This window comes from Oncorhynchus masou, chromosome 19 (assembly GCF_036934945.1).
Source record: "Oncorhynchus masou masou isolate Uvic2021 chromosome 19, UVic_Omas_1.1, whole genome shotgun sequence".
NCBI classification, from domain to species: domain Eukaryota; kingdom Metazoa; phylum Chordata; class Actinopteri; order Salmoniformes; family Salmonidae; genus Oncorhynchus; species Oncorhynchus masou.
Genome location: NC_088230.1, coordinates 11,373,166 through 11,445,254, shown reverse-complemented (window position 1 = coordinate 11,445,254; position 72,089 = coordinate 11,373,166). Strand labels below are relative to the sequence as shown.

Below are 72,089 nucleotides of genomic sequence, written 5' to 3'. Positions count from 1 at the left end.
AAATCATAACAAAGGATTAGAGGCACAAAGTAACCCCGCGGGGTTCTATGAGATACACCTCGTCCTCATCACACAGGCACTATAATTAGCTGTGTGGGTGTATGCTTGTGTGAAGGTGGAGATCATGGTGTTTATTCAAAGCATTTTACTTTGTAAAATAGGTAATTCACCACATCCACTACCAATATGCACCTACCTATGCAACAGATGGTTGATTGTGGTTGTTGCTCTGCTGCCATAGATGTTTGGGATTGACCTGTATGTGTTTGTGCTTCCCAGAATGTTTTCAAGCCCAAGAACATCAAGAAGAAGAAGAAGGTGAGTATTATCATGTCTGTGGACGAAAACAGAAGGTAAGGGGGGCGGGGGTCTCAACGATAGAAGATGGATTGGGGCGTGTGGCTATGTGGGGTTTATTTCGGATAATCTTTGAAGAGGGTTTGTATGAACGCTGTCTGTTGGTGATAAGTGTGTGTCGGGATGGGGATGTTTTGGTGTCTACAGGGATGTCAACAACAGCAACAGCACTTGACTGTATCGTGCTGCCAGGGAGCTAGCATGTTGCACTTCTTTAGGCTGTGTTACGTAGGACTGACACACACACAGTGATACGGCTGCTTCTTGCCAACAGGAAACTGTGATATGATAATGACATGTATTGAGGTCAGCTGGCCCCGTTCCTTACAAGAAGGAGCAGGATGATTCCCACAGCAGCAACATTATCCAGGTCACCAACCAAAATCTGGGAGGGGCCTAAAATACTGTAATTCAATCAAATGACTATCATCTCACTGTAACTTATTGTAGGTCTATTTATAGAGGAACTTATTCAGTTGTTTAGTGTTAACATTTTTTTATAAGACATTGGCCTATAACACAGAGTTGGAAGCAGACAGCAATGACTCTACTATAGACTTCTAGTGTAACAGAGATGGTTCTGTGCATATTTAAAAGCCTAGATGTATTGAGTTTCAGTGGGTTTTTAGAATGGCTTTACTTTTCTGCAGTGCAAATGTCAGTGTTCCATTAGGCCTTGTGGTTTCCTGTGTCCTGATTCTGACATTGGACAGAATAATCTTCATAGTACCTCATCCTCATATTCAATCTCAATTCCACATGATATGGAATTAAATGCAACTGTGGATTGATTATGTCACAATCAATAGAAGAGTCTGTGGTTACTATGGCGTTGTTAACCTAGATGAACTGTTAGTCATGCGGTCGTGATTATGACTCAATATGTCAGAACACTGAGAAACACCACTGCTGTTCTGTCCATAGAAATAGAATCATGTTCTAGTTCTCTGGTTCCGTCATTCAGGCACAAGACAGAAAGTTGCCTGAAGGCTGTGGATCATTGTATTGTTGACCCAGACGGAGTGTACTTCACAATAATTGTATTTTTCTGAGAAAGCTAACCATGGATAACTCTCCTGAAGGTAAGCACTGACTGGACTGATGTAAAGGTTGAAAAATGCTGGTAACTTTCCCAAAACTACCAATGGAGCAAGATTTGACTTCATTTGTTCAGTCCAATAGTCATGGTGTGCTGAATGTGCCATTGCTGAACCAAGGCGGTGTCCTCTAATCTTCCTCGCGTTCTTTGTTTTAAGTGAACCAGGAGCAGGGAGACATACCAATGATCCCATTGGTCCATGAGCCCATGTCAGGGTAAGGGTTTTCTACATAACACAATGTAACATCTGCACATAGGTGCAATCCTAATGAAATGAGAATTGGGTGAGAAAGAATCCTAAAGATTGTCCAATGGACATGGTGAGGTCTCTTTATCTCAAAGTCATGTTTAACTTCCTGATGACTGCTAGGGATGAGATGCAGAGAGCCCAGAATCAGGTGAACAACTTGCAGCAGTCAATGAACCACATGCATGAGCAGCTGAATTCCATGTGGAGGCAGTTTACTGAGTTGCAGAGTGCCCTCTCTCAGGTAGTAGATTAGTCTCTGCAAGAGTAGAATGAGTCATGTGTAGTCATGATGTTATGAAGATTGATGATGATGGCTGGGATTGTGATGATGTTGATGATGATGACTGGAATAGTAATGGTAAGGATGTCTTTGTAACTCCTATACTCCACCTGTACTGGATAGCTCCTTGATGACAACATGCCTATGGCACCTGAAGCAGAGGGGATCCAACTGAAGAACGTCACCCCTGTACAGTGGGACAGAATCCTCCCGATAGGAATCATCCAGAGGGAGGATCCCAACAAGAAACAATCATTCCAACAAGGTGTCATCCCAATCAAAAACAATGGAATGGAACAGATGGAATATCATGGACCACCTCCACCTCCCATCATCCCCATGGTGGGATCCTGGGACGCTGGAGTGAATGCTCCACGTTGTGGAGATTTCTATGCCAGGAGAAAAGGTCATAAGAAAAGCCTTATCTTATGAGTGTCTTGTCTAAGTGTCTACGTTAAACAGATTTAACTCAATTCATCCATTTGCCTGTAGCCTTGTTTGTGGTTGGGTTGTGAACAAAGTATCATTGCAAGTTACACCGTCAGCTAGTGATTGTTCTGCACGGTGACAAGCAGAATGGCTTGATTTCTCCCACTTGTCACAGATATCCGGAGTAGATATGTGGCGGATCCTGCTTTAATGACCATCACCAAGCCAGAACACTTCGAGGCCAACCCTCAGAGCCAGGCTGGCAGTTGGCCGGTGGCTAAACCTCAGCGCCCAGCACCCCCAGTACAGACAACACGAAACAGTGGAGGCTGGCTCAGGTGGTTCTTCGGTGAAAAGGAAGAAGTTCCTCAGATGACAAGGATACCAGATGACAAGCCTAATTCTGTAAGGAACCTGTTATGTATATTGTGTATAGAGACACTCTAGTGGATTCATCTATTTCTCAGTGTCTTGACTCACATTGTCTTTATTATCTTCTTCCTTAGATGGTCTGGGATCAAAACCTGCACAGATGGGTTGACGCAAGTCCCATGCCCAAGACTGAGGTGTTCACTTGAATTCATGTCATTAAAGCAGTGGATGACCATTGTATTTCAACTGTAAGAACGTTACTAATACATTTGCACATTTGTTGATATGTTTTCCAGAACAAGCCTGTTCCACCTCCTCCCACGATGGGGATATATCTTGGGAACTCTAGTCTCCCCAAAGGAGTGAATCCTTACTCCATGAAAGCAGGTGTATAGCGCTTTAGACTACACTAGGTTTAACTCCAAGACTGTGCCAGCCATTGATATGCCCTCTCCGATGATCTCCTGCTAACACCTTTCCTTCTAACAGCAGATCAAGGAAGCCTAGGGGACAGGTATCCCAAGCTATTGTACCAAGGTGGGATCACCACAACGCCGCCATACCAGGGTCCTGGATCGCTCCCTGCCCAGCATGCAACACTCATGGCACCGATGACTGTGCCATTCGATGTTGACAGGCAGAAACTTGGCCCAGGCACTCTACCCTTTTGAGGTTCGACACTGAACAATCCTTCTGCAACAATTCATTTAATTAGCTTTAATATACAGCAACGCTTGGCTGAAGTTGCTGTGATGTTTAAGCTATTTATTTTTGTCTCACAGGTCGTTTTCCAGGAGGGATCATTTGATATTTTAGCATTTTAAAAGACAAAATAAAATAAGATTTCGGGCTTTGAAAAGTTATTAAAAGTCTGTATGTTCACGGAGCTTTGATATGTTTTCTGGCATCCTTTACAAGCCCATCGCTTGTGCATTTCTCTATGTTACATACTTTACAGATGGGTATATTATTTATACATATGTTTTTCAAAAGATATTTAAAAAATAATTCATCTATTTCAAAAACATAATATCAAATGTAAATAAAGTGCATTTTAAATTTTACACCATTGTCACGCCCTGGTTTATATTTATTATGTTATCTTCATTTATTGAGTCAGGCCAGGGTGTGACATGGGTTTATTTGTAGTGTGTTTCGTCTTGGGGTTGTGTTGGGGTGTATAGATTAGTCTATGGCTGCCTGAGGCGGTTCTCAATCAGAGTCAGGTGATTATCGTTGTCTCTGATTGGGAACCATATTTAGGTAGCCTGGGTTTCACTGTGTGTTTGTGGGTGATTGTTCCTGTCTCTGTGTTTGTTGCACCAGTCAGGGCTGTTTCGGTTTTCGACGTTTGTTGTTTTGTATTGTTCGTGTTTCGTCAATATTAAAGATGTATCGAACGAACCACGTTGCATTTTGGTCCGATCCTTGTTCCACCTCTTCGTCAGAGAAGGAGGTAGAAGAAAGCCGTTACAGAATCACCCACCACAAACGGACCAAGCAACGTGTCAGCGGGCAGGAGCCACAGGAGAAGCAACAAAGGCAGCAACAGCGATCACAGGACTTTTGGAATTGGGAGGAGAGATTGTTCGGAGAAGGACCCTGGAATCAGCCTGGAGAATATCGCTGCCCCAAAGAAGAACTGGAGGCGGCGAGAGCGGAGAGGCGCTGGTATGAGGAGGCAGCGTGGCGACATGGATGGAAACCCGAGAGTCAGCCCCAAAACTTTCTTGGGGGGGGGGGGGCTCAGGGAGAGTGTGGCAGAGTCAGGAGTCAGACCTGAGCTCACTCTCCCTGTTTATCGTGAGGAGCAAAGGAGGAGACCAGAACCGGTGTATGAGGTGAGCGAAGCAGAGACTGTGAAGGAGTTAATGGGGAAATTGGAGGAGAGAGAAATGAGGGAGTTGCTGTGTTGGTGCTTTTTGCATGGAATTCGCCCGACGGAACGTGTCAGGGATTTAATGGCACCTGGGTCAGCGCTCCATACTCGTCCTGAGGTGCTTGTTAGTCGGCTGGTGAAGTTGGTGCCAGCCTCACGCACCAGGCCTCCTGTGCACATCCCTAGCCTTGCACGTCCTGTGCCAACACTGCTCTCAAGATCTCCAGTACGCCTTCACGGTCTAGCCCATCCTGTGCCACCTCCACACACCAGCCCTCCGGTGGCAGCTCCCCGCACCAGGCTTCCTGTGAGTGTCCTCGGCCCAGTACCAACAGTGCCAGCACCACGCATCAGGCCTACAGTGCGCCTCGCCTCTCCTGCGCTGCCGGAGCCTCCCGCCTGTTCAGCGCTGTCGAAGCCTTCCTCCTCTACAGCGCTGCTGGAGTCTCCCGCCTGTTTAGCGCTGCCGGAGCCTTCCTCCTCTCCTGCGCTGCCGGAGCCTCCGGCCTGTTTAGCGCTGCCAGAGCCTTCCGCCTCTACAGCGTTGCCGGAGTCTCCTGCCCGTTTAGCGCTGCCAGAGCTGCCAGTCTGCATGGAGCAGCCAGAACTGCCAGTCTGCATGGAGCAGCCAGAACTGCCAGTCTGCATGGAGCAGCCAGAGCTGCCAGTCTGCATGGAGCAGCCAGAGCTGCCAGTCTGCATGGAGCAGCCAGAGCTGCCAGTCTGCATGGAGCAGCCAGAGCTGCCAGTCTGCATGGAGCAGCCAGAGCTGCCATTCTGCATGGAGCAGCCAGAGGTGCCAGTCTGCATGGAACAGCCAGAGCTGTCAGTCTGCATGGAGCAGCCAGAGCTGCCAGTCTGCATGGAGCAGCCAGAGCTGGCAGTCTGCATGGAGCAGCCAGTGCTGCCAGTCTGCATGGAGCAGCTAGAGCTGCCAGTCTGCATGGAGCTGCCAGTCTGCAAGGAGCTGCCAGTCTGCAAGGAGCTGCCAGTCTGCAAGGAGCTGCCAGTCTGCAAGGAGCTGCCAGTCTGCAAGGAGCTGTCAGTCTGCAAGAAGCCGTCAGAGCTGTCAATCTGCATGGAGCAGCCAGAGCCGCCAGTCAGCATGAAGCAGCCAGAGCCGTCAGTCTGCCAGGATCCGCCAGTCAGCCAGACTCTTCCAGATCTGCCAGTCAACCAGACTCTTCCAGATCTGCCAGTCAACCAGACTCTTCCAGATCTGCCAGTCAACCAGACTCTTCCAGATCTGCCAGTCAACCAGACTCTTCCAGATCTGCCAGTCAACCAGACTCTTCCAGATCTGCCAGTCATCCAGACTCTTCCAGATCTGCCAGTCAACCAGACTCTTCCAGATCTGCCAGTCAGCCAGACTCTTCCAGATCTGCCAGTCAACCAGAATCTTCCAGATCTGCCAGTTAGCCAGACTCTTCCAGATCTGCCAGTTAGCCAGACTCTTCCAGATCTGCCAGTCAGCCAGACTCTTCCAGATCTGCCAGTCAGCCAGACTCTTCCAGATCTGCCAGTCAGCCAGACTCTTCCAGATCTGCCAGTCAACCAAACTCTTCCAGATCTGCCAGTCAACCAAACTCTTCCAGATCTGCTAGTCAGCCAGACTCTTCCAGATCTGCCAGTCAACCAGACTCTTCCAGATCTGCCAGTCAGCCAGACTCTTCCAGATCTGCCAGTCAACCAGAATCTTCCAGATCTGCCAGTCAACCAGAATCTTCCAGATCTGCCAGTCAGCCAGACTCTTCCAGATCTGCCAGTCAACCAGACTCTTCCAGATCTGCCAGTCATCCAGACTCTTCCAGATCTGCCAGTCAACCAGACTCTTCCAGATCTGCCAGTCAACCAGACTCTTCCAGATCTGCCAGTCATCCAGACTCTTCCAGATCTGCCAGTCAACCAGACTCTTCCAGATCTGCCAGTCAGCCAGACTCTTCCAGATCTGCCAGTCAACCAGAATCTTCCAGATCTGCCAGTTAGCCAGACTCTTCCAGATCTGCCAGTTAGCCAGACTCTTCCAGATCTGCCAGTCAGCCAGACTCTTCCAGATCTGCCAGTCAGCCAGACTCTTCCAGATCTGCCAGTCAGCCAGACTCTTCCAGATCTGCCAGTCAGCCAGACTCTTCCAGATCTGCCAGTCAACCAAACTCTTCCAGATCTGCTAGTCAGCCAGACTCTTCCAGATCTGCCAGTCAACCAGACTCTTCCAGATCTGCCAGTCAGCCAGACTCTTCCAGATCTGCCAGTCAACCAGAATCTTCCAGATCTGCCAGTCAACCAGAATCTTCCAGATCTGCCAGTCAGCCAGACTCTTCCAGATCTGCCAGTCAGCCAGACTCTTCCAGATCTGCCAGTCAACCAAACACTTCCAGATCTGCTAGTCAGCCAGACTCTTCCAGATCTGCCAGTCAGCCAGACTCTTCCAGATCTGCCAGTCAGCCAGACTCTTCCAGATCTGCTAGTCAACCAGACTCTTCCAGATCTGCTAGTCAACCAGACTCTTCCAGATCTGCCAGTCAACCAGACTCTTCCAGATCCGCTAGTCAACCAGACTCTTCCAGATCCGCCAGTCAGCCAGGATCTGACAGAACTGCCAGCCAGCCAGGATCTGCCGGATTCAACTGCCTGGCTGGGCTTCCTCTCAGTGCTGGGCTTCCTCTCAGTGCTGGGCTTCCTCTCAGTGCTGGGCTTCCTCTGTCCCGAGCTGCCCCTCTGTCCCGAGCTGCCCCTCTGTCCCGAGCTGCCCCTCTGTCCCGAGCTGCCCCTCTGTCCCGAGCTGCCCCTCTGTCCCGAGCTGCCCCTCTGTCCCGAGCTGCCCTTATGTCCCGAGCTGCCCTTCTGTCCCGAGCTGCCCCTCTGTCCCGAGCTGCCCCTCAGTCTAGTGGGGTTCTGGGTGAGGACTACTAGGCCATGGTCGGCGGCGAGGGTGGACAATCCTAGGACGCGAGGAGAGGGGACTAAGACATTCATAGAGTGGGTTCCACGTCCCGAGCCGGAGCCGCCGCCATGGACAGGCGCCCACCCGGACCCTCCCTATTGTTTTGATGTGCGTCCGGGAGTCCGCACCTTAGGGGGGGGGGGTTCTGTCACGCCCTGGTCTATATTTATTATGTTATCTTCATTTATTGAGTCAGGCCAGGGTGTGACATGGGTTTATTTGTAGTGTGTTTTGTCTTGGGGTTGTGTTGGGGTGTATAGATTAGTCTATGGCTGCCTGAGGCGGTTCTCAATTAGAGTCAGGTGATTATCGTTGTCTCTGATTGGGAACCATATTCAGGTAGCCTGGGTTTCACTGTGTGTTTGTGGGTGATTGTTCCTGTCTCTGTGTTTGTTGCACCAGTCAGGAGAAAAGCCGTTACAACCATATATTTCAATATATTACTTTACTGCAGGCCTAGCGTTGAGGGTGGGCCTTAGGGAGCCATGCTCGCCCTACCGCATCTCCTAGCCCGTCCAAATAAAATACATGGTTGAATGAAACTTTGCAAGACTTGTATTTTTTGTTGTTGTTGCTATAACACTAATGTATGATATTTGTCCATTTTAAAGTTTTAATTACCGCAAAACATTTTTTCTTGTTAAAATAAATATGTCTCAAGAAATTATGACTGACAGGGATTTCGACCTATCATAAATGCATCATGAAGCTCATTTCTCTTTTTGATGAGTCAAATTAATAGTGGGCGGAGTGTTATGTAAACAGCCTTGTGATTGTTCGGAATGTCATGTTCAAGAGTAGGCTACCGTAACTTGTTTTCTTCATCGTGGTCAAAATGAATATTAGAAATTGTTTTGCTAAAAAGAATGCCTCATCTGCTGCAACAAGTAGTCTTAAAACATCTGGCCACAACACAGCAAAGATATGGAAAAATGTACTCTTTATTGATATGAAATGGACATTCTCAACGGATTCCTTCGTATAGAGTGCATTTGGAAAGTATTCAGACCCATTGACTTTTCCCCAAAAAAATTTAACGTTACAGCCTTATTCTAAAATGGATTACAATGTTTTTTCCCCTCCTCAATCTACACATAATACCCCGTAATGACAAAGCAAAAACAGGTTTTTCGAAATGTTTGAAGATGTTAGTTTTTTTTAAGAAACTGATATCACATTTACATAAGTATTCAGACCCTTTGTACTTTGTTGAAGCAACTTTGTCAGAAAGTCCGGTCTCTGGCCACTGTTCTTGGGGACCTTCAATGCGCCAGAAATGTTTTGATACCCTCCCGCAGATCTGTGCCTCGACACAATCCTATCTCTGAGCTCTACGGACAATTCCTTCACCCTCTTGGATTGGTTTTTGCTCTGACAAACTGTCAACTGTGGGACCTTATATCGACCGGTGTGTGCCTTTCCAAATCATGTCCAATCAATTTTATTTACTGCAGGTGGACCCTAAATAAAGTTGTAGAAACATCTCAAGGTCGAATAAGATATTTCAGTTTTTATTTTTAATAAATTTGCAACAAATTCAAAAAATCTGTTTTCGCTTTGTCATTATGTGGTATTGTGTATAGATTGATGGGGGAAACAAATGTATTTAATACATTTTAGAATAAGACTGTGACATAACAAAATGTGGAAAAAGTCAAAGGGTCTGAATACTTTCCGGATGCACTGTATGTTAAAATAAGATGATCTTTGTATTTAAAGCAGTTGTTTTTTGTGTTATTTTATTGTAACTTTTTGTGTCATTATTATTGTAGGTTGGAAGCAATGAATTTGATCGTATAGGCTTATTTGATAAGAAATTGTTAAACTATAATTTTACCCAAACGGTGGTGATCTGTTCAAAATAACCATAATGTGACTATTTCACGAATGGTCTTGAGCGAACAAGTTCGTTCAAAAATTGTACTGAAAAATGTGTTATAGCCTATAATTTAACAGAGTGATGATTGTCATTGTATTGTTGAGGCAATGAGGCAATTCCATTTTGGATACTTCCCAATCTACTTAATTACTGTCATGAATTCATCTTTCCTCTGCAAATGCGATCAAAGATTTGCATTAGCCTATTATAAAGGTGATTTAAGCAGCTGCGATGAGTGTTAGTAAAAGAATTTGAATTTAATTTCAATGTCAGTGTTTCCTATGTCATGTAGGTCCCAGGCCATGCATGATACAAATATACGGGATTGTCCATTGTGCTGAAGTGAGAGATCAATGTACAGGTAATGCCGAAGCTGATCGGCAGCAAGCCACGTCAACACATGGAACGTGGACATGGGTAGGCTTATGCATGTTGTGCATTTTATTACGGGTTTGAAATGCTCTATAACAATGGGAATTCCAACCCAACCCATTTGGAATTCAATGGGAATTCCAACCGCCCCCCCCATGGAATACATATGCCAGTCCAAATGATTCATTCTGGGTCCGGGCCTGCTTTACTGTATGGGTGTGATGATGAGTAACCTGAGACCTGAAGACTTGCGTTGACTCCCTGAGTTATTGCCCAGGCTTTAGCTCAGTGGGATAACAGCCTTGAATTGTGCAAATCCGGTTTGAATCCTGCTGCTTCACACTGCTCCTCTAAGCAATAGATGTTTGTTTTCCAAGTTCAACGTTTTGTAGGACTGTAATTGGTCAGTAACTGATGTTATTGCAGACCTAACGGCGTTGTTCCACTGAGATCCCAGGAAACCAATCTTACTTTCTCCAGAATGGGTCTTACCTTATTCAGTTTATCCGTGTGTTTCATTCGATTGCACTGTGAGCTTTCACAGAAAGGCCCCCCCCTATAGCCGTTTGCTGGCATCGACAGCATGAGATGGATTATTGATGTCATATTGACTGCCAGGTCTATACCATCATGGCTTTCACAAAATCACCTGTTATTGACACCCACAGCAAAGTGAAGAAACACACATTCGTAAGATCCAATTCAAATTTGATGCCCAAAGAAAAGAAACAGGTGAACGAGTCTCTGAAAGACTGCCGCAAACAAGCTAAAATCAATGGTTGCTTTGCCAGTGTTTTTTCAAAGAATGGAGAAAGCAGGACTTTTGTTGATAAGACACTTAGCCCTAGAGATGAGAGGGAAAGTGCCCTAGTAGTGTTTACTGACAAAATAGTATCTATCTCGGGAGGAATAGCATTAACTGCTCTTGAGTGTGAGAATACAGTGGTGAGGATGATTGCTTTTGTGTCTCAGGGTTGGAGATTTATCTTATCTATCACACAATGTTGCTCGAAATCATAACTTAAACTCCGAGATGTTTGGCTCCCAAAAAACCCCAGCCTGTGGTAGAGTGGTCGTTAGGACAGAGAGACAGAGAGAGAGAGAGAGAGAGACCTTAGACCTTATCGTCTGAGAACCAACTAGGGTCACCCAGCCACATAATAATACACACAGGCACAAACGACCTGAGAGCACAGCAGGAAAGGGAGTGATTGACCGCAGGGCTCTCCAGAGGATGGTGTGGTCTGCCCAAAGCATCACCTGGGGAAAACTACCTGCCTCCCAGGTCACCTACAGCGCCCGATGTCACAGGAAGGCCAAAAAGAACATCAAGGACATTAACCACCCAAGCCACGGCCTATTCACTCCCGCTATCATCCAGAAGTCAAGGTCAGTACAGGTGGATCAAAGCTGGGACAGAGAGACTGAAAAACAGCTTCTTTCTCAAGGTCATCAGACTTGGTCTGGTGACTGTTAAATAGCCATCACTAGCCGGCTTCCACCTAGTTACGCAACCCTGCACCTATATACATAGACTTGGAATCACTGGCCACTTTCATAACGGAACACTAGTCAATTTAATAATGTTTACATACTGCTTTACTCATCTCATATGTATATACTGTATTCTATTCTACTGTATTTTAGGGTGTGAATACTTATGTAAATGTCATATTTCAATGTTTTCTGAAATAAATTAGCAACAAGTTCTAAAAACCTGTTTTTGCTCTGTCATTATGGGGTATTGTGTGTGTATTGATTAGGGGGGAAAACGATTTAATCAATTTTAGAATAAGGTTGTAACCGAACAAAATGTGAGAAAAAGGCAAACTGTCTGAATACTTTCCGAAGGCAGACTTTAATGAAGACAGCTCTCCATCCTCGAGGGGGATATCAATTATTCCCAGCTCCAGGGACATGTACTAGTCTGTGGTGACCTAAATGCTAGAACTGGACAAGAACCTGACACCCTCAGGACACAGGAGGTCAAACAGCTACAGGGAGGTGACAGCATTCCCTCCCCCATATGCCCTCATAGACACAACTACGACAACATAACCAACAACAACAGGCCACAACTCCTGCAGCTCTGCCGCAATCCCTCCTAGACAAGATGTTTTCCTGCAATAGTGAAGGTATAAACTTAGGAACAGGAGGAAGCCTGAACAATATATTTGACCTATCAACTAACATTTCTTACCAAAATACTGATCAACAGACCAAGTGTATATACCCTGCACACCATCCTTGACAAAGTGTTCTCATGCATCTCTTCTCATGCTTTGTTGATTTCAAAAAAGCTTTTGACTCAATTTGGCATGAGGGTCTACTATACAAATTGATGGAAAGCATATGACATTATAATGTCAATATACACAAACAAAGTGTGCAGTTAAACTTGGCAATTAACACACACATTTCTTTCCTCAGGGCCCTGGGGTGAGTCAGGGATGCAGCTTGAGCCCCACCCTTGGTGAGGGCACTAGAACAGTCTGCAGCACCCGGTCTCACCCTACTGGACTCAGAAATCAAATGTCTACTGTTTGCAGATGATCTGCTCCTTCTGTCCCCAACCAAGGAGGGCCTAAAGCAGCACCTAGATCTTCTGTGCAGATTTTGTCATACTTGGGCCCTGACACTGAATCTCAGTAAAACAAAAGTAACGGTGTTCCAAAAAAGGTCCAGACAACAAATGCTAATTCCATCTAGACACTGTTGCCCATGAGAAAACAAAGAATTACACCTACCTGATCCTAAACATCAACACAACAGGTCGCTTCCACAAGGCTGTGAATGACCTTAGAGGCTAGGCAAGAAGGGCCTTCTATGCCATTAAAATGAATATTAAACTCAACATCTAATTAGGATCTGGGTAAAAATAGTTCAATCAGTTATCGAACCCATTGTCCTATATGGTTATGAGGTCTGGGGTCCGCTCACCAACCAAAGATTCATAAAATGGGACTAACACCCAATTGAGACTGCATGCAGAATTCTGCAGTAATATACTCTGTGCACAAGTAAAACACCAAATAATGCATGCAGAGCAGAATTAGGCAGAGCAGAATTAGGCCGATACCCACTAATGATCAAATTCCAGAAAAGATACGTTAAATTCCATAAATTCTACAACCACTTAAAAGGAAGCAATGCCCATGCCTTCCACCACAAAGCCCTCACCTAGAGAGGAACATAGAGAAGAGTATTCTCAGCCAGCTGGTTCTAGGGTTTTGTTCACAAACACAAACTGACCCCACAGAGCCCCAGGACAGACATCCATTTAGACCCAACCAAATGATGAGAAATCAAAAACAGAACTATTTGGAATGCTATTTGGACCTAAACAGAGAGTACACCGTGGCAGAATACCTGACCACTGTGACTGATCTCAAATTAAGAATGAACAGACTCTGAAGACCTGCAACATTCACCTAGAACTAAAGCTGCAGATCGCAATACTGGGTGATTTGAAAAGTCATAGTCAATCGATCAATAATATAATCATTATTTTAGCAAAAATGTTCATCTTTAATTTACAATCTGTAGAAAATATGAGAATAAAAATGAAATGTTCAGTACTTTTGTGAAGCATCACAGCACAGTTGAAAAACATGGCAAATAGAAATCCAAAATGTATGGTGTTCAGAGATAGATGGGAAGGGTTGAATGGAGCTGAAGGGTGGGACTAATAACAACAAGATAACAAATGTAAAACATACGGGGTCTGTAAAATGTATATAGGTTCAGAACATTTGTGAAATAGCACAGTTACAAATATATGGCAAATAGAAATCAAACTGGATGGACATCAGAAACAGAGGAAGGTCAGTATGTATAAGCTGGAAGTAGAAGCCTAAGTGTTATTGTTTAATAGTGCACTGCAATTGGGGAAGGGTTTGCGGGGAATACTAAAGGAAGGTATACTAAAAAAGTGTATGTACATGTGTATGTGTTTATAGGTGTATATATATGTGTATATGTATGAATGTTATATATATATATATATATATATATATATATATATATATATGTGAATTGTATATATATATATATATATATATATATATATATATATATATATATATATATATATATATATATATATCTACACTACCATTCCAAAGTTTTGGGGTCTAGAACAGCACAACCTGGCTCTAACCAGAATAGAAAGAATAGAATCTGTTTCTCAAACTAGAAACACTCTCAAAAACTCTAATGTACTTGTCCTCTTGCTCAGTTGTGAACCGGGGCCTCCCACTCCTCTTTCTATTCTGGTTAGAGCCAGTTTGCGCTGTTCTGTGAAGGGAGTAGTACACAGCGTTGTACAAGATCTTCAGTTTCTTGGCAATTTATTGCATGGAATAGCCTTAATTTCTTAGAACAAGAATAGACTGACGAGTTTCAGAAGAAAGGGCTTTGTTTCTGGCCATTTTGAGCCTGTAATTGAACCCCCAAATGTTGATTCTCCAGATACTCAACTAGTCTCAAGAAGGCCAGTTTTACTGCTTCTTTAATCAGAACAACAGTTTTCAGCTGTGCTAAAATAATTGCAAAAGGCTTTTCTAATGATCAATTAGCCTTTTAAAATTATAAACTTGGATTAGCTAACACAATGTGCCATTGGAACATAGGAGTGATGGTTGCTAATATTGGGACTCTGTACGCATATGTAGATATTCCCAAAAAATCAGCTGTTTCCAGCTACAATAGTCATTTACAACATTAACAATGTCTACAGTGTATATCTGATCAATTAGATGTTATTTTAAAGGACAAAAATGTGATTTTCTTTCATAAACCAGGACATTTCTAAGTGACGCCAAACTTTTGAACGGTAGTGAATATTTACAAAATAAATATATGGGGCATTGGAATGATGCAGACAATTACATTAATGGAAACAACAATATATCTGCAATATTAAAGCTGATCCACCCTTAAAAAAATACGAAATTAAATTAAATCAATGAAAATAATGGACAGACTCCGTGAGCATAGCCTTGCTATTGAGAGAGGCCGCCATAGGCAGACCTGGCAGAAGATAGGCTTTGTGCCCTCTGCCCACAAAATGAGGTGGAAACTGAGCTACACTTCCTAACCTCCTGACAAATGTATGACCACATTAGAGACATATATTTCCCACAGATCACACAGACCCACAAAGAATTTGAAAACAATTCAAACATTGATAAACTCCCATACCTATTAGGTGAAATAACGCAGTGTGGAATCACATCAGCAAGATTTGTGGCCCGTTGCCATAAGAAAGGGGAAACCAGTGGAGCACAAACGACATTGTAAATACAACCTATATTTATCTATTAATTTAATTACCCTTTAATTCTTCAATTACTTGCACATTGTTACAACACTGTACATAGCCAATCACATAACCAGCATGCAGAGAGATAGACAGATCAATGACTGACAGACTGACAGAATGGGAGAGGGACCTAATGGGTCTCCTGACATATCTCCCAGACACAAGACAATACCATAGTAACTGATTGGAGACATACTGTACAGCCACACACAGCCTTTTCCCTGCAATAAACAAGAGCTTAGTACGAGTCGACCGGCTGTTGCCGACTCCTCCCTCCAGAGACCCCCTGACCAGCCAGGCAGGTCCATGTAGGCCCGGAGCCCCAGAACCAGTTCGACAATGGGGAGCAAAATACAGTGCAACCAATGAACAAGCATCCCCCAATTATCTCCACCTCTACTGCCTGTATAGCAGGAATTCATTTTAGGAACATTACCAAGCAGCAGCCACGGGCTGACAGTCTCTCTCTGTCAGGGCGATACTTCTAAATTGGCTACCTCCCATCTCCTCCTGAGATTGAAAAGAGATTATTAAAAACATTTATCATAAGAGAGACTGAGACTGTCGAGAAATGTCTGGGGATAGGTAGGGGGAGAGAGAGAGAGAGAGAGAGAGAGAGAGAGAGAGAGAGAGAGAGACAGACAGACAGACAGACATAGAGAGAAACACAGACAGACAGAGTGAAAGGCAAAGAGAGAGAGATAAATAGAGAGACAGAGCCCCATGTACTGTAGGCCAGGCTTGACTGTCCTCCCCAGCAGCAGACAGGCTGGTGGCCCCTCGGGCTGGGCTGAAGCAGCAGGCAGGGTGTGGGGGCCCAACACCAGGGGGCACGCATGCGCAGGGCCCCCCCCCAGCACAGCCATCGCTCAAGCCCTACATAACGGATGGACCACTAATGACCACCCTGGAGACTGGGAGAGTCTGGGTTTTACCCATCAAGAGACTTACAATACAGACATACTAGCTAAACCACAATATACTGTATCCACAGAATGAACTTGAACACTATTATACTGTATCTCTATGGCTGTATCTAAGTTGACTTCATAGGGATACACTGTGGGGCTAGGCTAGGCTGTCGTGCTGATCTCAGATCTCGGCTCTTTGATCCTCTGTGATTATGCTGACTGTAGCAGGCATCATTATACGAGCTCCGAGCGAGCATTTTGGGTGGGGTATGTTATTAAATGGCTCCCTAGTTAGGGTGCATGCAAATTGGAGAGCTTGGTACAGGGATGAGTATAATGTGACTCAATTGGCCTGCTGCTCCATTGCAATAAGTAGAGTTCATTGCTGTCTGACTATCTGCCACTCGATAGCCAATCATAATCTTTCACACACACCCCTCTGCTCTCGCACACATAGAGGAACAGAGGCGTTATCGACTAAGTTATGTAACATGCTGAATATTGATGAAAATCACAGCTATGGCTCTCTCATTTGAATAGAGTATGCACAGTATATTCAGTATTCCCCTTACACTCACTCATGTCTGTTAATGTAGATTTTGCTTGTCCCTCCTTTTTTTTTGTAATACTTTTTTGTAATAAATATGAAAATGAGGTTATATTTATTTAAGTATGCACATATTTGCATATCACACAAATACACATTTAAGGACACTGGATGATGTCAGCCTAAATATTTTGATTTCATCATGTTAAGAGACTCGCAAACCGGACTTACACATAGCCGATCATCTTTCTATCTTTAAAATATTAAAGAAAGGTATGAAAAATGCATTAAAAAAAGTATAAATAAAATTTCATTGACAATAAAAATTTGACAGCATGTCAACAATTCCCTATGTAAACTGAACAAAAATATAAACGCAACATGTAAAGTGTTGGTCCCATGTTTCATGAGCTGAAATAAAAGATCCCAGAAATGTTCCACACGCACAAAAGCTTATTTCTCAAAAATGTTATCCACAAATTTGTTTACATTCCTGTTAGTGAGCATTTCTCCTTTGGCAAGATAATCCGCTCACTTGACAGGTGTGGCATATCAAGAAGCTGAATAAACAGCATGATCACTACACAGGTGCACCTTGTGCTGTAGCATGTGGACATACATTTCATGTTTATTTCTCTCCCATAAGCCACCTCCAATGTAGTTTTAGAGAATTTGGCAGTACGTCCAACCGGCCTCACAACCGCAGAACATATGTAACCACGTCAAGCTTCTTCAATCTGAGACCAGCCACCCGGACAGCTGATGAAACTGTGGATTTGCACAACTGAAGAATTTCTGCACAAACTGTCAAAAACTGTCCCAGGGAAGCCCATCTGCGTGCTCGTCGTCCTAACCAGGGTCTTGACCTGACTGCAGTTCGGCGTAGTAACCGACTTCAGTGGGCAAATGCTCACCTACAATGGCCACTGGCACCCTGGAGAAGTGTGCTCTTCACGCATTAATCCTGGTTTCAACTGTAACGGGCAGATGGCAGATGTGTGGATGAGCGGTTTGCTGACGTCAACGTTGTGAACAGAGTGCCTATGGTGGCGGAGGAGTTATGGTATGGGCAGGCGTAAGCTACGGACAATGGAAACAATTGCGTTTTATCGATAGCAATTTGAATGCACTGTTGAGGCCCGTTGTCGTGCCATTCATCCGCCGCCATCACACCATGCTTCAGTATTATAAGGCTGAAAATGTCCTAGTTCTTCCATTGCCTACATACTCACCAATCATGTCACCCGTTGAGCATGTTTGGGATGCTCTGGATCGATGTGTACGACAGCATCAGCGCCTCCTCATAATGCCCTCATAATGCCCCTTGTAGAAGAAAGTTTAAAATTAAATCAAGCTGCCAGATTATAATAAGGTTTACAGTATTGTTTACACAGATCTGTGCTTTTTGTACTGCGAAAATATAGGCCACGGTAGCCTGTGGCTTGTATGCCATACGAGTGACTGTTTACTTGATTATTATCCATTAGTGTCTCCCTCTCTCACATTGCGTCCCATTATTCTCTCTCTCCCCATCAATTGCCATGTGTTTCTATCTGTGACCAATGCTCTGTTGGAGCCACTGACCTGGAAAAGGCATAAAAAGTCTCATTGGCTCCAATGCTATCTATAGATGGTCTAATTAAGGACTTTGGCTGTGCTCTCAGAGCAGGGCCTGTTGAACTGCTTGATACTTCCTATGAACATATTAAACTTAGATATTCCAAGGTTGCTTGGCTTGCTGCTTTTGTTGGATATAATTAGAGGAAACTGTATTTTTGCAGTTTTCTTGTTATGCTAGTTTCAGCCTTTTTATAGGGTGGATTTTGGGGTAGTAACTAACACAGCTCTCAGTTTAGCCTGGCTGTTACAGGGGGGGTGGGGTTATAGTATGTGGACCACACATTTAGGCTACTGTGATCATTTTGTAAGATTGGCATGAACGGGCAATGTGGCACCTAGTTTAATATCTGAGTTAGGGTGGTCCTGGAACAGATTGGCATGCTAGGGGGCCATTCGTTTGTCCTGGGGTGTTAACGAACCAGACTGGTCCTAGGTCAACCTGACTGGCAGGGATAGCCTCCCCAGCATCCCTGTTCTCTCAGGGGGCTGGGCAAGCTATCCCCAGGCTCCACCACCTCTGGCTCCTGCCCTGGATTCATGCATTTCTGGTTGGAGGAATCGGATGTTTCAGCCCCCACTTCCAGCAGGTCTTTCCAATGCAGCCTGACATCCAGCCCCAGCCCTAGCAGAATCATCAGCAGCAGTGAGGCCTACGCCAGCCTAGACAACTGGAGCTCCAGGGAGGTCTGCCTGCTCTGCAGCTCCATCAGGAAGCACAGCCAGGAGGCCTTCCAGGCCAGACTCAACAGCTCCAGCTTAGCCAGAGGGCCTCTCAACAGAGCTCGTCCCCATGGAGTCCAGGGAAGGCCATGCAGCCTCGTGGAGATGCATGAGGGGGCAGAACAGGCAGCATGGGGAGGGGGAGCCTGGTGGGTGAAAGGGAGAGGGAGGGGGAGGAGGGCTGGTTCCGTGCAGAGCCTGACCTCCAGTACCCAGGACACCACAACAGCCACCAGCAGCAGCAGCAACAGCGGCAAAACGATCAACACGTTATTGTTGGCTGGAGAAAAAGATTGAAGCCAAACTGAAGTTCTCAAACTTCCTGGACGACGTCGGTGGCTGAGTGCTCGTCCCAGGCAGCCTGGAGGCCTTCCAGAAACTACAGCCTCCCCCTCCTCCCCAGAGATCCAGCTCCCTCAACCCCAGAACCTGCCCCAGCACCACCACAGGGTCGGAAGACGACGTGATACAAGTGGAGTACCGGTGGAGGAGCAGTCTGCCCTGCTCAGTGGCACTGCAGCGGGGCAGGATGCAGGAGGAGCAGGGTCCCATAGAAATGCCTGTGGGGAAAGCTTACCTGGAGACAGACATTGACAGTGTCCGGAGGGAGGATGAGCTGAAGGACATTAAGATCAAGAAGGAGAACACATTGTCAACTCTGGAGAGGGAGAGGAAAATGGGTATGGTAGGAAAAGCGGCTCCTCCAGAATTGCGGCAGGAAACTTTGGGAAGAATAAGGAGTCCAAGTCCAGTTTTGTGGGATGAGGGACTAGTGATGAGATACCCCTACCGATCCTTCTCTCTACCCAGAAGGATCAGCATGGTGAGTGACAAATCCTTGTGTTTCTTAATCTTACACTGGTGTGGTGGGACTTTTTTCATATACCCATCGTGTTTTTCTTCTGAACATGATCAATACATTACTGTGATTGCGCAATAGTGCGTAGAATCATTTGTGCTATTACCAGAAGCCAATAAACACATTTTCAAAAGCCTGATGCACAATCATTTCAGATTATCTTCAATTAAATCATGTCTAAAACAGATCAAGTCTAGTATTTCAAATTACATGCACCTGCAAAGTTATGTGTATACTGACAAAAGTTAACAAAATTGCAACTTATTTTACAGTTTACTTGGGTGGGGAAAAATGACCAAATATGTATATCTCACGTGATTCATCTGCTGTATTTAATGAATGGACTGTACATGCTTGTATTTGACTGATTAACTGCAATGTGAAATGAGAAGTAATTCATGAACTCAAATTCTATTCATCGCTACAAACCATAGTAGATAATGGACCATGACTGTTTGTGTCTTATCCTAGACCTAGAAGCTTTTGCCATGTTAACTATAGACGGCTAAGAACCAATCACATTACACTGTATTTGCGTTGTGCATTTCATTATAGATAGCCCGAACCAGATTCCTCGCACAACCTAGTCAACCGTGTTACAATCTTGTCAATCGCACATTTTCCAGCATCCCTATGTATGACATCTATCATTAGTGATTCAGTTGGTAGAGCACAGTGCTTGTGAGGTCCAGGATTTACATGACCCTTTTAGAAATTTAGCAGACGATTGTGGGTAAGATTCCTGCTGGGACCATACATATGGAAATGTATGCACCTATATGACTGTTTCGATAAAAGCTTCAGATAAATGGCTATTATTATTACTTATCTCAGCATGTAGCCAAGTCTAGGAAGGAATGGGTTTGCAAATACTCACAAGTTCAAATTCACGTTTGTTTATTCGTCACATACACATGATGTACTGTACATGGTGTACAAAGTGCAATGAAATGCGTACTTGCAGGTATAACTCATTTAAACATAGAACTAACGTAAACAGGCAGATATATATACTCCAACAACAACAAATGGTGGCCTCCTCAAAGATACTTTGACCCTAGACCGAGGCACAGCTATTATCATAAAAATAGACCTAGAACACTAGAATTTATGCACATCTCTCTACAGCCATTATACCAAGTCAACCAAAAAAGCTTGTCAATCACTAAATCAATATGGAATGTCATGCATTTGCAGCTTCCACTCATGCTTTCCCTGTCCAGAGACTATTCAATATCAGCAAGTTGACAATAATGGATTTTCTCTGGACTGTTTGTTACTCTGTAGGGCAGGGGTAGGCGACTGGCCGCAGGCCGAGTTTTTTGTCGGTGCGAAAGGTGCACATGGTGCGAATGGTGCGAATGGTCGGAGGGCCAGAACATAATTATAATAATTTGTACTCTGCAAATTGACCACAACTAAGCCCAAAAAGAGATTATACTGGAAAATCACAAACATTTCATACCTCGATTAGAATGAGACAAGATCCACATGTCGCTTAATTTGTGGGAATACTTGGGAAGAGATTTCCTAAATTAAACATATCTTTCTTGACCAAAAATGACAATCCCCCTCCCCCTACACACACACACACACACACACACACACACACACACACACACACACACACACACACACACACACACACACACACACACACACACACACACACACACACACACACACACACACACACACACACACACACACACACACACACACACACACACACACACACACACACACACACCTGTGAGCCGGTTTTGGCCTATTGCCGACCCCTGCTGTAGGGTGTATGAGCGATGAGTTGTGTAGCCAAACAGAGTTCTCCACCATTCTGTCCGTCTGATTTCTGACATCTATGCAACTCCCAAGTGTTATATTGTATAATAAAACATCAGTATGACATTATTTGTGAATAAAGAATATGACATCAAAATATTAATATATGTTATCCAACAGTTATCGAGTTGGACACCAGAACGGAAATCGTGCGTAATTGTGCCAGATACTTGATTAAGTTCTGGGGAGAGACCGATTAGAGATCATACTAAAGAGACCAGCAAAGTCTCCACCCATTTTTCAACTGCAAGTCTCTGCCAGATTCGGGCAAGTCTAAGGTAGATTCTCAACTGCATACTCCTCGTGTCCTCTCTCCTTGCCTCCTTCTTAAACCCCTTTGGAGCAGAAGTTCAGAGAGGCAGGACCTCTGCCTTTCTCATCCAATGTGCTTTGAGAAAGAGGAAAGCAGTGTGCGATTAAGATTCTCCCTGTGAGTCAAATGTCCCCCCCCATCCAAAATGTGAAAGTTGCATGCACCTGAGAAATTGTGATTTGTCCTAATAATCAGTAAAGAAAAATCACCATAATGGAACAAAGTTCTTTGTTAGTTGTTGCATCCCACAGTCTTTTGACAGATGCTGCTACTTTTTTTTATGTTACTTGCATCTGTCCACGAGAGATTACAACAGATATTGCTGCTGTTGCTAGGTGCATTGTAAATCAGAATTGTTTAAGTTTTAATATGGGTTTCATTGGCAACAAGGGAAATATTCAATGTCTCATTCTGCCTTTATGCAGTGAAGATCATATGACATTTACTTTCAAGGTTTTCAAAAGCCTAAATATGTCTGACACATCATCTCACCATAGGTATCACAGACAGTCAATAATGAAAGAGAAAATAACATTGCTCAATTTACTGTCTGATTAAATTTCAGTCTTTGCCGTCACCTTAGCAACTGCTTGAAAAATGGTGGGCGGTGAGGGGGCTGAGAGACAAGTGTGTATGTGAGCTTGTTTTTGTGTGTGTGTGTGTGTGCGTAGCTGTGAAGTTTATTTCTCTCTCAGTAGTATTTCACAGGAGCCCTTGTACAATACACGGTGCTGGTTGAGATCAGTGCTGTCACATCCATCACAGTCCCATCCTGACATGCACATGGCCTTCTGCTCTCATCACACTTCCTGTGAAATAACCACTGAATTCCTTAACTATGTTTTTTTTTACATTATCACTACTTTTTAGGACTGCATAACGCAATAAAGTGTTTTTCATTTTATTACAGTAATTAAACAGATATAGTACACACAGTACCAGTCAAAAGTTTGGACACACCTACTCATTCAATGGTTTTTCTTTATTTTTACTATTTTCAACATTGTAGAATAATAGCTGTCGTGTCTGTGACAATTATGGATGAGTCTTCAAAACTATGAAATTAACACATATGGAATCATGAAGTAACCAGACAATTGTTAAACAAATCAAATATATATGTTATATTTTAGATTCTTCAAAGTAGTCACCCTTTGCCTTGATGACAGCTTTGCATGCTCTTGGCATTCTCTCAACCAGCTTCATCTGGAATTCTTTTGCAACTATCTTAATTAAAGGAGTTCCCACATATGCTGAGCACTTGTTGGCTGTTTTTCCTTCACTCTGTGGTTCAACTCATTGAAGGCTAGGTCATCTGATGCAGAACTCCATCACTCTCCTTCTTGGTCAAATAGCCCTTACACAGCCTGGAGGTGTGTTGGTCATTGTCCTGTTGAAAAACAAATAATAGTCGTACTAAGAGCAAACCAGATGGGATGGTGTATTGCTGCAGAATGCTATGCTACAGTGCCTTGCAAAAATATTCATCCCCCTTGAAGTTTTTCCTATTTTGTTGCATTTACAACCTGTAATTTAAATTATTTTTATTTGGATTTCATGTAATGTACATACACAAAATAGTCCAAATTGATGAAAAAAATACAAAACAGAAAAGTGGTGCATGCATATGTATTCACCCCCTAAATAAGCCCCTAAATAAGATCTGGTGCAAACCAATTACCTTCAGAAGTCACATAATTAGTTAAATGAAGTCCACCGTGTGCAATATAAGTGTCATGTGATCTGTCACATGATCTCAGTATATATACACACCTGTTCTGAAAGGCCCCAGAGTCCGCAACACCACCAAGCAAGCGGCACCATGAAGACCCAGGAGCTCGCCAAACAAATCAGGGACAAAGTTGTGGAGAAGTACAGATCAGGGTTGGGTTATAAAAAAATATCAGAAACGTTGAACATTCCACAGAGCACCATTAAATCCTTTATTAAAAAATGCACCACAACAAACCTGCGAAGAGACGGCCGCCCACCAAAACAAAGAGACCAAAGATAACCCTGAAGGAGCTGCAAAGCTCCACTGTAACGGCTTTCGTCTGGTGGAAGAGAAGCGGACCAAAATGCAGCGTGGTGGTTATTCATGTTCTTTAATAAATGAACTCGACATGAAATAACTAAACAAAAACAATAAAAATGTGTGAAAACCTATACAACCTATCTGGTGAACATAAACACAGAGACAGGAACAATCACCCACGAAATACTCAAAGAATATGGCTGCCTAAATATGGTTCCCAATCAGAGACAACGATAAACACCTGCATATGATTGAGAACCACTCCAGACAGCCATAGACTATGCTAGATACCCCCACTAAGCCACACACCCAACACCTAACAACACCCCAAGACAAAACATACCACAATAAACCCATGTCACACCCCGGCCTGACCAAATAAATAAAGACAAACACAATATACTACGACCAGGGCGTGACATCCACAGTGGAAATAGGAGTATCTGTCCTTAGGACCACTTTAAGCCGTACACTCCACAGAGCTGGGCTTTACGGAAGAGTGTCCAGAAAAAAGCCATTGCTTAAAGAAAACAATAAACAAACATGTGTCCGCCAAAAGGCATTTGGGAGACTCCCCAAACATATGGAAGAAGATACTCTGGTCAGATGAGAATAAAATTGAGTTTTTTGGCCATCAAGGGAAATGCTATGTCTGGTGCAAATCCTACATCTCCCATCACCCTGAGAACACCATCTCAACAGGGAAGCATGGTGGTGGCAGCATCATGCTGTGGGGATGTTTTTTTATCTGCAGGGCCTGGGAAACTGGTCAGAATTGGAAGAATGATTGATGGAGCTAAATACAGGGAAATTCTTGAGGGAAACCTGTTTCAGTCTTCCAGAGATTTGAGACTAGGACGGAGGCTCACCTTCCAGCAGGACAATGACCCTAAGCAATATGCTAAAGCAACACTCGGGTGGTTTAAGGGGAAACATTTAAATGTCTTGGAATGGCCTTGTCAAAGCCCAGACCTCAATCTGAATCTGTGGTATGACTTAAAGATTACTGTACACCAGCGGAACCCATCCAGCTTGAAGGAGCTGGAGCAGTTTTGACTTGAGGAATAGGCAAAATCCCAGTGGCTAGATGTGCCAAGCTTATAGAGACATACCCCAAGAGTCTTGCAGCTGTAATTGCTGCAAAAGGTAGCTCTACAAAGTGTTTACTTTGGGGGGGGGGGGGGATGAATAGTTATGCACGCTCAAGTTTTCTGTTTTTTGTCTTATTTCTTGTTTGTTTCACAAAAAAAAAATATTTAGCATCTTCAAAGTGGTAGGCATGTTGCGTAAATCAAATGATACAAACCCCCCAAAAATCTATTTTAATTTCAGGTTGAAATGCAACAAAATAGGAAAAATGCCAAGGGGGGTGAATATTTTCACAAGCCACTGTAGCCATGCTGGTTAAGTTTGCCTTGAATTCAAAATAAATCACAGACAATGTCACCTGCAAAGCACCCCACACCATCACATCTCCTCCTTCATGCTTCACGGTGGGAACCACAAATGCGAAGATCATTTGTTCACCTTCTCTGCATCTCACCAAGACACGTCAATTGGAACCAAAAATCTCAAATTTAGACTCATCAGATGAAAGGATAGATTTCCACTGGTCTTATGTCCATTGCTTGTGTTTCTTGGCAGAAGAAAGGATCTTCTTCTTATCTGTGTCCTTTGGTAATGGGTTCTTTGTAGCAATTCGGCCATGAAAGCCTGATTCCCATCAGTCTCCTCTGAACAGTTGATGTTGAGATGTGTTTGTTCATTGAACTCTGTGAAGTAATTATTTGGGCTGCAATTTCTGAGGCTGGTAACGCAAATGAACTTATCCTCTGCAGCAGAGGTAACTCTGGGTCTTCCTTTCCTATGGTAGTCCTCATGAGAGCTAGTTTCATCATAGCGCTTGATGGTTTTTGCGACTGCACTTGAAGAAACTTTCAAGTTCTTGAAATTCTTTCAGATTGACTGACCTTCATGTCTTAAATAATGATGGACTGTCATTTCTCTTTGCTGATTTGAGCTGTTCTTGCCATAATATGGACTTGGTATTTTACCAAATAGGGCAATATTCTGTATACCACCCCTGTCACAACACAACTGATTTGCTCAAACGCATTAAGAAAGAAAGAAATTCCACAAATTAACTTTTAACAAGGCACGCCTGTTAATTGAATTGCATTCCAGGTGACTACCTCATGAAGCTGGTTGTGACAATGCAAAGCTGTCATCAAGGCAAAGGGTGGCTACTTTGAAGAATCTCAAATATAAAATATATTTTCAGTTGTTTACCACCTCTTTGGTTACTACATAATTCCATATGTGTCATTTCATAGTTTTTATGTCTTTGCTATTATTCTACAACATAGAAAATAGTAAAAATGAAGAAAAACCTTTGAATTAGTAGGTGTGTCCAAACTTTTGACTGGTACTGTGTATATAAACACACTACCGTTCAAAAGTTTGGCATCACTTAGAAATGTCCTTGTTTTTGAAAGAAAAGCTCTTTTTTTGTCCATTAAAATCACATCAAATTGATCAGAAATACAGTGTAGACGTGTTGTAAATGACTACTGTAGTTGGAAACAACATATTTTTCATGGAATATCTACATAAGTGAATGGATGCCATCACTCCTGTGTTCCAATGGCAAGTTGTGGTAGCTAATCCAAGTTTATCAATTTAAAAGGCTAACTGATCATTAGAAAAGCCTTTTGCAATTATGTTAGCACAGCTGAAAACTGTTGTTCTGATTAAAGAAGCAATAAAACGGGCCTTCTTTAGACTAGTTAAGTATCTGGAGAATCAGCATTTTTTGGGTTCAATTACAGGCTCAAAATGGCCAGAAACAAATATATATATATTTTTTAACTCGTCAGTCTATTCTTGTTCTGAGCAAGAGGACAAGTACACAGTCTAATGTACTTGTCCTCTTGCTCAGTTGTGCACCGGGGCCTCCCACTCTTTCTATTCAGATACATATATAACTACGGATACATTATATAACTACTTTATAAATGTTATTGTGTGAACTGTCTAGTTCAGTATATTTCAATGAATAGTTTTTATTACGTGGTATATTAAACTATATTTTTTCCACATTGAAAACAATAGACAATGAAGTTCTACTATTATTCATGAGATAGTTCAGTAAAATATTGCTGAATGTCCCTGCCACTTGGTTAGCACTGAACTCTAAATCTGAATGGAGATGAACATTCCTTGTATAGCATGATCTCACCTGATACATAATGTACAAGGGGTGAGAGAGAGAGAGAAAGAGAGAGAGATTGAGAGAGGGAGAGAGAGAGAGAGACAGGGGGAGAGGGAAAGAGGAGAGAGATATAAGGAAAGAGAGTGAGGGGGAGGGAGAGAAAGAGGGAAAGAGGGGGGATAGAGAGAGAGGGGCGGATGGAGATGGGATAGAGAGAAAGAAAAAGAGAAAGAGAGAGTGGGGGGGGGGGATCCAACCGAGAGAATCCAACCAATTTGCAGTGGAGATGAGAGTTTCATTCCTCTCCACCGCCTGGTGACATAACATGTGAAATTCAACAGATGGGGCCACCTGTTTCCCTCCACCTCTCTCTCCCTCTTTTCTCTCTCTCTCTCCCCTCTCTTTCTTTGTATATTTGTTTGCTCTCTTTCTTTTCCCTTCAGCTCATTATAGATATTGAGTCACTGCCAGCATCTATTGGGGGGGGGTTGCTATGTATCTGCAGTCTCTCTCTCTCTCTCTCTCTCTCTCTCTCTCTCTCTCTCTCTCTCTCTCTCTCTCTCATTCTCTCTCTCTCTCTCTCTCTCTCTCTCTCTCTCTCTCTCTCTCTCTCTCTCTCTCATTCTCTCTCTCTCTCTCTCTCTCTCTCTCTCTCTCTCTCTCTCTCTCTCTCTCTCTCTCTCTCTCTCTCTCTCTCTCTCCTCTCTCTCTCTCTCTCTCTCTCTCTCTCTCTCTCTCTCTCTCTCTCTCTCTCTCTCTCTCTCTCTCTCTCTCTCTCTCTCTCTCTCTCTCTCTCTCTCTCTCTCTCTCTCTCTCTCTCTCTCTCTCTCTCTCTCTCTCTCTCTCTCTCTCTCTCTCTCTCTCTCTCTCTCTCTCTCTCTCTCTCTCTCTCTCTCTCTCTCTCTCTCTCTCTCTCTCTCTCTCTCTCTCTCTCTCTCTCTCTCTCTCTCTCTCCCTCTTAGTATGACAGGATTGTTCTCTTCACACCTTTGCTAAATGCAGATATAGCCTGACGTGCTCTCTGCATGAGCGATAGAGAGAAGTAGAGAGAGAGAGGAAAGGAGAGAGAGAATTTAGAAAACAAAGAGAGAGAGCGGGAGTGAGTGAGGGCGAGAGAGCAGAGATGGAACCGGAGAGTGCGAGTGTGAAATGAAATGTGTGTGTGTGATTGAGTGTGTTGCTACTCAACTGCGACTAGCAATGCTTTTGGCAGTAGTCTACAGGGCCAATGGACTCGTCCGTTCATCTAATCTCCTGTGATTTCCTTGTAGGTTCCTGATGAGCAGATGAACACCGTAAGGTAAAATTACGCTCTCTTTATCTGTTCTTCCCTGCCTACCTCTATCCCTGCCTGCGAAGCACGAAGCAGCCCCCTCAGATCCATCTCTCTCCCTCTCTCTCTCTCTCCCTCTCTCTCTTTCTTTCTAGCTTTGACTGTTTTTCTCTCATCTCTCTCATTTTGTCTCTATCAATTTATATTCCCTCCCTCGCTCTCTCTCTCCTTTCTCTATCCCCTCTCTCTATCTCTCTCTCTCTCTATCTCCTCTCTCTCTCTCTCTCTATCCCTCTATTTTCTCTCTCTTTCTCCTCCCTCTCTCCACCCTCTCTCCACTTCTCCTCTCCTCCGCAACTGAGGGTTTCTCCACGCTTATCGGAGTTGAGTAAACCAGCTCTGGATCACACAGCAGGGCTTTCACCAGAAGCCCTAGCATACACACACACACACATATATACACACACACACATATACACACACACACACAAATACACACACACACACACACGCACGCACACACACGCACACACACACACCCTCCGCACTGCTCCCCTCACACATACAGCGAGGAGCGGAGGCAGAAGGCAGCAGGCAGCAGGCAGCCAGGTTTCTGTGTCATCATCACCAGCACCAGCGATTCACAATGAGGCTCTGTGTGAGCACCAGCGGAAGGTACTGCTTCTTCAACGGAGGGAACGTCTTTGATTTGGGATCTGGGGTTGGCATGGTGTGAGTGTCTGTCTGTGTGTGATTTATTGGTACTGTACGTTTGCGCAGTTTCAGTTTGCTTCACATCGGTGTAGCTTAGAGCTTGTGTAGCATTTGCAATGATAATACAGTTCATGATTTGCTAAGGATACTAATAGAATGCCTCATTAGAGCATGTAGCACTTATATGCATTTACACTGGTACAGTTATACCATCGATTGTTTTTCTGGCTTTTTGTTCAATACAGTGAACATGTCAAATAAGAAGTGGCGTATATTGTATTTAAACAATACACAACAGACACATCCTACTGTCCTACTCTGAAAGCGAGAGAAAAGGCTTGGCTAAAAGGCTTGCTAATAAGGTGCTTAAAGGTTTGTTGCATGTCTGTGGTGTTTTAGCACTCTGATATTCTAATATTGTTCTGGGAAGTCTCTTGTGGTTTCAGCGAAGCCACAAATCATTTTTTTTCAGTGCACTGTCATTCAGAGGGAGAACAAGAGCTATATAGCCTGGTTCCTCTCTAGGTTTCTTCCTAGGTTCCTGCCTCCTAGGGAGTTTTTCCCAACCACTGCTTGCTCTTTGGGGTTCTGGCTCTGTATCTGTAAAGCACTTTTGTGAAAAATACATTTAATGAATTGATTAAATAGTGATACCGAGCTAAAAGTATTCTTGTCCTACGAACAGTCCTTATAAACCTCTCATAACCCTCGCATGTGATTAAATTAGTCCTGGTAAATTTGATTACCTCTGTAAAATGTTATTGTTCCTCCCTCAATTATATCGTTTTTAATGCAACATCATTACATTTCCATCAGATCAGCTAGTCTTCTCTTGTGTTTTGGTTGACTGGCTGCAACACGTAGTCCTATATACCTAGGCTATAATACACTGTGTAAAGTTTTTAAAGATTTACGAGGTTAAATTGCTTTTCAAAACACCAGGGAGGATAAATTCATTTGATGGACTGTTTCACCAACAGCCCAACACTATTGATTATCATCACCTCTGTGACCGGTATTAGCCGCTAACTGTTTGGCATTTTAATTACACAGTACAACATCACAAGTGCCAAATCTACATTACATTGGACGATAAAGTTATTCTCTATTCTCGTCTTTGGCTTCACAACACACGATTGACATAAAGAAACATTTCATAATCAGGAGCAGAGATTGTGGCCTTATCCCCTCTTCTTTCTCCCCTATCTTTACAAGGCTGGTTGATTACATGTTGATTGCATGTTAATGTAGACCTATAGGGAAGATAGACCATGTGGAGATGTTCATATTGAATCATATCTTATTTTATTCACTTCCTAACTTGTTTGATAAGAATAGTTCAGATTTTCTCAGGGTACCGGTTGTCACTAGTTACCACAGCCACAAAGTCAACATTGGCTGTATATCGAAAAAATTCATGAAAACAAAAATGTGCTTTTTTGGTCTTCAATTAAGGTTAGGGTTAGGAAAAAGGCTTACAGCGTGGTTAAGGTTAGGTTTAAAATACGATATCAAAAAGAGGAATTGTAAAAAAAATAGGTGGGGTTTAGCAATAACTAGGACTTTGTGTTTGTGGTAACTGTTAGTGACCATCTCGAAAAATCAAATCAAATCACATTTTATTTGTCACATACACATGGTTAGCAGATGTTAATGAGAGTGTAGCGAAATGCTTGTGCTTCTAGTTCAGACAATGCAGTAATAACCAACGAGTAATCTAACCGAACAATTCCATAACAACTACCTTATACACACAAGTGTAAAGGGATAAAGAATATGTACCTAAAGATGAATATGAATGAGTGATGGTACAGAACGGCATAGGCAAGATGCAGTAGATGTTATAGAGTACAATATATACATATGAGATGAGCAATGTAGGGCATGTAAACATATAAAAGTGGCACTGTTTAAAGTGGCTAGTGATACATGTATTACATAAAGATGGCAAGATGCAGTAGATGGTATAGAGTACAGTATATACATTTGAGATGAGTAATGTAGGGTATGTAAACATTATATTAAGTGGCATTGTTTAAAGTGGCTAGTGATACATTTTTTTACATCCATTTTCCATTATTAAAGTGGCTGGAGTTGAGTCAGTATGTTGGCAGCAGCCACTCAATGTTAGTGGTGGCTGTTTAACAGTCTGATGGCCTTGAGATAGAAGCTGTTTTTCAGTCTCTCGGTCCCTGCTTTGATGCACCTGTACTGACCTCGCTTTCTGGATGATAGCGGGGTGAACAGGCAGTGGCTTGGGTGGTTGTTGTCCATGATGATCTTTATGGCCTTCCTGTGACATTGGGTGGTGTAGGTGTCCTGGAGGGCAGGTAGTTTGCCCCCGGTGATGCGTTGTGCAGACCTCACTACCCTCTGGAGACCCTTACGGTTGTGGGCGGAGCAGTTACCATACCAGGCGGTGATACAGCCCGACAGGATGCTCTCGATTGTGCATCTGTAAAAGTTTGTGAGTGCTTTTGGTGACAAGCCGAATTTTGCTTTCTTGCTCTCTCTTGCTCTCTCTTGCTCTCTCTTGCTCTCTTTCTGGCTGTCTCTCTCTCTCTCTTTTCTATCTCTTTGTCTCCTCTGCTTCCTCCTGCATGCATTGCACCCTGCCTCAGCCTCACCACTGTCTCACCAGTGGCCAACTCTCTGGAATTCAAAATGTATTATGAGAATTTAGTAGCTTCTTTTTTTCCCTCCTGCTGAGGTAGGCTCTGTTTAACGCAATGACTGCATATAGATAACATTAGCTTCTTACTTCAATGTTATATTGATTGATTGATTGAATTGATTAAACAGTTGTAAAATACACCTCCACATACAAGTAGCTGGCTAAGTAATACTAGCCAGAGTCCTTCAACGTTACTGCAATAGAAGTCTCTGCCAGTAGCTAGTCACCTGACTGACTGTATCTATAAACAACGATTTCCCACTTGTGCGCCCATTCTTAGAGAGCTGTGTTTCTGGGATGTCTGTACACATGGCAGGAGTCTCAGGACGGTTTCAAAATGGCCTTTTGTCCATCATCTTAAAATGGCCTTTTGTCCAGCATCTCACACAGACACTGTCAGCAGCATCTCTAATTACCTACTTGAGCCTACTCCGAGCTGGGGTAGTTCAGTTCATGTCTCAGGCCCTCAGCCTGAGCCATGAGAGGGCGGAGTTAGCCGTTTGAGAGAGGGGTGGATGTGCTGCTAAAACAACCTGCACACTGGGGTAGACGTAACATAGTAAAAGTAAATCCGGAACACTCCAATTAGTACGATATGTCACGTTTGGTCTGATATGTATTAAGTAGTGGAAGTCTATCATCCATTTTGTATGATATGTTACGAATTACAATTCGTACAATATGTTACGAATTTGCAAAAACATATGATATGTTACGAATTGCTAGACATTTGTGTTATATGCCCACCCTTCCAACCTGACTAACCAGGTAGCCTAGTGGTTAGTGTTGGGCCAGTAACCGAAAGGTTGCTGGATTGAATCCCCGAGCTGACAAGGTAAAAATATGGTGTTCTGACCCCGAGCAAGGCAGTTAACCCACTGTTCCCCGGGTGCTGAAGATGTGAATGCTGATTATGGCAGCCTGCACCTCTCTGATTCATAGGGGTTGGGTTAAATGTGCAAGATGCAATTCAGTTGAATGCATTCTGTTGTACAACTGACTAGGCATTCCCATTTACTTAAAATAAATATAATTCTTAAGTAAATAGTTGATTTTCTTTAGTGTGTAGAAAATATATACATTTTTTACGATCTCCTTGTAGTTACGGCCCTGTGTTTGAGGTTTTTAAGTGATTGGAATTTTAAAATATTGTCCCATGTACATTGTGTAATTTACTGATTGTCCCTAACTATCCCCATAGAGATATCGAATGTCAAACCAAATTGAGCATTGGCATTACGATCAGGTCTCGTGCAGCTGCGCTCCGAATTGATGATTACTTGGGTGCTGCCAGGTGTGGGCATGTGGGCAGGATTAAAATAAACCCACAGAAATCACAGTTTAGTATTTTTCATCCTTAATGTTGTTCTGGAGGCAGCTCTACAGACTGGACACTCGCTGGCACAGCCACAAAGTTCTAAAATCTGATTTTGAACCTATCCCTAACCTTACTAGCACTGCTAACCCTAATACCTAGCCCTAACCTTACATTAAGACCATAAATGGCAAATGTTTTCTTTACAGCTGGCCTATCTAATGGGAAATCAATCAGTTATGCCTCCAAGACAAGACTCATAACAATAAACATCAACCTGTACAGAACTGTTACGGTAACCTTCATTCCATAACATACCGTTTTTTCCTATCATCTCACAAATCTCTGTTTGAGAGACAGAGTAGCAGGGCAAAGGGTAAAAAAATAGATTTATAGACAGATTTGACTCCAACCCCCAGAGTGCCTCACTCAGTGCTATCGTGCCAGTGACCCCAGTCTCCCAGCCAAAAAATGATGAAATGTGTTGAAATCTCTCCACTGTGTGTCCTCATTCTGTCTCCAATTTCCTGTATGTATTTTGGCCTCAGCCGGACGTAGTAGATGTACATTTTATCGAGAGATGGACCAATGGCCCTGTCATGGTTTGTAGGAGTGAGGAGCTATGCAGTGTTGAATGCAGAACTGGTGAGTTGGGTAGAGGCTGTCTCACGGACTGGACTGGGCTAGATGGCTATTCGCTAATGAGCTTCTCAAACATGCCTCAGTGCGTTAGAAGACAGACCTGTCACCGGTTGGTCCTCTCTCTCTCTCTCTTTCTCTCTCTCTCTCAATCTTCTTGTTCTCTCGTTCTCTCTCACTCATAATATGTGAGATATTGACGGATCCTCTGCGGGGCATTACTGTGTCTCAATACCATCATTACTCTTCCCCGCTCCCTCTCTCTTTCGCTCTCTCGTGCCGTCTCTCTTTCTCTGTCTCCCCTCCACCCTAAATGGGTGATCAACATGGGTGAATACTGTGGGGTGCTGGTGTACCTGAGGAAAGGGTAGGCTCACTAATAATGTAAGCCTACACGTAGGTTGCGAAGGAGATGTTGATCCTCTCGTTTTTGACATTTATTTTCTTTGCATTGTTATTCAAACAACGGCCTGGTTACCCAAACTCAGATTAAGCCTAGTCTTGGACTAGAAATCACGCTCCATGGAGAATTTCCATTGAAATAGCTGTTTTGTGCTGGACTAGGTTAAATGAAACTAACATCCTTTGTTCCTGAGTTAGGATGACGACTTGTTATGGGGGAATCCTCTCTTTCCTAAGCTGTCTTTTCTTTTGGGGCCTACAGTATCCTGTGTATGGACACGTGAACAGGGGTAGACGTAACATAGTACGCACACACGCACGCACGCACACGCACACACACACACATAAACACACAGGCCTCCGAGCAATGTGCCTAATCACTCCCTGTCCATTTCAGCCACAGTCACAAACAATGTTTTGTGCAGGTCTCTCTGTGTGAGTATGTTGTATTTTGCATGACTTTAACCAGTTTTATAAACTGTTTGTCTCAATCTGTCCAAGTATTGAATATTTTCCACGATATGTTGCCTTTTGAATTAATGATATAATTTTGGGCTTTCATAATGTGTGACAAAGTCAACCAGAACACGTCCTCCTTTTGAAAGAATGACCTGTTTTTACAATCTGTGACTCAGTGTTACTCTGCCAGAAAAGTTCTACATCTCAGTTTAAGTGTAACTTTGGGAAAACAAATCAAATTCCAGGAGAATGGAGAATTCCCTGTAGGGTTGCTTGGCACCATAACGTGTTTTATATGCCTGAGGGCAGAGGCTGTTTTGATTTCGGAACAGCATGTGTTTGTGTGTTGTTTTCCGTCCGTTGTGTGTGTGTGTGTGGTTTTCTCTGTGTGTGTGCGTGTGTTGTTTTCCATTTTGGGTGTGTAAGCACACTTGCTCGTGTCGTTTTTTTGCTTGTGTCGTTTTTACAACATTGGTTCCATCAGGTTTGTGACATTCCGCTGATCTCAAATTCCTCCCAGGATCTGTGGCTTGATTATAATCCCTTCTCCTAGCTAAGTGCCAGCAACAGTGGATGAAATCCCTTCTCCTAGCTAAGTGCCAGCAACAGTGGATGAAATCCCTTCTCCTAGCTAAGTGCCAGCAACAGTGGATGAAATCCCTTCTCCTAGCTAAGTGCCAGCAACAGTGGATGAAATCCCTTCTCCCAGTAATTAGCCCAATGCTGTTGGTAAGGAAATAGTAGGATGTGGTGACTTGGAAATGGAAACTACAGCCCCATTTATACATGGTTCTTAAATGCGTCCTTTGTCCTGATCTTGTCCACATTCTGCTTGTGCCCACATTTTTGGATATGTGGGCAGTAAAGAGTCTTGGCCCTTGGTTATAGGTCCTGGAGCCCTGCTTTAACTGGTCAAGTCATGTGTTAAGGAAACCCCTCATGGCAGATCCTGCAGATTGTCTACCTCCTGCGGGACCGAATAGAGCTTTGGCTCCATGGTGGTCTGGCTGTGACATAGAGTAGAGCCGTGGCTGTGTGGTTAGGGCAGATATTCTGGCTGTCTAAAGGCAAGCCACATGAGTCAGCCAGGCAGCCACTCAGGGCTTCCGCTTTGATGCTGAGTCTGGGCCTACGATCAGGGCTTTCCTGCCAGCTAATCGGTCTACGAGTGCAGGGAGAGACGGAGTGACGGGAGCCATGCTTGGTTCTCTTTTCATCGGTCCCTTTCGTTCTTTCTCTCTTTTTCTCTGTCTTTCTCATTAATTCGCTCTCTCATCACCTCTCTCTCTTTCTCTCTCTCTCTCCCCTCCCCTGCGTCTCCCTCTTTCTTTCTCTCTCCCTCTTCCTCTTTACTGCAGGATGGCAGATCTGAAAAGCAGGCCCTCTCCTCCCCTGCAGCCCCTGCTCTCTCTCTTCCCTCCCACCTCATCCCCTTATCACCCCTCCTCCTCTCGCTGCTCTCAATACCTTCATTTTCAGCCCTTCTCTGAAATGTCAGCATGGCACATGAGTGGGAGGCAGCTGCAGCTCCATCTGAATCGAGAACAGTGTATGTTTTCTCTGATATGAGAGGATTGGGTCAGAAAGGGCATTCAGAGGAGACTTAGTGAGGGAGTTTGACACCAAGAGAAATGTGTGCGTGTGTCAGTGAAAGTTGTGCGTTACCTCCCAGCTAGAAAACAATGTTAATTTCTCTCCCAGGGAGGCTTAGATTTAGTGGGAGTCTTGGTGTGATACACACACTAGGAAACACACACACACATTAAGAAATGCACACACACAAAGACACATGCACACAAATGTATGTACACACGCAAACACACACAGAGACACACGCGCGCGTACACCCACACACCCACACACATTGTGTGTGATGACTCAGAGGGGAGCAGCTGGAGTTGAGGCCCCAGTCGTGAGGGTGAGTTGTCACCATCTGGAGGAATACAAGTCTCCCTGACTCACCTCAACTCAAGGGGCATAACAAATGATCTCTCAATGACAGTATCTGTGTGTGTTCGTGCATCTGTGTGTATGTTTGTATGTACACACGTGCGTGTATGTGTATGCATCTATCTATCAGCCTTAGTGTGACGTTTATAAGGCCCACTCTTGCCCTCCATCACTATGGCTGTGTTTGAGCTTCGCTGTGTTCACGGCTTGAGAGTCCATCTTATTCTAAACCCGGAGGTGCTTTGATCAAGCCGAAGTCTGTCTCCTCTCATCACCCGCACAATTTGTCTGCCTGATGACAGCTACACCTGTGCTGTGGACCCATTCGAGACGGGAGCAGAAATATTTACAGAAGTGGGCCCTGCCGGAGCAAGTCCATTACCCCTGTCATAGTGCTTTAACGCTAGAGAGTGAAGTGAAGAAGTGAAGATGTGTCCGTTTCTCCCAGTATGCACTGCACGTACACTTGAGGAATGAATTTGTTTGGATGATTTGGTCTAATCACTGTTGTGGTTTTTAATGGCTGCTGAACTGTCTCTTTGCTCTGTTGACAGGAACAACAGAGGTAGAAAACTCACTCAAACAACTCACTCAACAGGGCAAACTTAACTGACCCCCCCTCCGATGAGAAAAATAGGCCCCACTCCCTCCGACGATTCGAAACAAAAAAGCGCATGAGAGGGAGCGAACACAGCAGACAAACCATGAAAAAGATATATGTCGGAAAAACGGCCCTAAAAGTTTCCCGAAATGGCAGTAAACATCAGAAAAAGAGGTAAGAGAAAATGCTGCAGAACATCCCTCCATCCATCCCTCCATCCGCCCACTGGGGTCCTTCCATCCCCCCCATCTTTGTGAAGTGGTGTTGAACAACTCAAGGGTTCTTCCTCCAAAACAGAGTCATTATCCCGCCTCATCGTTCTCTCATCGCCGACTGCCATTGAAATGACAGCACTCATTACCGTGTGACCATTTCCAGAGGTCACTAATGTGTGATTGGCGTTAATAAGCTCATGCTCTTGTCACGTAACAAACACCTGTGTTGTGCCATGTATCGTGTTGCAAGGGGGGGGGGGGGGGGGGGTTTGTTATGGCATGAAAAGCATTCAAACACTGCAAAAACACATTGGAGTAACCATTGACTTGAGAATGGGATGCTATTCAAATATTAGGGTATTGTTATTCCAGTTAGTCAGAAACCATTAGGTGTGAGACTTGGACCAAGTGCAATGGTGTCCGGAGCATTGTCTGGAAATGATTAACATTCAACACTTTAGGCAATTAGGAGTGAATAATGGTATTATCAGTCCACTGACTTTTGTTTTCATTTCCGAACCAATAGCTTAGTTTTCTCTCATGTGTTAAGTGCACGCTCTGCTTGCCTTAATGGGAATTTGAAGCTATAGAGATTTTTTTGCATGTGTATCGTCTGGCTTTGGTGGTTGCGTTTTGTGTGTGTGCTGTAGTAGTGTGTGTGTGTGTCTGTGTGTTTGGAATGTAGATTGGAGCGTTTTTTTGTATATGTGTTTGCATTGGTCGTGTGAATTTATGTAATTTACACAGTCACTTTATTCATTTTAATTCAAGATGCCGACGTCTCCATGATTGAAAAAAAACAAAATTTAAATGAAAATTGTATCACCCTTTAATTTAGGGACTTCACTGTTGAAAGGAAACATCTTCATTTTCATCCTCTTACATTATCTTGGTCTGAACCCGCAACCTCTCCCTCCTTCTATGATCTAGTTAAGTAGATAGAGGGATGAGAGCGGGGTGACCACATCTCTCACCGCTTGTTCTCTCTCTCCCTCTCACTCTCGCTTTCTCTCTCACTCTCCGTTATCTGTGATCTCCCGACAGATAGTCATTACCATCCTTCCTCCATCTGTCCATCAATACAGACCCATTAGCCTGCCATGGACACTCAGATCCATCAAAAGGGGGAGGGATACGTTTCCTTTTACCTCTCACACTTACCCTTTATAACATTGAATCCCAGGTAGTGCCGAGGCTCTATAAATAGTCCACAGGGTGCTGTCTCAGTGAATTACAGATTGGAGATCACTATTCCATGAATCTGAGCCGTCATCATATATTCCTGGGATAGATTGCAGTTCATAGAATCATATTGGAAAGCTGAATTCCAAAACGCTATATATTCATTGTCAGAAATGTTGGTAATTTAGCTTTTATTGTATAAAGAACTTATGAAAGAGATTGGTGTGATTTTTCACTATCTAATCATGGCATGGGGTTGTTCAATAACAAACATGCACAGTGGGGTCTGAAATTATTGACACCTTTGATAAATAATGACTGTATAAAATAAATAATTAAAATGGTGAGCTATATTGTATGGTCCAAAAAATTGGGAAATTATAATATTTTATACTACTACAATTGCTCAGAGAAAGAGATTATTTTTATCTCAAAAAGTGACGGGTCAAAATTATTGACATCCGTAGAGATTTTTTAGAAATAAAGTAGTCAAAAGTGTAGGATTTGGTCCCATATTCCTAACACGCAATCACTAGATCAAGCTTGTGACTCTACAAACTTGTTGGATGCATTTGCAGTTTGTTTTGGTTGTGTTTCAAATTATTTTATGCCCAATAAGAAATGAAAGGTAAATTCTGTATTGTGTCATGTTGGAGTCACTTTTATTATGAATAAGAATATAATATGTTTCTAAACACTTCTACATTAATGTGGATGCTACCATGGTTACTGATAACCCTGAATGAACTATGAATAACGATGAGCTAGAAAGTTACAGAGGGTCAAAGATCATACCCCCCTGACATGCTAACCTCTCACCATTACCAATAACATGGGAGGTTAGTGTGTCTTGGGGGTATGATCATTGACCCTCTGTAACTTTCTCACTCATCATTATTAATGATTCACAATACATTATTTACCATTCATGTATCTTTCTCTGAGCAATTGTATTAGTATAAAATAATATATTTTCCCACATTTTTTGAGCAAACAATATTGTTCAATATTTGAATGATTTACTTTATACAGTCATTATTGCTCATCTTTATTAAGGGTGTCAAACATTTCAGACTCTATCACTGGTTTCATTTCAGAGACACAAATAGTCATGTTTTTTTGCAAAATGCTCTATATGGTAAATAACTACAACTTCGATTTAAAAAACAGTGCAAACATTTGTGACATCAATATATATTGTTTTTTTTACAACAACAAAAAATGAATCAACACAGTAATATGAGATATGAATGTAAAAAATTGACCCTGGACATTTTCGTCATTTAGCAGATGCTATTATCCAGAGAGAGTAACACAGTTAGTGCATTCATCTTAAGATAGCTAGGTGAGACAACCACATATCACAGTCAAATATACAGAACACCAACATTCCATTCCAGAGAATGAACTACTTTGATCAGAGCCCTCTGGCCAGAAGTAGTGCACTACGTAGGGAATAGGGTTCCAATTGGGACGAAACCTTAGTTGAAAGTGATCCTGGAAGCCACTGTAACCACTCTGGCTGATGACGGTGGTGTTCTGTGCTATGCAGCAAGGTTGTAGATTATTAGGTATTAGAGCTGAATGCTATTGGGAAGCCAAAGACATCCAAACCTTAATGTACTGTACCTTAGCTGCATATAGAATCACAACGTGGAGTCTCATATGTATTATTCATGTGTCTCCTTTACACAAAATACTGTATATATCCGTTCTGCTTTTAATGGGCTTCCTCCTCATTTATACATCACCACTGTATGATACATGTTGTTCATGAATCATCACACACGACTCCCATTATATCTTATTTATACTCCATGTATCATAAAATATACAGTATATGCATATAATATAACATGAAGTATACCCTTGTAATATGCTATTTCAACTATGTCTGATGCCTGGTGTGTGTTTGTGTCCCTCACAGCTCTTTGCAGGAGCAGAAGGAGGACCTCCGGAAGCGTCTGTCCTACACCACCCACAAGCTGGAGCTGCTGGAGAGCGAGTTTGACTCCACTCGACAGTACCTGGAGACAGAGCTACGCCGCGCCCAGGAGGAACTCGACAAGTTCACAGACAAACTACGCAGGTGTGCCAAGCTGCAAAACCACACCCTCGTGGATCTCATTGCATTGATTTGTGCGTTCATCTCTCGGGAAATATGCCCCATATTATAGTCACATTCACAATAAGTATTTGAATAAAGCCTTAAAACTAACACTGTGGTACATTATCATGACGGATACATAGCAGAGACATCATTAACCCAATGGGTGCAGAAAGTGTTCAATTATTAATAGTGTGAGTTGGTAAGCCGGTGTCATTGTGTGTCTCCTGGTAGAATACAAAGCAGCTACTCAGCACTGCAGAGGATCAACCAGGATCTGGAGGATAAGATCCATAGAAATGTAAGTGAAGTGTGTGTGCATGCCTGCTTGCATGGGTGTGCGTATGTGTGTGCATATGCGCATGCATGTTTGTGTATACCTGTAGGTGCGTGTCTGCATGCTTACGTGTGTGAGTGTGTGTGTGTGAGAGAGCGCGCATGCGCAAAAGTGCATGCATATTTGTGTACACTTGTATGAGTGTGTGTGTGTGTGTGTGTGTACATGCACACGTGTCTAAGCAAGCAGTGGCCTTTACTCTTCAGAAAAGGTAGTGAAAAGCACTGAGCAGTGGATTTGAATATGAATACACTAGCTGTTGGTACCACTGACGTTAATTACAGCCTTTTACAATAGCTTGTCCTCCTTCCCATGGCAGGATGATAGTGAGCCTATTGTTCTGGGCTAGCCCTGCGACTCACATCTTTTGTCAGATGCAGCTTTTCTAAAGGAAGCGTACAATTAACCAGCCTGCCATCCCAGCATTGTATGATCATCATGTGTCTTCTTCCTCACATCGAATAGACAGCTGAATATGTCCCCTCTCTGAATTTGTTAAGAGTTTGTAACATTAAGATGTTGCAGGCTGATAGCACAACCAGCTCTCACTGTATCGTGTCAGAATTCGATTTTGAAGTTGTTTTAAAAAATGTTGAGGTATTTAAGGTTAGGTTTAGGCATTAACTCTGAATTGTTAAGGTAAGGGCTACGTTTTGGGATAGGCTTTAAACAAAAGTATCAGAAAAAAACTTTATATCGCTGGATTCAAACTTGCAACCTTCGGAATCAGAGGCAGATGCTTACGCCTATCCAACATCGCTGTCCACAACAACCTAGCAAAACCAAAACCTACTTGAAGGTAACAGTGCTCACTGTTTCCCTTAGTGGCCAGTTTCCACGTCATCTCCCGACGTCCTCATACATGGATGGACATTGAATACTGACTTGTATTACAGGTGTCCTGGCTGGATAGCAAGGAGGAGTGGAGAGGGTCTTTGTTTCATGGAATGTAAAGGGACAGAATCATTTATCAAAGGGTTTCATTGTAAATCAAACTGTGAATTCTTATCAGTTGGATATTTATTCAGCTCAAATGCTCCCGCTTTAGCGGTTATCAAGTCGATGATGCAATTATCCTGTGCTCAGTAGATAGTCAACTCTTTTTTACACTTTACAAACCCCCAATCTGAATTTATTGCAGTTCAATTGTTTTAAATAATTTTGCCGTTCCTTTTACTGTCATAAACATCTATAGAAACAAAACATAAAAATAGTCCAAATGTATGACTTACAGTGCCTTTGGGAAGTAGTCAGACCCTTTTCCCACATTTTGTTACGTTACAGCATTATTCTAAAATAGATTAAAAAATATATATAAATCCTCAGTAATCTACACACAACACCCCATAATGAGCAAGTGAGAACAGTGTTTATGTTTTATTTTAGCAAATGTATTAAAAATAAATAAATGAATCCTCCCGAGTGGTGCACGTTTGGTGTTTGCCAAAAGGCATGTGGGAGACTCCCCAAACATATGAAAGAAGGTACTCTGGTCAGATGAGACTAAAATTAGCTTTTTGGCCATCAAGGAAAATGCTATGTCTGGCACAAACCCAACATCTCTCATCACCCTGAGAACACAATCCTCACAGTTAAGCATGGTGCTGGCAGCATCATGCTGTGGGGATGTTTTTCATCAGCAGGGACTGGGAAACTGGTCAGAATTGAAGGAATGATGGATGGTGCTAAATACAAGGAAATTCTTAAGGGAAACCTGTTTCAGTCTTCCAGAGATATGAGACTGGGACGGAGGTTCACCTTCTAGCAGGACAATGACCCTAAGTATACTGCTAAACACACGAGTGGTTCAAGGGGAAACATTTAAATGTCTTGTAATGGCCTAGTCAAAGCCCAGACCTCAATCAATTGAGAATCTGTGGTATGACTTAAAGGTTGATGTACACCAGCGGAACCCATCCAACTTGAAGGTGCTGGAGCAATTTGACTTGAAGAATGGGAAAAAATTCCAGTGGCTAGACGTGCCAAGCTTATAGAGACATACCCCAAGAGACTTGCAGCTGTAATTGCTGCAAATGGTGGCTCTACAAAGTATTGACTTTGTGGGGGGTAAATAGTTATGCATGCTCAAGTTTTCTGTTTTTTTTGTTGTCTTATTTCTAGTTTGTTTCACAATAAAATTGATTTTGCATCTTCAAAGTGGTAGGAATGTAAATCAAATTATACAAACCCCCCGAAAATCTATTTTAATTGCAGGTTGTAAGGCAACAAAATAGATACATGCCAAGGGTGGTGAATACTTTCGCAAGCCACTGTAGATGTACATTCAGAATCTTTTCTTTCATACTTCAATAATTCCCAATATTTCGCATAAGACTTAAATAGTTGGGCTTTCCTCCAATTTTCTTGTATAATATATTTGGCATCCATCTTGAAATGATCATCTTCCAACAGTCTACTATTGAGTTTCCAATAACTCCGATTCGGTTTATTAACTTCAGATCCATTCATATTTAAAGATAAGAATATAACTTTATGATCTGTAAGAATTGATGTTTCAATGCACCTTGACTATAGTATTATCTAATGAATTAGAAATGAACCAGAAGTCAATTCTTGACTGTCTGGACATATCCTTGTTACTCCAAATGAATTCCTTTTTTATCAGGATATTTACATCTCCAAATATTGACTAATCCAAGACCAAGACCTAGTTTATTAATCTCAGGATTAACAATGCTGGATCTGTTAGGAGGGGGATATCTGTTTAATCATCACATTAGATAGAGAATTAAAGTCTCCACCTAAAATACATTTGATATCCTGAAATACACTCTGTACTCTATACATAACTCTATTAATCTCTTCTTCAAATTCTTGAAATAATATCCTGTTGTTTTGTTTGTTGTTGGACGCATAACTATTCCCTAGAAACATTTCACTGTTGAAATTCACTATTAAAAGTGGTGAGTCTTACTACTGATGACCTTCCCTTTAAAGTCACCTCTTAACACTGTTACACCTGCAGAGTGGTTGTTACCATATGATAACCAGATATTGTTACCCCATTGATAAATCGGAAGAAAAAGCATGAGTCTCTTGTAGAAAGTTAAAGTCTGCATTAAACCGTATGCAATACAGGAAAATAGCCTTATGTTTGAGTAAATTACGAATACACCTGACATTAGTTGAACAAAGAGGTAAAGCCATAAACTTCAAACAACAACCTTGTTATGCTAGTATAAGCTTTTCCTAAGGATATGTAACTCAAAAGGATTTCCATCCCATTATTAACCTCTCCAACAAAAAACAAACGAATACTGGTCATAAAGTTACCAAAGTATTCTTACTCCCACAAGGGGAAGACAATGTGTAGACTTTACAATACGCAGTTATTCACCCATAGTTAGTGTTTAGTTTACCAGTTCTCAGGTTGTAAGGCAACAAAATAGATACATGCCAAGGGTGGTGAATACTTTCGCAAGCCACTGTAGATGTACATTCAGAATCTTTTCTTTCATACTTCAATAATTCCCAATATTTTCCATAAGACTTAAATAGTTGGGCTTTCCTCCAATTTTCTTGTATAATATATTTGGCATCCATCTTGAAATGATCATCTTCCAACAGTCTACTACTCATTCAAGTGTTTGTGTGAATTACTTATAATAAAAGGCTACTTTTCACCTGGCAATTAGGTAGTTTTTAGGCCTACCAGTTCTGTTTGAGTTAGACTCTGGCTCTCTCTCAAATGTTCTGATTTGGCCGCAATTCTTTCCGTGCTCACCAAATTTTCACCCCTAGTAGTATTTTCCCCCACAGTTACATTCTGAAGAGGAGTACCCAAAACCATACCATCTTTTTTTTACCCCTTTTTCATGGTATCCAATTGTTTAGTAGCTACTATCTTGTCTCATTGCTACAACTCCCGTACGGCTTGGGAGAGACAAAGGTTGATACACAACCCAACCAAGCACACATCCAACCCGGAAGCCAGCCACACCAATGTGTCGGAGGAAACACTGTGCACCTGGCAACCTTGGTTAGCGCGCACTGCACCCGGCCTGCCACAGGAGTCGCTGGTGCGCGAGATGAGACAGGGATATCCCTACCGGCCAAGCCCTCTGTAACCCACGGACCTCCCAGTCGGTTACGACAGAGCCTGGGCATGAACCCAGAGTCTCTGGTGGCACAGCTAACGCTGCAGTACAGTGCCCTTAACCACTGCGCCACCCGGGATGCCCCTACCATACCATCTTTTGCTGTTAATTGTCCATCTGATGATTTGTCAATCTTTTCTTTTGGTTCTGGTCGTGGAAGTTTCCAAGTAACGTTTCCATGTGAAGCTAGTTTTTGAGCTAGATAGCTATCTAGTGTTGTCACTAAATTAATTGTTTTAGAGGTGAATAACTTGCAGAAAGTAATCAATTACTTTGGTAAACAAACTAAACCATATTCATACAGGGTTTTATGACCTTAGAAATGACCAAATGATCATACTTGGGTAAGGAAATCCAGTAATTCCTTCAGCTACCAAAAAATGTACCCGCACTGACCGCCATCTTGCGCGCACCCCTTATACATACTATATATACAGCCAGTTAACGTTAGCTAGCGACGTAACGTTATCTAATGAGTTTGGCCAGTTCATGCACCACAGTTTATAATGCTTTCTTACACCAAACATAGATAGTTAATGTTAGTTTACATTAAGTTTCAAACCACCAAACTTTGGGAAATTGCCACGCTGCTCACATTCATTTGCAATGCACAGACCAAGCTATGGTAAGAGAAGGTAGCCAGATTTCACACAAGACAAACTGCAGTTAGCTACACTACATTTACTCAACTAAGTACAACCAAGACCACACAAGCCATACGCACCCCTTATACATACTATATATACAGCCAGTTAACGTTAGCTAGCGACGTAACGTTATCTAATGTGTTTGGCCAGTTCATGCACCACAGTTTATCATGCTTTCTCTACTTAGCATTTTAGCTAATCCTTCCTCTACCCAAGTTATTTAACACAACTCCTAACCCCTAGCCTAGCTAACATTAACATTAGCATTAGCCACCTAGCTAACGTTAGCCACAACAAATTTTAATTCGTATAATATCATACTTATTGGAAATTCGTAACATATTGTATGAATTGAAGTTCGTAACATATCATACAAATTGTAATTTGCAACATACTCTACAAATTGTAGATATTTGTATGGCTGTTTTGTTGTCTGAGCGCTGTACTCAGATTATTGCATGGTGTGCTTTTTCAGTAAAGCTTTTTTGAAATTTGACACAGCGGTTGCATTAAGGAGAAGTTTATCTAAAGTTCCATGCATAACACTTGTATTTTCATAAACATTTATGATGAGTGTTTCTGTAAATTTATGTGGCTCTCTGCAAAATCACCGGATGTTTTGGAAACTACTGAACATAACACGCCAATGTAAACTCAGATTTTTGGATATAAATATGAACTTTATCGAACAAAACATCAATGTATTGTGTAACGTGAAGTCCTATGAGTGTAATCTGATGAAGATCATCAACGGTTAGTGATTCATTTTATCTGTATTTCTGCTTTTTGTGACTCCTCTCTTTGGCTGGAAAAATGGCTGTTTTTCTGTGACTAGGTGCTTACCTCACATAATCGTTTGTTGTGCTTTCGCCGTAAAGTCTTTTTTAAATCAGACACTGTGGCTGGATTAAAGAGAAGTTTATCTTTAAAATGGTGTAAAATACTTGTATGCTTGAGGAATTTTAAATATGATATTTCTGTTGTTTTGAATTTGGCGCCCTGCACTTCCTGTCATCGCCAGACTGTCCATTTTAGAGTGTCAAGTTGCCTTTGGAACTGAAGGTCCTGGGTTTGCATCTTGGAGGATACATTTGTACCATTATCTTTAGTGTATAGTTGTGACACACAGCGCTTTTTGCATTTATTAGGTTATTTGGTTTGTGAAGTGGCAGTGAGTGTGGTGGTGTGTACTACTGCTTTCTAGAACTGAGGAGAGACCATCTCTCAGACTCTCAAGGGAAGAAAGAGGTTGTTGCCCTCATCAGTGAGATGCACGCCATCCCTACAGTACTGCCCGGGGACACAGTGCTTTATGGCAGAGTGGTGGATTGTGGGCATATGCCTGTCACAGAGAAATGCAAGCTGGCCCATGTGGAACTGACAAATGACTTATACCAATTTAAATGCACACAGTACACATGGTACTTTGCCACTGTCAATACTTAAAATGTGTGTTCTGTTCCAAATCTGTGAGTACTCCCACTCCCACCTGTTTTCATGTTTATACTGCCATTTATAAATGAGGACATTGTGCTCTTTTACTGAAGTTGGACAGCTGTGTACAGCATTACTTAGGACATTTGTAGCTGAAGTTTTGTTTTCAAGGATTTACAGCACCTATCCAAGTTCAGATTTGTTCAAACTGTATGTCAATCATTTCTCTTCAGAGTTTTGTACTTGTCTAATGACTGTTTTACAGGTGTTTCTCAGCAATTTGTCATTTGTTGCAGTGTTTGTAAAAGGAGTTATCAAAATTCCTCTTGACGATCCACACCGTTATGCAGGCTTCTCTGTTTAAGCCCAGTGCTACCACACCTGATTCTACCACTCAGCTGTTCATCGAGACCATGATTAGTAGGATCAGGTGTGGTAGAACTGGGCTTGAACAAAAAAGCCTGCATAAACCTATAGCTTCTCAAGAGCAATTGTGGCCATCCGTGAATTGTATTTACAAAGTTGACTATATCAGATGAATGTGCATTTGGTTGTAAATGTTATATTTAGTGATAACTCACTTTTGTTTACAAGTAAGTAAACTTGTACATAGTTCATGGGTACATGTTGATTATTTGTGTATTTTCCAGGTGCTTGCTCAATTGTCTAAAGATAGATCAGGGAAAATGTTTCCAGTTTACTCCATATTGGCTTAAAATGGTTTCTAGTTTTTCGCTTCCGTCTGGAAAATCAGCTGTTAATATTAGATGAATACTAACAATTACATTATTTCTGTTGCCATTTTTATTTGTTGTTTGCTCTTAATTAACCTTTATTACTGTGTTATTTTGTATTATTATAATGTTGTATAATGATGTTATATAATCACTTTCCGGTGTAAAAATGGAAATTAAAAAAACAAAATACAATGTTTTAAGTGAGAATAGGCATTGGTCTGAAGCAGTAAAATAAAGGAAATTCACATGAGCACCACAATGCCTATTCCGCCCATGCTCTACCAAGATTTTCCAGCACACAGCTTTGACCTACGACAGTAGCTACTGTATGTTGGTATTGTACTTCAAACGTTCTCAAACAGCCTAATTCATACTCTGTACTCTGTGAAGCTGCCAGTTGAAGACTTGTGAGACGTCTGTTTCTAAAACTAGACACTCTAATGTACTTGTCCTCTTGCTCAGTTGTGCAACTGTGCCTCTCACTCCTCTTTTGATTCTGGTTAGAGCCCGTTTGCACTGTTCTGTGAAGGGAGTTGTACAAGGCCGTTGTACAAGATCTTTGGTCAGGGTGTGATTTGGGTGTGCATTCTATGTTCCTTTTTCTATGTTTTGTATTTCTTTGTTTTGGCAGGGTATGGTTCTCAATCAGGGACAGCTGACTATCGTTGTCTCTGATTGGGAACCATACTTAGGTAGCTTTTTCCCACCTATGTTTTGTGGGTAGTTGTTTTCTGTTTAGTGTTTTGCACCTGCCAGGACTGTTTCGGTTTTGTTTATTCACTTTGTCATTTTTGTTTCAGTGTTCTGTTTAATAATAGTCACAAACACTAACCACGCTGCGCTTTGGTCCGATTCCTCCTCATCCCACGACGACACCCGTTACTGAACTACCCACCACCAAAGGACCAAGCAGCGTGGTATGGAGGAGCAGAGGGTTCAGGACTCCTGGATATGGGAGGAGATATTGGATGGAAAGGGACCCTGGAGAACTGGAGGCAGCTAAAGCCGAGAGGCGGCGATATGAGGCAAGTCAGCGCAGCAGGCACAAGAGGCAGCCCCAAGATGTTTTACCCTGCGCCGGCTCTGCACACTGTGTCTCCGGTGCGCTGGGACTGTTCATTTCGACCTGTGCCTGCACTCTGGAGAGGCAGGGGCTAAAGTGGGCATTTAGCCTGGAGGAGTGGTGCCAAGGCTGCGCACCAGAGCTCCAGTGCTCCCCCACAGCCCGGTTCATCCTGTGCCTCCTCTACGCACCAGGCCTCCTGTAGGTCTCCCCAGCCTGGTGGGCCTTGTGGCAGCCCCATGCACCAGACTGTCTCTCCTCCATCCAGAGTCGCACTCCAGTCCGGACCCTCCAGCGACGCCATCCAGTCCGGCACCTTCCGAGTTGCCCTCCAGTCCGGAGCATCCCGAGTCGCCCTCCAGTCCGGAGCCTCCAGCAACACCCTCCAGTCCGGACCCTCCAGCGACGCCCTCCAGTCCGGAGGCCTCCGAATCTCCCTCCAGTCCGGAGCCTTCCGAGTCGCCCTCCAGTCCGGAGCCTTCCGAGTCACCCTTCAGTCCGGGGCCCACAACGAGGGTCCCCAGTCCGGGGCCCGCTACGAGGGTCCCCAGTCCGGGGTCAGCGGCGAGGGTCCCCGCTCTAGAGGCGTCACCTAAGTGGGCCAAGCCAGAAGTGGAGCGGGGTCTACGTCCCGCACCAGAGCCGCCACCGCGGAGAAATGCCCACCCAGACCCTCCCCTATAGGTTCAGGTTTTGCGGCCAGGGTCCGCACCTTTGGAGGGGGGGGGGGTACTGTCACACCCTGACCTTAGAGAGCTTTTTATGTCTCTATTTTGGTTTGGTCCGGGTGTGATGTGGGTGGGCATTCTATGTTCCTTTTTCTATGTTTTGTATTTCTTTGTTTTGGCCGGGTATGGTTCACAATCAGGGACAGCTGACTATCGTTGTCTCTGATTGTTCTGTTTAATACAAGTCATGAACACTTAACACGCTGCGCTTTGGTCCAATTCCTCCTCATCCGACGACGACACCCGTTACATTCATTTCTCAGAGCAAGAATGATGAGTTTCAGAAGAAAGGTCTTTGCTCATTGTTACTATCGTTACTCATTGTGTATTTTTATATTTCTATTTTTTCTCTCTCTACATTGTTGGGAAGGGCCCTGTAAGTAAAGCATTTCACTGTTAATCTACACCTGTTGTGACAAATAACATTTTATTTTATTTGTTGTTTTTTGGGACAAAAATAAAACTAGCGAATAGGACTGGGAGGATGAGGTTTGGCAGGCATAGTCGAAACAGTATAAGTATAAGCTTCTGGAACAATTCAAAATCTCCAGTGGTAACCAGGATTTTGCTATATTCTGCCATCTTTATTCAAGGGAGTGCCAGAGCGTCTTGGCAAGTGGCAAGGACAGTCGGCTTCAGTCAGAAGCCCCAGTCAGTTCAGTGGTACAGTGTAGAAGCACTTAGAAGATGCAACTCAATTTACAACTGATGTGTGGATAATTCATTCTGGGGGGACCAGCTGCACACAATGCCAAGTTTAGGCAAGGGCCATCTTGGTGGACTTTCACCTAATTTACTCACCTAGAGTTATAAATCTTCATGGTGAAGCAGGCAGACCTGTAATTTCTGATATTTGACTTGACTGGAGAGAGAGAGAAGAATTAAACGTTAGCGAAAATGTAATCGATGTCATCCCCAAAAGTAATTATTTATCATGAGAGGGCCATAAAAAATAACTCATAATTTTATTTATTTTACCTTTATTTAGCTAGGCAAGTCAGTTAAGAACAAATTCCTATTTTCAATGACGGCCTAGGAACAGTGGGTTAACTGCCTGTTCAGGGGCAGAACGACAGATTTGTACCTTGTCAGCTCGGGGGTTTGAACTTGCAACCTTGCGGTTACTAGTCCAACGCTCTAACCACTAGAAAGAAGATTCAAAGAAAGATTCAAATCTCATATGATGTATTTCCTATTCAACAAAACTAGATGAATAAGGCTTGAAACGATTTTATATATTTTTTCTAAATATTGTATAATCAATTTATAAAATAACTAACTACAAGATTTCACCTTCCTTACAAGTGTAAAATACATATTTGTATATTTAGTGCTAGAAATGTGCATATTTTCTGAAGGTCTCTCTTGTTCAAAATGTCTGCCCCAGTTGCTGTGAACGTCTCACAGAGTTCTAGCTTGGCTTCCTGAACTCGTTAGGAACTCGCCTTTCATCTCCTATTAATCATAAAGTGTTTTGTGTTTAAAATCTATGTATTATTTTGGATTACTTGCTATAAATCTATCTTTGAAACCACTCTCTCCTGTTGCGTTAAGATGTAAGGATTCCAGGCATATGCGCTGTTAGTGTCTGTGACGTAGGGTTCAGCCAGGAGTTGATGGACAGTTGGAAGAGCGAATTAAATGGTAGGAGGGACATCCCAGTTTCGAGTGGTTTTAGATTTCACATCCTGCTTCACACTGGCAGAAGAGACATCCTCCAGTGTCCATGAGAATCATGGCTACCACTCAAGCAATCCATTTCCATCTATGGTGTTCACATATCGACTTATAAGCAAAAAATATTGGTCGAACCAGTACCAGACCCACACTGGTCCCAAAAACAGGGGAATTTACATCTAATAGCAAAAAAGGCTAATTATTATTTTTAAGTTTAAGATTATAAAGTAATGCTGAATTACGTACATGCATCATTACAGACTTTGGTTGATATGAAACTGATAAAAAGTTCAGTTGAACAATGAGAATAGTTAGACTTCTGCTACTTTGTCATGTTGTCTGGAACAGAGAGTGAAATTAAGCCGTTTCAGCTAGTTCAAGGTAAGATAGTCATGAGTTGAGGCCTCTGAGAATGCTGTGTCCTGTGTGATCTGAGGCACAGAGAATGATGGAACACTCTTGCATACTTTTAGTCCATTTTAAGTGATGTGTGTTTAATTAAGCATGATTACACATGATATGATTATAAGCAAACATATGTAGGGTATGGCAGGGTATGGTAGGGTATGGCATCTGGCTGGGTTCTACTGCACTGCCACTGAAATCAAAGAAAAAACAATGTATTTGCAACGTGAGTCTGACATGAGCCTTTGCTCTCCTCAGTCTCAGCACCATGATGACGAGAAGAGAGCCCTGAGCAGAGAGATCATCGTGCTCAACAACCACCTGATGGAGGCCAAGCTGACAATTGAGAAACTGAGGGAGGACAATGTAAGGGAACTCTATGAGGTCAGATCTATAGGTCATCAAAAGTACAGTCACATCCCTCAAAGTGTATTGTAACAACCTTAGTATACAACACCTAGCATCTTCGCCAAGAGGTTTGGAGCTTGTTATATAAGGTGTTGGACCGAACAACACCTGAGTTCAAGTCCCGGTTCTGGCTCATCCTTGAATTCAATGCAGTGTGTTTCTTTAGAATGGATGATTTCTTAAGAGCATGTTTTCTTCTAACACATTCCAACACTGTGTCTGTCCTGTAGGATCTGTACAGGAAGGACTGTAACCTGGCTGCCCAGCTGCTCCAGTGCAACAAGTCGCACTACAGGACCCAGCTTTCTGAGGTGAGTCCTCCCCCAACCACAGACATATAATTACTTGAACAGCCACATTGAATGTACACAAGAGTCCAGGGAAATTGCAGTGGTTTAGTTATTCTTCTTTGCCTATCAGACCTGGGCTCAAATAGTACTTTGTTTTCTTTCAAACTTTAAGCACTTGGTTGAGCTTGGTCAGAGTAACAGATAGGCAAGATTTGACCTTTGGCAATTTTTCTACGAGATCCATTGCACCTGGCAAGGGCAATTTAGCACAGCTAAAGTATTTGAAAGAAAATGTATACTATTTGACCCCAAGTCTGCTGCTGCCTATTATCAACATACTACACTGGCTAAGTTAAATTAAAGCTAATGCTAAGCTGAAGCTATGGTCTTATGACTTCCTCAACCCCAGCCATTGGATGGTGTTAGTGAAGCTACACAGGGAGGGAAATTCACTTGGATTAAAATCCCCAGGAGATAAAACAACCTTCATCCTTTATCTAAGCAGCTGAATCCACCTGACTTGAGGTATGGGCACGATGTGCAGTGCTGCAAATATTTGCACAAGTCTTGATCCATTCACATCGATCAATGCATGAGCCAGGATTACGGATTAAAACCTGGGCCCTCGACCTGAGCTGAAATAGTTCCAAACTTCCAATACATCAACAGTTTGAATCATAAGGTGATTACTCCACTGATGGATTGGTTAGGAGGTAAATGTTTGACAGTGATTAACAATGGAACACTACAGCTACATTATGTGACAGGTAAGTGAGTAATTGATGGAAGGTTGCAGAGCGCTAAGTCACTATATGCATAAGGAGATGGAGATTTGAGTATGCCCAACAGTGCCCATGCTGCTTTTGTTTTCCAGCGGGAGAGGAACAAGCAAGTATTGATGAGTGCGTTAGTGCCAGGGCAGACTGGCAAGGCTTTCAGCTGTATCAGCTCTGGGCCCTCTGCCCGGCCCGCGTGGCAAGAGCAGATTTTAAAGCTGGCACGTTGCCAATACCGTTCTAAAATGCCTCAGCACATTTGGCACCATGCGCCTGAATGGAAATATCAATGCAAACACGATTCATCAGTTACGTAATGGTCATAAACTAATGCTGTGTGTGTGCGTGTGTGTGTGTGTGTGTGTGTGTGTGTGTGTGTATGTGTGTGTGTGTGTGTGTGTGTGTGTGTGTTACTATATGGAGTGAAAGAAACAGATAAACTGATGACACCTTGGGCATTTACTGTCCACTGCTGCAATGGGGTCAAAGGTTATAGTTCTACTTATGTCCTGCAGTCTGTTTGTTTGTGGACTGGAGAGTAATCAAAAGGTTATTGATGGAATGTGGTGCAACACAGAGAAATGATGCATCAGTTTCCAGCCATGATTGAAGTGCGTTAGTCACTTGCTCCACTGCGTAACAAGCATGGCTCCCGAGTGGCACAGCGGTCTAAGACACTGCAACTCAGTGCTTGAGGCGTCACTACAGACACCCTGGTTTGAATCCAGTCTGTACCACAACCGGCTGTGATTGGGAGTCCCATAGGGCGGCGCACAATTGGCCCTGCATCGTCCAGGTTAGGCTGGTGTAGGCTGTTGAAAATTATTATGTTCTTTGAAAAATTGGTCCTGGAAATATGTGCAAACAATATCTAAATAGCTCTTGGTAATTGGGTATTTACATTGGTTAAAGCGAATGTGTGATACAACTGGCAAGAAAGGATGTTTGTACAAATGTTCAGTTTTGTCTTGGCTCCTATTAGCCATGAAGCTATAATTAGCTAGCTTCTCATTGCCAATTAACGATAATTGACTAGATTCCTTTTGATAACATTCTGCAAAAGCTTAATTCTTGTTGCTATGGAGAGGCAGAGGCAACAGCCACATATCAAACTAATGATCTCATGATGTTCCTATGTTTCCATCCATGAAATAACTCCAGGTTACACCTCCTCAGTTATAGTTTTCAGTTTCATGCCTGATCTCCATATGGTGCCATTATCAGTATGTTGTTGCTAATGTTTGAAAACAATGTTTTTATCTTCCATGAACTTCCATGCACTAATTTCACGGTCTGTCTCTGTATCACCATTATCTATACCTCAGTGTCTCTCTCTCTCTCTCTCTCAGTTGCCTGCTGAATTCCAGGAACGCGTGACCATGCACATGGAGGGCACACCTCTTTGCCACACTGCCTATGCCGATTCCGTCCCTGCCTCCGTCATCGCCAAGGTGCTGGAGAAGCCCGACGAGGCCTGCAGCGTCAGCCAAGCCTCTAGCTCGCCTAGCCCCCAACCCCAGGACCAAGGCTTTCTCCTGGACACCCTGGACAGAGGTGAGCGCCTGGGCCTCCGGGCAGCATACAAGTCAGACCTGTACAGCAGCGACACAGCTCTGTACTGCCCGGTCGATCAGAACCGTGAGCGCAGGCCAAGCATGGACCTCCATGGCCAGAGAAAGCTGCTCTACGGGCCCCAGAACTCCACAGATAGTAACCCAGAGGAGGGTCCCTTGTTGGGGCTGAGGTCTGGCTTCTCCCAGGAGTGCTTTGCCAAGTTCCCCACCTCTCTGGGCCCCACCTCAGGCAGCTCCTACTCCAGCTTCAGCGGAGGGGGCTCGGACGACAACAAGGGCAACGGCCCACCAAGCAGCACGGCTTCCTCTCCCCACCACCACTCCCTCTACATGGACTGGAGGAATGGGGGAGACTATGAGAGGAAGAGTGACTCCTCCTGGGAGAGGGACAGTCCCGGCGGGGGCGGCTTCGCCAAGGTCCACGCTGTCTTCCAGCAGGCCGGCGGAGCACACCACCAGAACGGCAGCTCGCCTGTCTACAGCCGCACCATGTCCTCGTGCTTCAGCGAGCCCTACGAACCCCTCCCTCCTTCCTCCTCGCCAAGCGTCGTCTATGGAGACAGCCGCCGGGGCAGCACACTGGCGCCCGAGGAGGAGGAGCTGATTGGCCGCTGGAGGCAGCTGAGTGTGGAGGACCTAAGCGCCCACTCGTACCACTCGCCCGGCCGGGCCTCGCCCTACAGCTTCTCCGAGCAGCACTTCTCCGTTCGGCCCGCCAAGATCCGCCTGGGACCCCTCTACAGCAGCTTCCAGGAAGGGGCAGACTTCTACCACCAGGCAGGGGTAGGACCCATCATGGAAACCCCAGTGTGCTTCTCCACGCCCAGCCCCCAGTGTAGCCCTGTGGGGGGACTCCGTCAGTCCCATCCGTCCCACAGCCAGCAGGCCCACCAGACCCATCTCTACCGGGGAAAGGAGGACAGCCAGGAGTCAGAGCACAGCCTCTACCACTCAGCAAGCTCCAATGACAGGGAGGGCAGTGTCGGTGTAGCAGGGGCCGGGGGAGGAGGTGGAGGGCAGAACAAGGAGTACGAGGACGTCAGCCCAAACAGCTCCACTGAGTCCCTAAACCAGAGGTCCCTGGAGATGGCTGCCGAGCTGCAGCAGCACTACCAGACCGAGATGCAGCATCCATCGCCCCCCCAGGGCAGTCCACCACCGCCCCCTCTTCCACCTTGTCCCCCTCCCCCGCAATACCAAACATTTGGCACGTTAGGACTCTCCAGAAAGGACAGTCTCACCAAAGCCCAGCTGTATGGAACACTTCTGAACTGAGAGAAGAAGGGATTCTCATCCTCTGACTTACTGTTCTTTCTCTTTCTTTATCTCTTTCCCTGGTGGGATGTGAGGTGAGAGGTCTTGGTAAATCCAGCAAAACACATTGATTAGTGTGAGTCTAGCCGTTCATTTGAAGGACATTCATTTTGATAGGACATTTGGACGATACAGTAGGTTAAGCATGAATTCATCAGATTGTTGCCACAGCTGTGAAAAACTGACAAATGTGTGGTTCGCATCACTACAATGAACGTCTGGGTCTGATTGTCTGGGTCAGGTGAATTGACAATTCATTACTGTGCCAAATGAGTGAGGAATATAGGAAAAGACTCTGCTACCTTTGGTACATTTGGTACATAAAATAGTTTTTGGAGGTACCAGAGACCACAGTTGCTCCATGTGGACGAAGGAAGTATTTAAAGTAACTGTTGAAATATATAAATATATTTAATTACAACTACAACAATTGAGTGTTCAAAGACATATTTTGTTTGTAGTTGCATTCAAAAGAAAATATAAAACTGATGATTGTAAAGAAATGACTACAATTCAATCAGATGTGGACACCAACACATTGTAAATATGTCTGGTTAAGAGCATCTGCAAATCAAAAAGAGATAGTTGGAATGTTAAAGAAGACTGTCAAAATTGCACATTAAGATTTGTTTGTCAATCACAGGCTGAATACTGAATACTGTGCTGCATTTCTGCAGAGTAAAATATGTATGACAATGGGGCATGGGTTAAAGTTGCAGCACTAAGAGATGTTTTTACTCAAAAATAGAGATGCCCCGAGCCTAAACCCATTTGAGTGCAGCTCCATTGATTCGTTCAGTTTTTGCTTTGACACCATTTTGAAATATCCAGATCGCTTAAAGAGACCGTTCGAAGTATGTATTATTTTGCTACTGATGGACTTTTTTGAGACGTAAACATTTGTCTTACCCGTTGATGTTATTTTTGCTCTATAACCCTTGGAGACATTTTCCTCTCCCACTCTACCTCAGATGCCCACACCCCAATCAAGCAACCACAAATCTGTTTCTATCACACAATGATGCATGTTTCTATATTTCTGTTGTGTTTCATTTAACCTAATAAAGCACAAACTACACATGTCGATGCTCCAAGGTTTGCTAAAGTGTTTTAGTGTTGGTGTGTGTGTTGGTGTGTGTGTTGGTGTGTGTGCGTGCGTCCGTGCGTGTGTGTGGACAATAATAATTATGCCATTTGCTGAAAAGATTGCAGAAACAATGTTGTGCGCACACATGTAGAGAAACTATCTTTGGATTGTCGACTATTTTGTTAACGTATAGCATAAGCCATACCTCCGCATTGACATTCAAAACGCACTCCCCCTCTCACTCACTCGCTCTGAATCGAAAAGGGAATTACTTGAGAGATTACATCTATCCAGTGGAGGGAGCCACCACAGCATCAACATCGCAACATCATCCAACTGAATCTGAATCTTGTTGTAAACTTAATTGTTCCTGTGCATCCAGTCACAGCAGTAGGCAACGCATTTACAATTCAAACACTTCATGAGACGAAAACTGGATTAGGCAACACAACACAACCAGTCCTCTATTCCTTTTTCCCACCGTCAAATGCGCGATGCAGTATGCATGAGCTTAGCTGCCTTAGCATTTATATACAGCTGGTGAACTAGATATCAATTTGCTTGCTTTTCAAACCACTCCGGGGATATTTCGATAGCACTATAACCAAACATGTAAGCACACATTAAAAGCAAATATGACAGTCCACCTTCCCTTTGCTAATCACTACAAGGAATTAGCTCCCCTCCACGTTGATTGTGTGAATTTGTGATTCAGTAAACACTGGTGAAAAAAAGTACAGTACATATAATCTGGTAGGTTCCTATGGGAACTGGTTTACTTAGTTACACATTCATGGAACACTGCATGTAGAAATTCTCAATGGATCTTCTCTGTTTCACAGGCACATTGCTGACATTATTAACACTCTCGGCATGCATACCTCCAATCCCACTCACACTCCATCCACACAATATTTGCACATCTCTCACAGATGCACACACCCACACCAAGGTTAATTAAAAACATCGGGAACTTTGCCCACTGATCCCAGTTCCAATGAAATCCCAAACAGTCTCAATAAATCATCCCCCAATTCACTTGATTCATAGGGAAAAGTATCTTGGATCGTCTCTAGAAGACTGTCTGGATCCCAGGTCTCTTACTGAGACTTGATCCCCAACATGCTTTCACTCAGGTTCCACAGCCTCTTGACCGAGTGATCATCCATTACCTTGGGCATCAGCTCCTCGCAATTAGCGAAGCACTTCCCAACCACTCCCTCCATGTTGGGCGAACACGCCAGGTAGAGCGGCGTCCATGCGCCCTCCAGTGGGCTCTTGAAGAAGGCCAGCGAGGCCAGGGAGAGGAGAGGTTTTGCCAGGAAGGGGGAGGTAGATGTGCCTCCCCAGCCTGGTCCTCACCATGCCTGGGGAGAGTGTGTTGACCGTGACGCCCTCGTCTTCCAGTGTCGGGTCAGCTCACGGGAAGATTAGCCAGCTTGCTCTGGCTGTAACAGAACACTTTGTTGCAGCTGCTCTCACTGGAGTGGTAGTAGAAGTAGAACATGTTATTATCCCTCGAAGGGGAAATCATCCATAGAAACACAACAGACATTACACAAGGGTTGTATTCATGAGGCACCAAATTGAAGAAAACTGTCTGAAACAGGAAAGGACTAACCTGAACTCTTGTCTCATAAGAAACTTTCGGGTTTTTTTCATTTTCCGTTGCAAACTGGTTTGTGCTAAGGAATACAATATACACTAAATAACTTCAACAAACCACAACAGTTGAGGTCTTCGAAAGTTGATGCTGCCATACTTGTAGAGATTGGAGGAGACCACCACCAAGCGGCTGGGGGAGGAGAGCTGCTTGAGGAAGTCCGGGGCGAGGTGGGTGAGAAGGAAGTCATCCAGGTGGTTGAACACCAGCTGCATCTCGAAACCCGCCTGTCTTGGTGTAGGGAAACTGGTAGATGCCTGTGTTGTAGATGAGCACATCAACTTTTTGTTCTTCCTAATGTGGGGAGCACATCAACTTTTTGTTCTTCCTAATGTGGGGAGACAGAAGGAAAACAGGCATGTAAGAGGCGCATACACAGTGAATGATTAGCATAGGGGTTTTGTTTAATGATGGCTGGATGACTGGTCTCTGTATATATATCTCTCAATCTATATAATTTGTAATAAACTACAATCATTGCAAGTGATTTCCAGTGAATGAATTGTAATTAGGATAACTGAACCCTGTACTGAATTTATTTAAATCTTAATTGACGTTGTTAGCTTTTGTAAACAAATACCAAGCGACTGTGTACACACGTGACTGTTTCAGCACGTTGGACAGCACACCATTGCGCACTTTGAAAGGTTACCTTCATTACTGAACACTGGAGTTTGTGCCGCTTCCCGGCAAAGGTTTTCACTATGCCACTGTTCGTTCCGGTCAAAATGACCGTCTTTCCCCCCATCATATTCCTCACATCATATCTGCCGGGTACTGGAGCAACTGTACCAATTTCTTCCAGGAGAAAACATTCGGGAACAATGAGCAATATTTCACCACCGACAACAGCTGCCACAAGAATCGCAGCTGACATTACAGCGAGGACTTTAGGTTTCACTTACAAAATATATATGCGTGAGCTGAAGAAGAACTACAACACCCACAAGCCTTTGCGGTGTTTTCGCATGGCCATATCCTGGTGACACCTTGCTAAATAAGAAATAGTCGCACCCTGCTGGTAGACAATGGTCTGTATTTGTATTTATTATGGATCCCCATGGCAGCAGCTACTCTTCCTGGGGTCCAGCAAAATTAAAGCAGTTATACAATTTAAAAAACATTACAGTACATTTCACAACAGATTTTACAACACATTAAGTGTGTGCCCTCAAGCCACTAGTGTACTACCACATATCTACAACACAAAATCCACATGTACATGTGTGTATAATACATGTTATCATGTGTGTATGCATGTGTCTATGCCTGTGTGTGTCTCTTCACAGTCCCCACTGTTCCATAAGGTGTATTTTTATCTATCTATTTTTTTTTACAAATATTTTTTTAAATCTAATTGTACTGCTTGCATGAGTTACTTGATGTGGAATAGAGTTCCATGTAGTCAGGGCTCGATGTTGTTATGTGTGCCTCCCATAGTCTGTTCTGGACTTGGGGACTGCGAGGAAACTTCTGGTGTCATGTCTTGTAGGTTATTCATGGGTGTCTCAGTGCATTCAACATGTCAATACTTCTCACAAATACAAGTAGTGATGAAGTCAATCTCTCCTCTACTTTAAGCCACTACTCCCTTCATAGAACTGCGCAAACGGACTCTAACCAGAATAGAAAGAGGAGTGGTAGGCCCCGGTGCCAACTGAGCAAGAGGACAAGTACATTAGAGAGTAACTATTGACATTAAGACTGGTGTTTTGTGGGTACTATTTAATGAAGCTGCCAGTTGAGAATTTGTGAGGCATCTGTTTCTCTAACTAGACACTCTAATGTACTTGTCCTCTTGCTCAGTTGTGCACCGGGGCCTCCCACTCCTCTTTCTATTCTGGTTAGGGCCAGTTTGCGCTGTTCTGTGAAGGGAGTAGTACACAGTGTTTTACGAGATCTTCAGTTTCTTGGCAATTTCTCGCATGGAATAGCCTTCATTTCTCAAAACAAAGAGACTGGCGAGTTACGGAAGAATGTTCTTTGTTTCTGGCCATTTTGAGCCTTTAATCAAACCCACAAATGCTGATGCTCCAGATACTCAACTAGTCTAAAGAAGGCAGGTTTTACTGCTTCTTTAATCAGAACAAGATGTGCTAACATAATTGCAAAAGGGTTTTCTAATGATCAATTATCCTTTTAAAATGATGAACTTGGATTAGTTAACCCAACGTGCCATTGGAACACAGGAGTGATGTTTGCTGATAATGGGCCTCTGTACGCCTATGTAAATATTCCATGAAAAATCTGCCGTTTCCAACTACAATAGTCATTTACAACATTAACAATGTCTACACTGTATTTCTGATCAATTTGATGTTATTTTAATGGACAAAAAAATGTGCTTTTCTTTCAAAAACAAGGACATTTCTAAGTGACCTCAAACTTTTGAATGGTAGTGTACGTTAGCTCAACCATCCCAAGGGGACCCACCATTCATGTAGAGGCTGTGTTCTGTTAGACAGGTGACTCTCAATCCACAGTATAGCAGGAGATGTAAAACCATAACACATGTTTTTCCAGCAGCAGATTATGATCGATAATGTCAAAAGCTGCACGGAATTCTTACAAAACAGCTCCCACATTCTTTTTATTATCAATTTCTCTCAGCCAATCATCAGTCATTTGTGTAAGTTCCATACATGTTGAATGCCCTTCCCTATAAGTCTACTGAAAATCTGTTAATTTGTTTCCTGTGAAATAGCGTTGTCATTTTTTCCCAAAGTTTACTAAGGGTTGGTAACAGGCTGATTGGTCGGTTGTTTGAGCCAGTAAAGAGTGCTTTGCTATTCTTCGGTAGCGGAATGACTTTTGCTTCCCTCCAGGCCTGAGGGCACAAACTTTCCTGGAGGCTTAGATTGAACAGATGGCAACTAGTAAAGGAAATATCGTCCGCTATCATCCTCAGTGAATGTCCACCCACGTTATCAGACCCAAGTGGCTTGTCATTGTTGATAGACAACAATCTTTGCTTCTCCTCTTCCACACTCACTTTACGGAATTCGACATTTCAATGCCTGTCATGCCTAAGTTTGCTAACCTTGCCAATGAAAACAACATTAAAGTAGTTGGCGATATCAGTGGGTTTGGTGATGAGTGAGCCATCTGATTCAATGAATGATGGGGCTGAGTTTGCCTTTTTGCCCTACATTTCATTTAAGGTGCTCCAAAGCTTTTTACTATAATTCTTTATATCAAATATCTTTGCTAATCTTTATAGAAGTTATCTTTGTCCGAGGTGTAGCCTACACTGTAATAACTACCAATATGTAACAGGTTCCTGTAAATTACCCTTTACACTTTTCCCCAAATAAGACGCAAAACAACCGTTCATGTTCTTACAACTTTATTGTAGAAAATATCTGATGACCCACTTTCTTAAGTAACACACCTTTGATGCACAACCAACAGCAATAGGCTAACAATAATGCACATTCCTAGGATGCTCTATCTATTCTGTTTCTACACTATCACCCCGTTCTCCTAGACGCAGGGTGAACTTGGCAAGAACATACTGAATAGGCCTATAGCAGAAAGCTTGGAAATCATCATGCCAGTTGTGTATGCCATGTATTTGTAGGTGCACAGATAAATGACATCATTTTCAGGGAATTAATAAAAGCAGGCCTACCACCCCCTCATCTTTTCCCTCACTAGGTCTGTGCTGTACTGTGTAGAGTCAAACCATAGGGTGGCTTTCATTTAATACACATTGTACTGTACAGCTTACACACACTTCTGCTGATTTGGCATCTTGGAGAGACATGAACAACGAGGAAGGGGACATCGATGAACCTACTGTACATTTCACAGGGGAGATGTTCGCCAAAAAAGATTCATTGCAATACAAAAAGTAGAGGTATAAATGATCTAGAAACACAACTGAACATTCTAAATATCCATTCTTGTGAGTTAAGCCTACAACATGTACTATTTGACACTTGCTTTCTGTACATGCTGAATAACCTAATGGAGAAGCAGAGTAGAAAGTGTAGGGACAGGTTGGAAATACAGATATACTCAGCCTATCTAAGAATGGGGATAGTAACAAGGCATGAGGTGAGAGAGCCAATGCTGAAGAGGTCTGGCTGGAGGAGGAGGTGGTGGGGGATATGGGTAGACTCAAGGCTGGGCCTCAGTCTCTGCCTCTGCCTCAGTGCTGGGTTCATCGTAGATGTAGCTCCCAACACCTCCAGTGTTCACACCTGGAATGGAACAAACATCTGACTATGGTGATATCTATGGAATATCATAATACTTGTAAAGCATAGCAATAGGGTGGTTGGTCTTTCAATTGGTTAAGAGGAAGAAAGTCTTGGATGAGTATAGCATACCTTTGGGCCCAAACAGGGTGGCATAACACGGTTTGTGGCAGTAGGGCTGCCCATCATGCTGAAACAGAATGGAATTAATATCATTTACTGTACCCAGACAGTTCCTGCCACATGCAATATAATTATATAATTACTAGAACTGCACTACGTTACACTCCCACTGTAAATTGTACATTTTATAAGTATATTCTTCGTATATTCTCTGTACATTTTCAACTGTAAATTTGCATACTCTCTTATCATGTGTAACTGTTCTTTGTTTATTGTATTTATATTGTATGTACTGCATGTAGATTATGTGTTGTCTGTCTATCACTAGCAGCACCTTCTCACTCAGTCAAATTCCGAGTACGTGGAAAATGTCATTCAGATTCAGAGAGCACAGACAGGGCATCTCCTTAAATCTTTCTATTTTCTCTCCTTTCTCCACTCCCCACATCTCCCTCTTCCCTACCCCTTCTCCCTGTTTTCTGTCTCTCACCTCTGCGTGGCTTCCAGGGGCCAGGGTCTTGCAGCATCTCTCACAGCGCAGACAGGGTCGATGCCAGTCCTTCCCCAGAGACGTTACCTTCTCAGCTGCACACACAAGCACACACGGAAGCGAGCGCACACACAATATCAGGCATATCACCATGGAAACAACATTCCTCTAGTACTTACAGTTGCCAGCCACCATGTGCATTGTAGACACACACTCACATACACATATACATACACATATACATACACAGATTTATGATACACAGATGCATACACAGATACATGATACATACAGATACACAAATTCTTCAAAGTAACCACCCTTGGTCTTGATGACAGCGTTGCTCACTCTTGGCCTCCTCTCAACCAGCTTCATGAGGAATGCTTTTCCAACAGTCTTGAAGGAGTTCCCACATATGCTGATCACTTGTTGGCTTCTTTTCATAACAGGCTTACTTAACAAAACAGGCTTACCGAAATACACTGTCTTGCTGCATCTTGGACATTTACTGGGCTCTCCAGAAAAAGTGGAGAAGCTTGCGGCTGTGTCAGAAAGAGATGGAGGAGAACAGGACTGTTACACAACCAGTGGTCAAAATACACTGAATACCCTCTCCATATGGGATAACACATGACATTAGCTCTATCCTTCTTTTTTGAGTTTGTCCTCTTTTTCATTTTTTTTTCTGTCATGTTCCTTACCCTTCACTGGGCCTCTGGCGTGAGCTTTCTTCTCCTCGAGTTTGGCCCCTGTTTCCGTGGAAACGCTGGCAGGGGTATCGTTAACGGGAGCCTCATAGACGTAAGAGCCAGCACCTCCTATGTTCACACCTACAGAGAGAGAGAGAGGCTTTATTACATACTGTGCGAGCACATTACCTAAAGCAGTTTCCTTTTATGAGACTCTGGAGAAGTATAAATTAGGCCTATCTTAAGGGCTCACTGTAATTAAACATTTTATTAGCACATAAGCACAAAACAAAATAATGGCTGACGATAAAGTTGATGTATTTCACCTTTTGGTCCAAAGAGGGCAGCATAGCATGGCTTGTGGCAGTAGGGTGTTCCATCATGCTGTGAACAGAAGGAAAGACAGCAAAAGTATCTGGGAACAAACACATTGGACTGTGTTGGGCTTCATTTTGGTATTAAACTCAAGTCAAAAAATACCCCTATAACATATTGATGTCCATTCCAGCATTGAGGGCTGCATGACTGACTTGAGTTTAAAATGGCTGACTTAGCTTTGGAGGAATCTTTGGATCTTTTAAACAAACATGCCACAAATAAGAGAGGAACCCAATGGATTTCAGATTGCACTGTACACTACACGTAAAACCATATCCTTTTGTAGCCTGTATGAACCTCATTAGAAGCCAATCCCATCTGTTCGTAACTGGCCTAGCCTCCTGTACAGTACTGTACAGTGCCCATATTGATGAATAGGCTCTGTCAGAATGCTGATACTCGCCCCATGAGGCCCTAACCCTCTCTAACCCTCCCAGAGATCTATGGTAACAGAGCCAAAAATGTCTGCACAGTTACTCCTCTCTATTGTACACAAAGCCCCCTGTGGTTGTCCCCTGACTGTCTCTGTGTGGGGTAAGCTACCGACTCCTCTTACTTCAGCATGGCCCCCTGGGTTCAGGGTCTTGTTGCAGCGCTCACATTTCAGACAGAACTTGTGCCAGTCTTTCCCCAGGGATGTCACCTTCTCCGCTGGGGGGAGGAGAGACAGAGAGAGGGGGGTGCTACATTACTGTAGAGGAAAGGGACATGTTGTGGTTGCATTCATATACAGTGCCTTGCGAAAGTATTCGGCCCCCTAACACGTTGCGACCTTTTGCAACATTTCAGGCTTCAAACATAAAGATATAAAACTGTATTTTTTTGTGAAGAATCAACAAGTGGGACACAATCATGAAGTGGAATGACATTTATTGGATATTTCAAACTTTTTTAACAAATCAAAAACTGAAAAATTGGGCGTGCAAAATTATTCAGCCCCTTTACTTTCAGTGCAGCAAACTCTCTCTAGAAGTTCAGTGAGGATCTCTGAATGATCCAATGTTGATCTAAATGACTAATGATGATAAATACAATCCACCTGTGTGTAATCAAGTCTCCGTATAAATGCACCTGCACTGTGATAGTCTCAGAGGTCCGTTAAAAGCGCAGAGAGCATCATGAAGAACAAGGAACACACCAGGCAGGTCCGAGATACTGTTGTGAAGAAGTTTAAAGCCGGATTTGGATACAAAAAGATTTCCCAAGCTTTAAACATCCCAAGGAGCACTGTGCAAGTGATAATATTGAAATGGAAGGAGTATCAGACCACTGCAAATCTACCAAGACCTGGCCGTCCCTCTAAACTTTCAGCTCATACAAGGAGAAGACTGATCAGCGATGCAGCCAAGAGGCCCATGATCACTCTGGATGAACTGCAGAGATCTACAGCTGAGGTGGGAGACTCTGTCCATAGGACAACAATCAGTCGTATATTGCACAAATCTGGCCTTTATGGAAGAGTGGCAAGAAGAAAGCCATTTCTTAAAGATATCCATAAAAAGTGTCGTTTAAAGTTTGCCACAAGCCACCTGGGAGACACACCAAACATGTGGAAGAAGGTGCTCTGGTCAGATGAAACCAAAATTGAACTTTTTGGCAACAATGCAAAACGTTATGTTTGGCGTAAAAGCAACACAGCTCATCAACCACAACACACCATCCCCACTGTCAAACATGGTGGTGGCAGCATCATGGTTTGGGCCTGCTTTTCTTCAGCAGGGACAGGGAAGATGGTTAAAATTGATGGGAAGATGGATGGAGCCAAATACAGGACCATTCTGGAAGAAACCCCGATGGAGTCTGCAAAAGACCTGAGACTGGGACGGAGATTTGTCTTCCAACAAGACAATGATCCAAAACATAAAGCAAAATCTACAATGGAATGGTTCAAAAATAAACATATCCAGGTGTTAGAATGGCCAAGTCAAAGTCCAGACCTGAATCCAATCGAGAATCTGTGAAAAGAACTGAAAACTGCTGTTCACAAATGCTCTCCATCCAACCTCACTGAGCTCGAGCTGTTTTGCAAGGAGGAATGGGAAAAAATTTCAGTCTCTCGATGTGCAAAACTGATAGAGACATACCCCAAGCGACTTACAGCTGTAATCGCAGCAAAAGGTGGCGCTACAAAGTATTAACTTAAGGGGGCTGAATAATTTTGCACGCCCAATTTTTCAGTTTTTGATTTGTTAAAAAAGTTAGAAATATCCAATAAATGTCGTTCCACTTCATGATTGTGTCCCACTTGTTGTTGATTCTTCACAAAAAAATACAGTTTTATATCTTTATGTTTGAAGCCTGAAATGTGGCAAAAGGTTGCGAAGTTCAAGGGGGCCGAATACTTTCGCAAGGCACTGTATGTAGATGTCAACTGAGTATGAGATGCTACAGAGTGAGCTAGTTCGGAAGGGAAGGACATTTCTCTGGTGGTTGGATTGGATTGGATTGGTTAGTCATTCATTTCTTTATCAACCTAAACCCCACCCTGTCCATTGCCTTCTGAACGGAAGTCTGGTTATCTCTGTTGTACAGAGGAGTAGATTCTCTTTCATGTTGATGATCATGTTATATTGATTCCACCATTTTCTCCACATCTTCATTGTGCCTCCAGCCCCCCCCCCCCCCACACACACACACACACCAGACATTCCCATAGCATGAGTCACCACTGTAATTCAAAAGCCTGTTTCATATCTCAAATCCCAAAGCCTCTGCCCCACTTCTGTCCGTTCCGCCTGGCCATCATTCTGCCAGACACACACACGCCCACACGCACACATTGGCACGCATGCACAGTCACAATCTGCCTGCAAATTAGACTACAGTAAGAGAGGAGACAATATGTTGCAAGTGCTTCCTGTCCAATGTCTAATGCCTGTCCCTGGCTGCTGTGGGATTGCAAGGAGAGACAGAGAGGACATAGAACAAGCTACTCAATGAGGCTCTCTCTCTCTCTCTCTCTCTCTCTCTCTCTCTCTCTCTCTCTCTCTCTCTCTCTCTCTCTCTCTCTCTCTCTCTCTCTCTCTCTCTCTCTCTCTCTCTCTCTCTCTCTCTCTCTCTCTCTCTCTCTCTCTCTCTCTCTCTCTCTCTCTCTCTCTCTCTCTCTCTCTCTCTCTCTCTTGTTCTCCCTCTCTACATTTGCATGCATGGATGGCATACAAGCATGCACACACACACACACACACACACACACACACACAGACACAGAGAGAGACAGAGAGAGTAAATGAGAAAGAGATAAATACAGTGGGAAAGTGAGAAAGAAAGAGGGAAGGCTGTGGGGGTTGTTCAGTCTAAATAATTAAGGTTGATTAAGGGTATTATGTTTCCCCTTGTGTACAATATGTGACTATGTCTCATCCTGTATCTGTTGATGAGATCAATCCAGTGGCAGTGTGGGAGCAGGACTCTATGGCAGGATCCCGAATGGCATCCTACACAAAGGGTTCCTTGGATGTCCCCATAGGAGAACCCTTTTTGTTTCCAGGTAGAACCCTTTTCGGTTCCAGGTAGAGCCCTTCTGGGTTCTGCAAAAAACTCTGTGAAAAGGGTTCTACCTGAAACCCAAAAGGGTTCTACCTGGAACTAAAAAGGGTTCTCCAAAGGGTTATTCTATGGGGACAGCCGAATAACCCTTTTAGGTTCTAGATAGCACCTTTTTTTCAAGGAGTGTATTCCTTATTTAGTGCACCACATAGGCAACAGGGTACCATTGGAGGCACAGCCTACGACTCTGACAGTCAGGGAGGACGGAGGATTGTTGTCAGCTTTCATGGACAGGAACAGCAAGTAAATGACACATGAAGTCAGTACAGTTTCAGAGATATATGGCTGATGACGATTATGCAATGGCCCAGATTAGAGTGTTGAAATGAGAGAGGAGATCTTGCGGGGGCCGAATCAAAGACTCGGAGTTACGCAACGTACATCAAACATCATCTAAACTCCTGAGGCAAAAGGACTCAGAGAGAATCTGCAGTATTTCATAATGAGAGTGGGAGTAGAGAAGTAAACACTGCAGATTTAGCAGCACTCAATGGTAGCATCAAAGCAGACACTGACTTAAGAGATGAGGAGCCTAAGGGGGCAGCGTGTGATTATGTGAATAAACACAGAGAGTGGCATTGCCCTCTTTATTGGTGACACGCTACCAACGAACGGGTCAGAGGGACATTCCATAAGGGAAAGGATTAAGATAATAGACAGTAAGCAGATTTCAAGTACTATCTGGTATTCAGTCATTCATTTATTACCAGATAGAAAGCCCAAGACATTGCCCATTCTGGGCTAATTAGGTAAGAAGAAATAGATGCTTCAAAATGAAGAAAAAGTGTTGCGAGGAGGTTTCCAGAGGTTTTATTCTAATGCACTGCCGATGACTATCATAGATCCACACTTACTGTTTTTAACTCGTGAAAAAGAGTGTAAAATAGTCTAAGAATAACTATCAAAACAATCTCTTTCTGATGCACTGCCGATGACTATCATAGATCCACACTTACTGTTTTTAACTCGTGAAAAAGAGTGTAAAATAGTCTAAGAAGAACTATCAAAACAATCTCTTTCTTTCATTTTTTTTTTTTTTACTATGGTGCATAGGGGCCTAATTTTTACAGGGGAGTGGGAAATAAATAACAGAGACTAGATTGAATCATGTATGTTTCAACATATAGTAGGCCAGGTCTGGTAGGCCATATGAGAGAACATGTTGAATCGGCTTGTCGTTTACAGTGTCTCGGGACTCACACGCACGCTCTGCCATTGGTTTGGTTGGGCGGCTGGCTAGCGCGAGGCTCCACTCCATTTCCTTCTTTGGAAGCTGTCCATGCCAGTTAGTTCTGAAATCGGAATGCTTACTGTTCTCCAGACCTACACTATATATATATATACACAAAAGTATGTGGGCACCCCTTCAAATTAGTGGATTCGGTTATTTCAGTGGAAGCAGAGGAAACGGAGCAGTGGAAGCAGTGGAAACAGGTTCTTTGGGGTGATGAATCACGCTTCACCATCTGGCAGTCTAAAGGATGAATCTGGGTTTGGCGGATGCCAGGAGAACACTACCTGCCCCAATGCGTAGTGTCAACTGTAAAGCTTGGTGGAGGAGGAATAATGGTCCGGGGCTGTTTTTCATGGTTTGGGCCCCTTAGTTCCAGTGTACGGAAATCTTAATCCTACAGCATACAATGATATTCTAAACAATTCTGTGCTTCCAACTTTGTGGCAACAGTTTGGGGAAGGCCCTTTCCCGTTTTAGCAGGACAATGCCACTGAGCACAAAGCGAGATCCATACAGAAATGTTTTTTCGAGATCAGTGTGGAAGAACTTGATTGGCCTGCACAGAGCCCTGACCTCAACCCCATCGATCACCTTTGGGATGAATTGGAACACCAACGGCGAGCTATGCCTAATCGCCAAACATCAGTGCCCGACCTCACAAATGCTCTAGTGGCTGAATTTAAGCAAGTCCCCGCAGCAATGTTCCAACATCTAGTGGAAAGCCTTCCCAGAATGGGGGCTGTTATAGCAGCAAAGGGGGAACCAACTCCATATTAATGCCCATGATTTTGGAATGAGATTTTCGACAAGCAGGCATCCACATACTTAATCATGTAATGTAGGCCAGAGCAAAGTCAATGCAACAAATTAATTATTTATATGGAAGGTAGGGCCTATCTATCAGCGCAGCAACATGCCTAATTAATTGGTTTAGCTCAATCTGATTATTGTGCCAAGCAGCTAGGCTAGCTATCTCAATTATTTTTAAACCATGAACACATTCCCTGAATAGGCCTACTGTAAATAGGCTATCGGTTAAGGATAAATGTATTACTTTTAAATCCATCTAATAGCCATAAATGGGAAAGGCTGCTTGTGTCATTAATCTGGGGACAGATGCTTTCACTTCAGGCGATATCCCTCCAAAACCCAAATGATCAATTGCAGGTTAGCGGTGTGCGCTGAAAGTAGACTTGGCCCTCACCCGCCTGCAGGGCGTTGTGTTGGATTTATATTACGAAGATTTTCACTGTTCTGATCGATGTATAGACTAGCCAATACTCGTGGGGCGTAGGTTTCCCATATGTCCTGATGAAGGAAGAAATGATCCCACCTCCTTGCATGGTTTAAGCAGATGTCGGCTACACCACACATCACGTCCGAAGTCATGTACAGTCAGGGATCCGGGCCTAATTGGTTGAGCCTATATAGGCACGCTAGGCTGACGCCGCTGACCCATACCTAAAGTAAGTAACCTACTGGTTCATTCTAATAAAATAAATCAAAGGCAGTACAATTTCCAATTAGGTCTTCCCCAATCTGTAGGGTGATATTGTCTAGGTTTTCTGTATAATTATAATGTGACAGTAGGCTTATATTTTAGAAAACAATAGCTGTAACGGTGTCTACAATAGCCTAAGTAATTAGGCCTACATAGCTCACTCGGGGGGCTTTCACACACTACAGACATGGGACGATAGGCTATATGATCATATGAAAAATGCACTTACCAAAATAAACCGTCTTGTCGCATTTAGGACATTTCGATGCCATGTTCCATATATTCTGGACTAATGCCGGGAGACGAGAGAATTTGATATCCTTTTTCTTTTTTTTAATTAGCAATTTGAATCGACGTTTTCCCCACTAGATTGTATTGATGGGCAAGTGGAAATAGCAGGCTGCATCCCCATACGCTATTCTGCTGAATTTACATAGCCCCTCCTCTATGATGACGTATGAGCTGCTGATTCTGGCCTCGTCCCAATACTGTAAATGGCTCCTTTGGCTACTGCACAGCAGACTAGAACCTAATCCATGAGGACAGAGATTTAACATAAACGTTATACATATTTAAACCAAAATATACCCAATAGCAGCAATATAACCGTGGTTGTTTCTTATTTGGGAGCCAACTTGAATTGTGGCATCACAGCAGGCTATTGTGAATCATTTCCATGAGAGTCGATGTCATCACTTCTATATCAGGTGTCCCTGTGTGTCAACTCGATTAATCGCATTGCAACCAAACAGGGACAGTTCCTCTACTCTCACACTTCATCTTTTCAACACTGGACGTCTCTGTTTGTTTCAGCTTCATGTGGTTGTTAGGATACTCTCTTATAGGCCTACCCCTGTCCTACTTCGACAGAATGTTAAGTGACGCTCTACAAGTC

At 43.2% G+C, this 72,089-nt stretch overlaps 2 protein-coding genes and 1 long non-coding RNA gene across 5 annotated transcripts; 1 reads left to right on the top strand and 2 right to left on the bottom strand.

Moving 5' to 3' along the window:
* Positions 1–28,170: 28,170 nt before the first annotated feature.
* Positions 28,171–57,365, top strand: si:dkey-174m14.3 (uncharacterized protein LOC563117 homolog). 3 transcript variants are annotated; one of them, XM_064924951.1, is made up of 6 exons: positions 28,171–28,542; positions 40,594–40,755; positions 41,008–41,074; positions 52,178–52,285; positions 52,558–52,638; positions 54,743–57,365. In XM_064924951.1, exons 1-6 carry the CDS (start codon positions 28,529–28,531, stop codon positions 56,240–56,242), a joined length of 1,932 nt encoding a protein of 643 aa, XP_064781023.1. In that variant the 5' UTR covers positions 28,171–28,528; the 3' UTR covers positions 56,243–57,365. The 3 variants fall into 3 exon arrangements, with proteins under 3 accessions (XP_064781023.1, XP_064781022.1, XP_064781021.1); XM_064924950.1 differs by lacking the exon at positions 28,171–28,542 and adding an exon at positions 29,046–29,190; XM_064924949.1 differs by lacking the exon at positions 28,171–28,542 and adding an exon at positions 36,947–37,443.
* Positions 57,366–58,117: 752 nt separating this feature from the next.
* On the bottom strand, positions 58,118–59,900 carry LOC135505543 (uncharacterized). The gene is made up of 3 exons (XR_010450282.1): positions 59,684–59,900; positions 58,990–59,325; positions 58,118–58,849 (listed from the first exon to the last, which is right to left on the bottom strand). It is a non-coding gene; the product is annotated as an uncharacterized LOC135505543 (long non-coding RNA).
* Positions 59,901–62,360: 2,460 nt separating this feature from the next.
* Positions 62,361–71,605, bottom strand: crip2l (cysteine-rich protein 2-like). The gene is made up of 8 exons (XM_064924610.1): positions 71,424–71,605; positions 65,470–65,564; positions 64,862–64,919; positions 64,548–64,676; positions 64,320–64,388; positions 63,847–63,941; positions 63,366–63,423; positions 62,361–63,236 (listed from the first exon to the last, which is right to left on the bottom strand). The coding sequence occupies exons 1-8, from the start codon at positions 71,464–71,466 to the stop codon at positions 63,154–63,156; spliced, it is 630 nt and encodes a 209-aa protein (XP_064780682.1). The 5' UTR covers positions 71,467–71,605; the 3' UTR covers positions 62,361–63,153.
* Positions 71,606–72,089: the final 484 nt, after the last annotated feature.

Bases quoted from the DNA above. Each gene is read 5' to 3' on its own strand.
- crip2l (XM_064924610.1), bottom strand. From the start codon at position 71,466: ATGGCATCGAAATGTCCTAAATGCGACAAGACGGTTTATTTTG. The intron at 64,677-64,861 runs GTGAAATACATC...CTCTCTCTGTAG, and splicing joins TGCCCTCTTTGGACCAAAAG to GTGTGAACATAGGAGGTGCT. The intron at 63,237-63,365 runs GTATGCTATACT...GTTCCATTCCAG, and splicing joins CACCCTGTTTGGGCCCAAAG to GTGTGAACACTGGAGGTGTT.
- si:dkey-174m14.3 (XM_064924949.1), top strand. From the start codon at position 37,343: ATGAGAGGGAGCGAACACAGCAGACAAACCATGAAAAAGATATATGTC. The intron at 37,444-40,593 runs GTAAGAGAAAAT...TGTCCCTCACAG, and splicing joins AGTAAACATCAGAAAAAGAG to CTCTTTGCAGGAGCAGAAGG. The intron at 41,075-52,177 runs GTAAGTGAAGTG...TGCTCTCCTCAG, and splicing joins AGGATAAGATCCATAGAAAT to TCTCAGCACCATGATGACGA.